General features: G+C 40.1%; 1 protein-coding gene and 1 pseudogene across 1 annotated transcript; one reads left to right on the top strand and one right to left on the bottom strand.

The window, feature by feature from the left end:
* Positions 1–17,217: 17,217 nt before the first annotated feature.
* LOC117076689 lies at positions 17,218–18,287 on the bottom strand (annotated as a pseudogene).
* A 2,889-nt stretch (positions 18,288–21,176) lies between these two features.
* On the top strand, positions 21,177–63,536 carry TMCO1 (transmembrane and coiled-coil domains 1). The gene is made up of 7 exons (XM_033200481.1): positions 21,177–21,417; positions 21,832–21,909; positions 30,806–30,865; positions 36,345–36,391; positions 38,105–38,172; positions 48,739–48,883; positions 62,861–63,536. Exons 1-7 carry the CDS (start codon positions 21,348–21,350, stop codon positions 62,957–62,959), a joined length of 567 nt encoding a protein of 188 aa, XP_033056372.1. The 5' UTR covers positions 21,177–21,347; the 3' UTR covers positions 62,960–63,536.
* Positions 63,537–72,066: the final 8,530 nt, after the last annotated feature.

The raw sequence follows: 72,066 nt of genomic DNA, 5'->3' as shown, positions 1-72,066 counted from the left end.
GCATAAGTACAATAGTCAGACCCAAAGGTGGGCAGGGGACTGACAAGGTCTACCATGTTTCAGGAAGAAATCTTACATTATATATAGTTTTTTAAATTTGGGCTATTTCAGCATGTTTATAGGTTATATATGCAAGAGTAACAGCAACATCTGTGGTTGGACTGAAAAGTCACAGAAACAAAACCTGGTATGGCCAGAGGTGCAAAGTTCATAGAAAAGGCAGATTACATGATGAAAAGTATAAAAATCATTTAGAAACACAAAAAGCATAACTGTTAGGTCCAGTCTAATTTTTAGTTCTCTGTAATCCTTGGGCCAATTTTAAACAGGCAACATGTAAGCCTTTAGGTAAATGAAGACTAGAACAAACATTTTTAAACTCTTACTTTTATATGTTTCTATATATGCAAGTAACAAACCCATATTTAAATACTTCTCTAAACTAAATTTATCATCTTCCAACATCATCCCACTCCTCCCATTTACCAGTTATTTTAGGTTTCAGAAATGGTAAAGAAAAATTGTAAAGTAAAATCAAAAAATACATATAGACAGAGAATAGGTAATATGTGCACAAGGTAAAAGAAAGAAATAATACTAAAGAGTATACAGGAAAAAAGTAAATCTTTCCCATGTGTCTTCCATTTTTCCTCCCCAAAGGCAGTCACTCTTACTGGTTTCTCATGTTTTCTTAAGATAATCTATGCATAACACACACACACACACACACATACACATTAGTAGCATATGCACAGATTATTCTGCATTTAAAAACAATTACTGCCAGGTGCAGTGGCTCACACGTGTAATCCCAGCACTTTGGGAAGCAAAGGCAGAAGAATTGCTTGAGCCCAGGAGTTCGAGACCAGCCAGGGCAACATAGTGAGACCTTGTCTCTACAAAAAAAATTTAAAAATTAGCCAGAAGTGGTGGCGTGTGCCTGTATTCCCAGCTACTGAGGAGGCTGAGGTGGGAGGATAGCTTAAGCTTGGGAATTCAAGGCTGTAGTGAGCCCATGATTGCACCACTGCACTTCAGCCTGGGCAACAGGGTGAGGCTCTGTCTCTGAGAGGAAAAAAAAAAAAAAAAAGTAAAATATCTTGCAAAAATGACCCTTTGGGGACAAGACAGAAAATTACCATGTCTTCCCCCTTCAACCCAACTGTGAGGATGCTTACTGTAAGAAACCTTTGGGAGTAAAAAGAGTCTTATCAGTTTCTGAATGGAAGGAAATGGCAGTCTGAACAAGTAAGAGCGCCAGTGTCATGAAAATAGATATTCCAGATGAGAATTTACTTGTGTTTGTCTTTTTCTTTCTCCCCTACATTGAAATGGGCACATCATTGCGTACTCTTTCTCTACTGTGTGGAATAAAAATATCAGTAATACCAGCATCAGGCTAGTGTCAGGGCAATATTGGGGCAGTGTTAGAACCTGGAGGAGGAGGGCTGGGCACGGTGGCTCATGCCTGTAATTCCAGCACTTTGGGAGGCCGAGGCGGGCAGATCACCTGAGGTCAGGCGTTTGAGACCAGCCTGACCAACATGGAGAAACCCCGTCTCTACTAAAAATACAAAATTAGCCAGGCATGGTGGCGCATGCCTGGAATCCCAGCTACTCGGGAGGTTGAGGCAGGAGAATCGCTTGAACCCGGGAGGCAGAGGTTGCAGTGAGCCAAGATTGTGCCATTGCACTCCACCCTAGGCAACGAGCAAAACTCCATCTAAAAAAAAAAAAAAAGAAGAAGAAGAAAAGAACCTGGAGGAGGTAATTACAGGTGCAGGCAGACTGGTTGGCTCCAATTGTTACCTCTGGATCCTTCCCCACCTCCCCTCACCTCAAGAGAATGCAAGAAGGCAGCTCTTAGGAGACAGCAGAGCAGAGAAGCAAGCTTCCATGAGGGGCAGAGTTCCCCGATAGGAGGTGAAGTGGGGGTGATGGGCAGATAATAGGAGATGCTCCAGTCGAAACATCTGAGGAGTACAGGCATTGTACAGGAAAAACAAAATGAAACATTCTAACAGAGAATTAATAGACCAAACAGAACAAGAATTTAAAGCAAACATTAAATATCCTTAAAGAGTTAAGACAGGATATTGGGAAAAGGAAAAAAGAACAAGAAAATTATGTTGGGACTCAAACATAAAATGACTGAAAGAAAAGCACTCAATGAAAGGAGTAATGTGAAAAATGAGTAAATCCAAAGAACAAACTTGTGAGCTGGGAAATAAGGTCGGAAACGCTAAGAAGAACCTTTTAAAAAAGTTGTTTAAGGTAAAATATAAAAGAAAAACCATATGGAGTCAGGAAATGATAATGTTGAAACCAATATATGCAACATGAATCCAAGACAGAAAAAAAAATGGAGGGGAGGGAATATCTGGAGAAATGACAAGAATATCCTAGAACTGAAGAAAGGTGAAAGTCCTCGGAAAGGCTTCACAAAGTGCCTACAAGATAGAGAAGAAAAAACCTCCGCTTAGACTAATAATAGTGAAAAATTTCAATATTTTAATAAAAACGTTCAAACAGAAAAGTTGAGAGAACAATACAATGAACAAGTCTATATCACCTAGATCCAATAATTACTAGCAGTTTTTGCAATATCTGCTTTTTCTCACTCTTTTGGAGTCATTTTAAAATAAACTGCAGACATCAAACTTCACCCTAAATGCTATGATATGCCTGTTGTAAGGATAAGGACATACCCCTATATAACCACAATACGAATTGCCTAAAATCATCTTTCAGTCTGTATTCCAATTTCCCCAACTATCCCCAAAATATTTCTTATACCTGCTTAATATGAACAAGAACTAATGAAGTTTCTCTCATAGCACTTTTTTGTCTTTTCAGGCTTGTAAAATCTAGAACATATCCTCACTTTTTTTTCTTCATAACATTGGTTTTTTTTTTTTTTTTTTGAAGCGAGTAGACCTATTTTCTTGTGGAAAGCACCACATTCTGGATTTGTCTAATTATTTCTTCATGGTGTCACTATCTAATCCCTGTATCCTCTATATTTCCTGAAAACTAGGAGTTAAGCCTAAAATCTTGATTAAATTCAGATGAAAATGAGCTTGACAAGAATTCTTTATAGGTAGTGCTCTGTATTTAATAATACATCTTACCAGAAGGCACATAATGTCAGGTTTAGTGATGCTAAATTCAAGCTCTGAGTTAAATAGTGAATACTAGAGCTTATTCAATAATCCCATACTAATGGACATTCAGGTTGTTTCTAATCCATTATTATCACAAATTATGTTACAATGAAACATCTTTGAAATATATTTTTATATATGGAAATGTCTCCTCAAGGTAGTTTCCTGAAAGTTGATTGGCATATATAATTTAATTAGATAATGCTAATTCTCTTGCATGGGGTTGTATAATTGTGCATTGCCATTGGTAATGTATGAGAGTGTCTGATAATTCACAGCCCTGCTAACAGAATATGCTGTCACATTTTTGGATTTCTGACAGTTTGATAGTTGAGATAAAATGATACCTAAGGAATGTCTTAGTGTTGCTTTCAATGGACTTTCTCTTACTACGAGTGAGCTCAATTATCTTTTCATATATTCAAGGAACATTTGCTATCTGTTTTTGTGAACTATTTGTGAATTTTATCCATTGTCCTATCATACTTTTAGTGTAATCATCTCAGTTTTTAAGGCAAATCAGCCTTTTGTCTGTGATACAAGCTGCAATTATCTTCTGTTTTTCATTTGTATTTTGCCATGCTTATGGTGTTTTCTATACCCATGCAAATGTTTTTTACTTTAATCCTTATGTTTTAAAAATTGTCAGCCTTTATTATGATTTCTTCTGATTTTGAATAATAATTAAGAAAAGATTTTCCCTTCTCCCAGTTTTAAAGGAATTCATCCTGTTTTTTGCCTAGGGCTTATATGATTTCATTTTTTTACATTTAGATCTAAAATCCATTTTGCTAATAACATTTTTCAAGTCTTTTATGTCCTTATGGATTTTCTGTCTACTTGTAATCTAGGTATAAATGTGGATTTATCTATTTTTCCTTCAGATCTGTCAGTTTTTCCTTCATATATTTTGAAGCTCTGAATCAAATGCATATACATGCATTTATTTATTTATAATTTTAATTTTTTAAGAGTCTGTATCTTGCTGTCACCTAGGCTGGAGTGCAGTGGTGTGATCATAGCTCACTGCAGCCTCAAAATCTTGGGCTCAAGCGATCCTCCTGCCACAGCCTCCTGAATAGCCAAGACTACCACACCTGGCTAATTATTAAAATTTTAAATTTTTTGTAGAGACAGGGTCTCACTATGTTGCCAGGCTTGTTTTGAACTCCTGGGCTCAAGCCATTCTCCTGCCTCAGCCTCCCAAAGTGCTGGGATTACAGTATGAGCCACCGTGATCGGCTAATCTTTACTTCTTCTAACTGTTGTTCAATTTTCTCTTCATTAGTAGTGGTCAGCAATCTGATTATAATGTGCCTTTATATGGTTTTTTTCTGATATATATCCGACTTGGAGTTAGTTGAGATTTTTGGATAAAGGAATGTAGCTAAAACAGTATAAAACAGTATTATAACTTCATTCCATATTGTGAAAAAGCTAGAGGAAAGACTAAATATGGTTAAGTAGAGACAGGAAAGATATTAAAAAGACTCAAACTGAACTCCTAGAAATGAAAACTACAATTTCTTCGGTGAAAAATACACTGGATAAAAGTAACACTCTATTAGTGAAAACACTAGAAACTGTCCAAAATGAAAACACAAGGGCAAGAGAGAGAATTTACCACAAATTACATTTCTGAGAAGAAAGAAGTGTGGTTATTGAATAAAAATGAGATGACCTCCAATGTGGTAAATGATGTGAGAGAGGTAGGAAAGATTCTGAAAAGGGAATTGGACAGGGATTTAATGAAGGGGATAAATAAAAAGATTGACAAAGAGCATACAAGACCAAGCTGAGCTTATATGTTTTTTTGTTGTTGTTACAGATCCATTCTTCCATCTGCTACTCTAGAAATACGAATAATTTTCATCATTTATCTTGTTTTCCTATCCTCCAAACCATGTCAAATTAGTCCCGTGAATTACTTTTCTAGTTTCTTGTATTCGTCTTTTTTTTTTTCCAATAACACTCCAGTTCTGGCTTTTGTTTTCTATATGCCTATACTTCAATAATAGTCTGCAAACCTGCCACCCATCCTGAATTGTACTGCCAAATTAATTTTCCTAAGGTGCCACTTTGATCGTGTCACTTCTGTTGGCTCTAAAATCTTCAAAGGCCCCATTCCAATACTGTCTTCTGAATAAAGTTTGGATTTGTGTTTATCTGCAATTCAAAGTTTGACCTATTTTTCCAGCTTTTCAAAAGTCCTCTATGTATACTAAAGTATCTGTTATCTCCAACCAACTTTCATATAATTGTCTCTTATTTTAGTCATTAATTTAACCAACAGTTACTGAGCACCTACTATACGGTAAGCATTAGTCTAAATGCCATTGATAAAGTCACTTTCTTTCAATTAAATTTGGAGGCTGATCAATATCATATGAACCCATATAATCAATTTTCTAAACTTTCAAAGTTGAAGATCAGGCCTCACATAGAGGTAAGATTGTCATGGTATAGTCACTTCAGGAGGTTTTATCTGAATTAGTCAATTGACCTTTCTCCATGTTCAGAACACATGAAAAAAATGATTCCCATGGGGTTCAAGAGAGCACACTGAGAACAGACCACAGAAAAATGAGAGAATCATATTGAAGTGAATGAAAGAAGTCTGGCTAGCCTTTTAGAGTCATTTCCTTCTAACTGGGAAAGCATACGTTATCTGTAGCACACTAAGAGAAAGTGAAAAATTCCTTGTGCTTCTTCCTTCCTTCCTTCCTTCCTTCTTTCTTTCTTTCTTTCTTTCTTTCTTTCTTCTTTCTTTCTTTCTTCTTTCTTTTTTACAAGACAGTCTCACTCTGTTGCTCAGGCTGGAGTGCAGTGGCGTGATCTTGGTTCGCTGCAACCTCCGCCTCCTGGATTCAAGTGATTCTTGTTTCTCAGCTTCCCAAGTAGCTGGGATTACAGTCGCCCACCCCCATGCCCTGCTAATTTTTGTATCTGTAGTAGAGACGAAGTTTCGCCTTGTTGCCCAGGCTGGTTTCAAACTCCTGGCCTCAAGTAATCCACCCGCCTCAGCCTCCCAAACTGCTGGGATTGCAGGCATGAGCCACTGTGCCTGGTCTCCTGTGCTTTTGTATACAGAGCATGCATTTCATCTCCTTCGCAAATATTTTTGAGTATCCATTATAGAACAGGCCCTGTGATAGGTGTGTAAGTCAATTTGAGATGGAGCTCCTGAAAAGGCCTAGAGTCAGGGACCTGAAGCTCTGAACATTCAACAGTATTGCTTATGGTATTTGTGTTTCTGTGTGAATAAAATCATTGTCTTTTTGGCAGCAGAGTAAATCACTAAGGTGAAAGGTAAGAGTTTAAACAGTGAGCAGAAGTGGATTATTGGCCAACAATGTATTATGGGAATATCCAGTAAGCACGACAGTGTGTATTTGTAATGTGCAAGGTCACCTCAGATTTTAGGCTTCTATTAAGACTGCCTCAACTCATGCATGAGAAAAGGAATGTGGATTTATTTAGGTATTTATGCATTTTCTAAGGCCCCTTTCTGACTCTTAAGATCATAAAAGTTCAGTCAAACTGAAGTTTTTATATTTTCCTTTCCCAATGAAGGAGGTCTTCCCACTCTATGGCAGGCTTGTCACAATATCAGGTTAAAATCCAGAGACAAATTTACCATGAAGTTAATAACATTAAACTTCAGACATTTGTTAACATTAAACAAATGAGTGGGCTGCTCATTTGTATTAGCCCCTTCTAAATAAATATTCACTTTTGTACCTAATTTTGACTCCCAATTATGTATTCTTTTTCTAAAGAGAATTGTATAAGGTCATATAAGATCTTGAAATGCCCCTGACAGAAACCTTAGAATTGTTGATGTATTCTCTTATTCACTTCATCTTTTAATTATTTTGTTTGTTTATAACTGGCACATCTTGTTTAATTCTAAGAACCACGATATCTTTAATTCTATGAACCACCAATGCTCTTGGACTTGCTCTTCTTAATTTCTGCTGATACTACTTACTTGGTCAAGGGATTCCTCATTAAAAATTGTGTTATGGTGACAGCCTAATAGTTGGTTTCCCTGAATGTGATCTCTCTCCCAAATGAATCTATCTGATATAAGGCTTCCAAACTAATTTTTTTTTTTTAAAAAAGAAACACTGCTTGTTTTGCAAAATTCTTATGCAAGCTTAAGATGTTTCACTGACTTTCCACTATCACCAATCTCCTAAAATTGGGATGCTTAAATGCCCAGGCAAAAGTGACAGTTGGTCAGAGGGTACTAGAAATCACAGGAGAAATGTGACACATTTTTCCAGAGTATCCATTTTATTTGATGATGAGTAATTTAAAACATCATTCCTCCCCCACCATCTTTCCCCTTATTTATATCAAACAGATATAGAAAGTAAAAAGGAAAAAAATTTTGAGCTCAGATGCATAGAATTAGATACATCATTATTCTTGGTTCATGACACATTCTCGTTGTTGCATTCAAGACCCTCATTCATTCATTCATTCATTCATTCATTTAAAGTAATACAACAAATACCCATGACATTATCACCAACATGAAAACTAGGACATGAATTTCCATTCATATTCACCTCTTTGATCTTCAGTTGTATCACCCAGCTTCTTCCTTATTCCAAAGTAACACTACTGAAATCATCATTCTCTGGTTTTCCCTTTTAATGTCACATGTGAATATATTCAAAAACAGTGGACTTTTTTGTGGGGCAGGAGTGTTTAGATGTTATTGACTTTATATATAATCTTTAAGGACATATGCTTTTCACTTAATACTATATTGCTAGGATTAATCCACATTATGGTATATAATTATGGTACATTCACTTGGAGTGGATATAAATATAGCCTTATTTATTTACAGGTGCACCTCCACTGCCCCGCAGGGCCCTGGGACACTGTGTGAGATGGGAAGGTACAGATTTTTTATTTTTTGTAGAGGTGGTCCCCGTCCTCCAGGAGCTTCTAATTAATTTGTCTATTCCCTTGCCTGTTAGTGGGCATTTGGGTTGTTTTCAAGTTTTGGTATTAAAAAGAGTGCTCACATGAAAGCTCTTGTATGTGTGACCTGATACTTGTTAAAAAGTTTTTTTGAACTGGGCGCAGTGGCTCATTCCTGTAATCCCAGCACTTTGGGAAGCTAAGGCAGGAGGATCACTTGAGCCCAGGAGTGCAAGACCAGCTTGGGCAAGATAGTTGATATGGTTTGGCTGTGTCCCCACCCAAATCACAACTTGAATTGTATCTCCCAGATTTCCTCTGTGTTGTGGGAGGGACCCAAGGGGAGGTAATTGAATCATGGGGGCCGGTCTTTTCTGTGCTATTCTCGTGATAGTGAATAAGTCTCATGAGATCTGATAGTTTTATCAGGAGTTTCCACTTTTACTTCTTCCTCATTTTTCTCTTGCCGCTGCCATGTAAGAAGTGCCTTTGGCCGGGTGCAATGGCTCACGCCTGTAATCACAGCACTTTGGGAGGCTGAGGTGGGCAGACCGCAAGGTCAGGAGATCGAGACTAGCCTGACCATCATGGTGAAATCTCGTCTCTACTAAAAATACAAAAATTAGCTGGGCGTGGTGGCGTGCGCCTATAGTCCCAGCTCCTCGGAAGGCTGAGGCAGAAGAATTGCTTGAACCCGGGAGGCCGAGGTTGCAGTGAGCCGAGATCACGCCACTGCACTCCAGCCTGGTGACAGAGCGAGACTCTGTCTCAAAAAAAAAAGAAGTGCTTTTTGCCTCCTGCTGAGTTTCTGAGGTCTCCCCAGCCATGTGGAACTGCAAGTCCAATTAAACCTGTTTTCGTTTCTAGTTTTGGGTATGTCTTTATCAGCAGCGTAAAAACGAACGAATACAATAGTGAAACCCTGCCTCTACCACCGCCCCCCCACCAGAAAAATTCGCTGGGCATGGTGGCATGCCCCTGTAGTCCCAGCTACTAGCAGGGTAAAGCGGGAGGACAGCTGGAGGCCAGAAGATCAGGGAGGCAATGAGCTGTGATTGCACCACTTTATTCAAGTCTGGACAACAGAGCAAACGCTGTCTCAAAAAAAAAAAAAAAAGAAGTTTCTTTTATGTATATGCCTAGGAACAAAAGGGAAGGTCAAAGGGCATGCAAATGTTTATCTTTACATGATAATGCCAAATTGTTCCAAAAGGGCTGTGCCAATTTGCACTCCTACCAGCAATGATTAAGATATTCTGATAATCTGTATCCTCCAGATATGGGCCAACTTTAAACATTTCTTTAACATATATATATATATATATATGTATATCAGGTTTACCATTTTAAACATTTTAAAGTATATAGTTCAGAGACATTCTGTACATGCACACTGCTATACAATCATTACCACCATCCATTTCCAGAACTTATCTTCCTCAACTGAAATTTGGTATCTAGGCCGGGTGCAGTGGCTCACGCCTGTAATCCCAACACTTTTGGAGGCCGAGGCGGGCAGATCACAGGAGGTCGGCAGTTCATGACCAGCCTGGTCAACATGGTGAAACCCTGTCTCTACTAAAAATACAAAAACTAGCTGGGTGTGGTGGCTCACGCCTGTAATCCCAGCTACTTGGGAAGCTGAGGTGGGAGAACCCAGTAAGTGGAGGTTGCAGTAAGCCAAGATTGCACCACTGCACTCCAGCCTGGGCGACACTGAGATGCCATCTCAAAAAATAAATAAATAAATCTGTATCTAAAAATAACTCTCCATTCTCCCCTCCTCCAGCCTAGGAAACCACCATTCTATTTTTTTGTCCCAATGTATATGACTGCTCTAGATACCAGTGTAAACCAAAAATAAAATCATAAGCACCACTGCCCCCTGCCCCCCCGCCCCCCACAGCCATCAGAATGGAACCCTTCTCTCAGCCAAGGGCATTCCAAAGTTAAGTTGAAAAACTATGTCAGGTTTTCAAGGTTTCAAGAATATGGTTTCAAGAATATTCTTTTATCCATTCATTCATTGGTAGACACTGGGGATACCTTTTGGCTACTGTGAATAATGCTGCCATGAACATAGCTATACAAATATCTGTTGAAGTCCCTGCTTTCAGTTCTTTTGGGTAGATACCTAGAAGTGGAATTGCTGGATCCTAAAGTAATTCTTTATTTAGTGCAGTGACATCCTCATGGCTCACTGCAGCCTCAACCTCCTGGGCACAGGTGATCCTCCCACCTCAGCCTCCTGAGTAGCTGGGACTACAGGCGTATATTATTACACCTGGCTAATTTTTGTATTTTTGGTAGAGACAGGGTTTTGCCATGTTGCCCAGGGTGATCAAAAACTTCTGGGCTCACGCACTCCACCTGCCTCAACCTCCCTACATGCTGGGATTACAAGCATGAACCGTTGTGCCTGACCTTATGTTTAATTTTTTGAGGAACAATCATACTGATTTTCCATCCTGACTGTATCATTTTTACATTCACCCCAGCAACGCACAAGGGGTTGACTTCTTCACTTCCTCACTAATACTTGTTTTTTGTTGTTGTTGTTGTTTTTCTGAGACACAGTCTTGGTCTGTTGCCCAGGCTGGAGTGCGGTGGCATGATCTTGGCTCACTGCAACCTCAGCCTCCGGGGTTCAAGCCATTCTCCTGCCTCAGCCTCCTGAGAAGCTAGGATTATAGGCACATGCCACCACACCCAGATAATTTCTGTATTTTTAGTAGAGACAGGGTTTCACCACATTGGTCAGGCTGGTCTTGAACTCCTGACCTCATGATCCACCCACCTCGGTCTCCCAAAGTGCTGGGATTACAAGCATGAGCCCCTGAGCCGGCCCTGTTTTGTTTTTTTAATAACTGCCATCCTAATGAGTGTGAAGTGGTTTGATTTGCAATTCCCTAATTAGTTAAGTTGACCATCTTTTCATGGGCTTATCGGCCATTTGTTTATCTTCTTTGGAGAAACCTTTGTTTAAGCCCTTTGCCCATATTTGAATTTTTTTTTTTTTTTTTTTTTTTTTTTAGTAAGTTGAAGGATTTTAAAATGTTTTTATAATGGATTTTAATCCCTTACCAGATATATGCTTTGTAAATATTTCTCCCATTCCATGAGCTGCCTTTTCGCTGTGTTGTATCCTTTGGTGAATAAAAATTTTTAGGCCGGGCGCGGTGGCTCACGCCTGTAATCCCAGCACTTTGGGAGGCGGAGGTGGGTGGATCACGAGGGCAGGAGATCGAGACCATCCTGGCTAACACGGTGAAATCCCGTCTCTACTAAAAATACAAAAAATTAGCCGGGCATTGTTCCAGGCATCTGTAATCCCAGGTACTCGGGAGGCTGAGGCAGGAGAATAGCCTGAACTTGGGAGGCGGAGCTTGCAGCGAGCCAAGATCGCGCCACTGCACTCCAGCCTGGGCGACAGAGCGAGACTCCGTCTCAAAAAAAAAAAAAAAAAAAAAATTTAACTTTGATAAAGTCCAATTTATTTTTGTTGCCTTTGCTTTTGGTGTTATATTCAATAAATCATTGCCAAATCCAATGTCATGAAGGTTTTCCCGTTTTCATCTAACAGTTTTAGCACTTCCATTTAAGTCTTTGATCCATTTTGAGTTAATTTTGCCTGTGGCTATCTTAAAGATAAATCTTGGGAAAACTGGATTATCCATGTGCAAAATTCACCATTTATTGAAAAGATAAATGGTGTTGGGAAACTGGATATCTTTTTTTTTTTTTGAATCAGAGTCTCGCTCTGTCACCCAGATTGGAGTGCAATGGCATGATCTTGGCTCACTGCAACCTCCACCCCTGGATTCAAGCGATTCTCGAGCCTCTGCCTCTTGAGTAGCTTGGATTACTGGTGCCCGCTACCACACCCAGCTAATTTTTACATTTACAGTAGAGATGGGGTTTCACCATGTTGGCCAGGCTGGTCTTGAACTCCTGACCTCAAGTGATCTACCCATCTCAGCCTCCCAAAATGTTAGGATTACAGGTGTGAGCCACTGCACGCGGCCACAAAAACTGGATATTTTTAGATCATATATCTTTTAGATTATTTTTTAGATATTTAGATTTATCATTTAGGTTATCTTTTCAATAAATGGTGTTGGGAAAACTGGATTTCCACATGTAAAAATGGGGAAAACTGGATATCCTTTCTCCATTGATTGACTGGTCTTGACAGCCTTGTCAAAAATCAATTGATCATATATGTGAGGGTTTATTTCTGGGTTCTTTATTTTATATGTCTGTCTTTATGCCAGTACTACAGTGGTTTTTTTCGTTTGTTTTTTGTGTTTTTTTTTGAGATGGAGTCTCACTCTGTTGCCCAGGCTGGAGTGCAGTGGTGTCATCTCAGCTCACTGCAAGCTCTGCCTCCCAGGTTCATGCCATTCTCCTGCCTCAGCCTCCCGAATAGCTGGGACTACAGGTGCCCGCCACCATGCCCGGCTATTTTTTTTTTTTTTGTATTTTCAGTAGAGACGGGGTTTCACCACGTTAGTCAGGATGGTCTTGATTTCCTGACCTCGTGATCTGCCCACCTCAGCCTCCCAAAGTGCTGGGATTACAGGCGTAAGCCACCACACCCCTCCAACTACAGTGTTTTGATTACTGTAGCTTTATAGTTAAATTTTGAAATCAAGAAGTGTGAGACCTTCAGCTCTGTTCTCTTGCAAAATTGTTTTGGCTATTTGGGGTACTTTGAGTTTTCATATAAATTTTAGGATGAATTTTTCTATTTCTGAAAAAACATCACTGGGAGTTTGACAGGGATTACATAATGAATCTGTAGATCACTTTGAGTGGTATTAACATTTTAAGATTAAGTGTTTCAATCTATGAACACAGTGCATCATTCCACTTATTTGTGTATCTTTAATTTCTTTCAGCAACATTTGTAGTTTTCAGTATACAAGTTTTTGCCTCTTTGGTTAAATTTATTCATAAGTATTTTAGTTTTGATGTTATTGTAAATGGAATTTTAAAGATTTCCTTTTTAAATTTTACATCGAAATGCAACTAAATTTTGTGTGCTGATTTTGCATCCTGCAACTTTGTTTTTTAGTTCTAACAGGGTTTTATGGGTGGAATCTCTAGGGTTTTGTACATAAAACATCATATTGTCTGTAAACAAATCATTTTACCTCTTCCTTTCCAATATGATGGCCTCTTTAATTTTTGCCAGTTGAACAGACTGGTCCCAAATATGGTTCCCTGATCACTGATGAGGCGGAATATCTTTTTATAAGGAAGCATTAATACCAGTCCCATAATAGTAACATTTACATAGGATGTTAGAATAAATATAAAGTCCTAAGTTTCAGACTTCATCTCTAAATCTTAGGGTCTCATTCCCTCTCTTCTGTTCCTAATGAGTGCTGTAGTAGAAAATTTTTGAAGACTAATTTGCTACAGCATTAAGCTTAAGCCTTTCTATTAGTCTTTCAAATGCACAACATAAATGATTCTTAACCTTTACTGATTTATAAACACCTTTGAGAATTGGATGAATACTACAAAACTTGAACTCAGAAAAAAACGCACACATGAAGTTTTGCATGCATTATCAGGAGAAGATGTATGGCTCTCCTGAAGTTCAACCATTAGTCTGGGCGTGGTGTCTCATCCCTGTAATCCCAGCACTGTAGGAGGCCTAGATGGGTGGATAACTTGAGGCCAGGAGTTTGAGACCAGCTTGGGTAAGATGGCTAAACACTATCTCTACAAAAAATACAAAAATTAGCCGGGTGTGGTGGTGCACACCTGTAGTCCCAGCTACTCAGGAGACTGAAGTGGGAGGTCAAGGCTGCAGCGAGCCATGATTGCACCACTGCACTCCAGCCTAGGTGACAGAACAAGACCTCTTCTCAAAAATGAATAAACTTGGCTGGGCACAGTGGCTCAGGCCTGTAATCCCAGCACTCTGGAAGGCCGAGGTGGGTGGATCACTTGAGGTCAGGAGTTCAAGACCAGCCTGGCCAACATGGTGAAACCCCGTCTCTACTAAAAATACGAAAATTAGCCAGGTGTGGTGGTGCAGGCCTGTAATCCCTGCATGGGAGGCTGAGGCAGGAGAATCAATTGAACCTGGGAGGCGGAGGCTGTAGTGAGCTGAGATCATGCCACTGTACTCCAGCCTAGATAACAGAGTGAGACCCTGTCTCAAAAACAAAAAAAAAATAAAGTGCAACCACGGACCTCTTACAGATACAACCTGGATTCACTTTAGTCAATCCTGTTTCTATCAAATATATAATCTCTTTCTATATTTTAGTTGTTTTTACTACACACTAACTCCCACATCCTACCACTTTGTTCCCAACTCAATGCTTTTAATCACTGCTCGTGTCCTAATTGAATTTCACCTTTTCTTCAAGGTCTACCTAAAATTTCCAATTCTTTCAAGATATTTCTCCAACCCACTGTCTTCTCTCCCAAAGGTTTCATTCATTCATTCAATAAATACAAACTGTGCAACTTCTCTGTCCTTGACCATGTTCCAAAAGCTGAAGATGCAACAATGAACACAGTCTCTGTCCTAAAGAAACAGTGCTCAGCCAGGAGCAGTGGCTCACACCTATAAACCCACTGCTTTGAGAGGTCAAGGCAGGAAGACTGCTTGAGGCCAGGAGTTCAAGACTAGCCTGAGCAACATAGTGAGACCCATAGCTCTATGCACGTGCACACACATGCACACACATACACAAATTAGCTGGGCGTGGTTGCACACACTAGTAAATCAGCTACTCCTAGCTACTCAGGAGGCTGAGGTGGAAGGATTGCTTGAGGACTGCTTTAGCCTGGGAGTTCAAGGTCATAGTGAGCTACAATCGAGTCACTGCATTCCAGACTGGATGACACAGTGAGACCCTGTCTCTTAAAAAAAACACAACAGTACAGGATTATCCAACCAGCAGATGAAACATGTATTTAGGGCATACACGCATGGACTCAGAGGGAAAACATTTAGAAAAAATAAGATTTCGGCCGGGCGCGGTGGCTCAAGCCTGTAATCCCAGCACTTTGGGAGGCCGAGACGGGCGGATCACGAGGTCAGGAGATCGAGACCATCCTGGCTAATATGGTGAAACCCCGTCTCTACTAAAAATACAAAAAAAAACTAGCCGGGCGAGGTGGCGGGCGCCTGTAGTCCCAGCTACTTGGGAGGCTGAGGCAGGAGAATGGCGGAAACCCAGGAGGCGGAGCTTGCAGTGAGCTGAGATCTGGCCACTGCACTCCAGTCCGGGCGACAGAGCGAGACTCCGCCTCAAAAAAAAAAAAAAAAAAAAAAAAAAAGAAAAAATAAGATTTCAAAAATAATAATTAAAAATATATTTCACCGTAGTATTTTAATTATATTTGGGAAGAGACCTCATGATCTTCTCAGTGCCCAGGGTTTCTGAAGGTCTTCATCTAGTCCTACTAGCCCAGTAGGAGAGAAATCTCATAAAAACCTGATTCCTTTCCTGTTTTCTCTGATATGAATTTGTTCAGGTATCCAAGAAAAAAGTCTGGGAGCTGCCCCTAACTCCTTCTTCTTCCCAATCTTCCACACTCAGTCATCTTTGTATTTGACAAAGATCACTACTGCCTAAATGAGAAGAATGGCCTGAAGGGGACAGAATTGGGTATACAACTGGAGACCAGTTAGAAAGCTGTAATACAAGTGGAGATAATGACGAACTGAATTGAGATGTACTAGAGGAGACTGAAAGACGTGAAAAAAAGATATGAAAAGGGGGAAATCTATGAAACTTGCAAAGTAAACATGTGAGATAAAGAGGGAGTTACTGAGGATAGTTCCCTTATTTTTGGCTTGAAAACCAGTTAGATGGTGGTGCTACTCATTAAGAGAACAAGGGAATATTGGAGTTTGGGGAAAAGAACACAATGGATTGATTTTGGTATATCCAAATGGAAATTTTCAGTGGGCGGCTAACTACTAGGCCTGACACTGGAAAGAACTTGGGCTCAGATAAGATTTTATGCATTATCAGCAGATAAATGGTAACTGAAGCTACTGAAGAAATGAGCACAGGGAAAATGAATAAAATAAGAAAATTAGTTCAAGTATTATGTGCTCAGTGGTTGAATATAGCCAATAAAAAGAACGTAACAGTAATGTGTTACTGGCCATGTAACAAGAACAGACAGACCATGGACCTTCTAAACACTTTCCTTACATACTTTTAAAAAAATAAAATCCTTTAAATTTACATACTATTATGACATTTTACACTCCAGAAAAACCAAGGCATGGTATAGTGAGAAATTTGCCTGAAATTGCACATCTAGTTAAATGGAGAAGCCAGGATTTGAAGACAGGTAGTCTGACTCCAGAACTTTGTTCTCAACCCTATACAAGCCTCACAGTAGTTCTTGAAGGTAGATATTTGTATTTATACTTTACAGATTTAAAACAATGAGGCTCAGATAAATTAAATAACTTGCTAAAAATAAGGTAGCTTACATGTAGTGGGACTAAAATTGAAAGGTAAAGTTCATATTGTTTCAAACCTGAGGGTAAGCAGGGATTTACAATTCTCTTACAGTCTTTTACAATACCTAGCTTAGTACTGTGTATTTAAACAACAGTATTGGGCTGGGCATGGTGGCTCATGCCTGTAATCCAAGCACTTTGGGAGACCGAGGTGGGTGAATCACCTGAGGTCAGGAGATCAAGACCAGTCTGGCCAAAAAGTTGAAACCCTGCCTCTACTAAAAATACAAAAATTAGCTGGGCGTGGCGGTGCATGCCTGTAAACCCAGCTACTCAGGAGGCTAAGGCAGGAAAATTGCTTGAATCCGGGAGGCGGAGATTGCAGTGAACTAAAATTGTGCCACTGCACTCCAGCCTGGGCGACAGAGTGAGATTCCATCTCAAAAATAAAATAACTAAATAAATAAAAATAAATGAAGCACAGTATTGGCTGGGCATGGTGGCTCATGCCTGTAATCCCAACACATTGGGAGGCTGAAGCAGGAGGACTGCTTTGAGCCTGAGTTTGAGACCCAGCCTGGGCAACAGACCCTGTCTCTACAACACAAAACCCCAAAGCAACAACAATATTATTATCATCATTATTATTATTATTATTTCTGTCAAGCTGTTCTTTATTTCAGGGAGAAGCCAGGGGAGGGGGCTCAGTCTTTCTTGGCAGCAGCTTTCCTCATAGCGGCCAATACGTTGCTCAGCTCCTCCCGCTTCCTCTTGGCGCCGATGTGCGTCCCCACCCTTTTCTTGATAAACTTGAGGGCCCATTTGTCCTTGGAGACCTTCAGTAACTACATGGCGCGCCGCTCGTACGGGGCAAAGCCACCCACCTCCTGAATCATGTCCCGCACGAACTTGGTGTGTTTCGTCAGACGCCCGCGGCGGCGGCTGTGCCTGGGCTTGCACGTTCTTGGTCACCTTGTGGCCCTCGTTGAGGCCCACGGTCATAGGGTAGCGTAGAGCCATGGCTACTGCTCTCCTGTGGTGGCCATGGCAGAAGGGCTGGCGCCGTGCGGAACTCTCACAACAATATTATTATTTTTTTTTTTTGAGACGGAGTCTCGCTCTGCCGCCCAGGCTGGAGTGCAGTGGCCGGGTCTCAGCTCACTGCAAGCTCCGCCTCCTGGGTTTACGCCATTCTCCTGCCTCAGCCTCCCAAGCAGCTGGGACTACAGGCGCCCGCCATGTCGCCCGGCTAGTTTTTTGTATTTTTTAGTAGAGACGGGGTTTCACCATGTTAGCCAGGATGGTCTCGATCTCCTGACCTCGTGATCCGCCCGTCTCGACCTCCCAAAGTGCTGGGATTACAGGCTTGAGCCACCGCGCCCGGCCGGCAACAATATTATTATTACTAATTCTACTAATAACGTAAGAACAGGCTTAGCTCCCATTCACCTTTCACAGAAAGTTACTTGAAGATGTACCACAACATCAATTATAAACTAGAAAAAAAATATAGGTTCAAGAGAATAGTAAAATTAAGTCCCAGGACAAAAGTCTTGCTGTTGTACTAGAGACCGGAGGAGGTCATGAGCTTTGGGAGAGCGGTCCTCATGGGGAAAACTTTTAAATCTAAAAATCAGATAGTACAACTGAGAGCTTAGAGAATTTGGGAATATGACAAAGAAAACTAGTTGAATCTAGAAAAGATGTTATCTGAACTTGTCTCTAGCACTGTTCTTTTTTTTTTTTTTTTTTTGAGACGGAGTCTCGCTCCGCCGCCCAGGCTGGAGTGCAGTGGCCGGGTCTCAGCTCATTGCAAGCTCCGCCTCCTGGGTTCCCGCCATTCTCCTGCCTCAGCCTCCCAAGCAGCTGGGACTACAGGCACCCGCCACGTCGCCCGGCTAGTTTTTTGTATTTTTTAGTAGAGACGGGGTTTCACCATGTTAGCCAGGATGGTCTCGATCTCCTGACCTCGTGATCCGCCCGTCTCGGCCTCCCAAAGTGCTGGGATTACAGGCTTGAGCCACCGCGCCCGGCTCTAGCACTGTTCTTAAACAAGGGGCATAGTGTCATGACATCATTACCCTAGAAGTGTATCCTAGCAGTCCATGGCTGCAAACATTTACACAGGAATAACTTAACTGCTTATTAATATATTTCATATTTTCTTATTTGTTCATATTTTAACATCTCTGAATGGGATTCATCTTACAATCAATGGTGTGTCATGGTTTAATTATTTTTTCCTTTTTAGTAGTAAAATAATGATGCATCTTACAATGAATAGCATGTCGAATTTGATGAATTGTGTGTGCCAAGCACTGCTTGAAATGCTTTATAATATACTCTTCCTCATTCAATCTTCATAACAATTTTATGCAGCTGATGTTACCACCATTTTTAAGGCTCAAAGATGCTAAACAACAGGTTCTAGGATTGCTGTCAAGTAACTGGCAGAGCCAGAATTTAAAAGCAGGTCGATTTCCAAGCTCATGCTCTTACTGTTATCTCAGCACTTACCTTGGGTGATACAAAGGTGAATAAAAATCTATCCTTGTCTGAACTGTTCAAATCAACGTCTAGCTCAAATATGATCTTTTTGAAACCTTTCCAACTCCCCAGGAAGAACACATCTTGTTCTCCTCAACATTATAAGAATCTCTATAATACCTATAATCTTATTTTATTGTATAATCTCCCTGGGCCCTTAGAAGTCAGGAATATTCTCTTAACCATCCTTTTGACCCTACACTGCCTACCACTGTTCTTGACGTATAGTAGAAGCTCGATAATATTTCTTAAAAAGGAGATAGGATCTCTGCTGCTAAGTCTAGGAGACAAGAAATGCACATAAAGCTAAAAAAAGGTCAAAAGTAGTGTTTAGGAGAATTATATATTTAAGTGCAGTAGAGTTTAAAAGAACCAATGAGGACTGGACACGGTGGCTCACGCCTGTATTCCCAGCACTTTGGGAGGCCGAGGTGGGTGGATCTGAGGTCAGGAGTTCAAGACCAACCTGGCCAACATGGCGAAACCCTGTCTGTACTGAAAACACAAAAATTAGCAGGGTGTGGAGGTGGGTGCCTGTAGTCCCAGCTACTCCGGAGGCTGAGGCAGGAGAATCGCTTGAACCTGGAGGCAGAGGTTGCAGTGAGCCGAGATTGTGCCACTGCACTCCAGCCTGGGCAACAAGAGTGAAACTCCATCTCAAAAAAACAAAAAACAAAAAACAAAACCCCACCAATGATAGGAAGTACAAGAGGATACAGCTCAGCCAGCTTCCAGGTTTTTTTTTTTTTTTTTTGAGATGGAGTCTCGAACTGTTGCTCAGGCTGGAGTGCAGTGGTGCCATCTCAGCTCACTGCAAGCTCCGCCTCTGGGTTCACGCCATTCTCCTGCCTCAGCCTCCCGAGTAGCTGGGACTACAGGTGCCCGCCAGCAAGCCCGGCTAATTTTTTGTATTTTTAGTAGAGACGGGGTTTCACCGTGTTAACCAGGATGGTTTCGATCTCCTGACCTTGTGATCTGCCAGCCTCGGCCTCCCAAAGTGCTGGGATTACAGGCGTAAGCCACCGCGCCCGGCGCCAGCTTCCAAGTTTTCTCACTCACTCTCTCTCTCTCTCTCACAAACACACACACACACACACACACACACCCCAGTCTCAAAAAGCTGAAACCGTCTACAATGGCTGAAACCACGCTGCTGAGGCATTTTAAAATTTTAATTAGTTACCAGCATGTATAAATTGAAGTTTCACATAAAACCCTTGATTTCTGGATTTTCCTGAGAAACGAAGTCATCTCAGAAACTGGGTGCTTATTCTCCTAGAGAAATGGGTTGGATTTGGGTATCAAATTCTCCTTTCAGATGAACTTAATGCTCCCTTAGCCATCATAGTACCTTCCACCATTTTTTTAGGCTCAGCTTGCATAACGTAATTTATATTCTCTTGCCAATTTAGGCATCTGGGTTTATGACCCCTTCTCTAGACACATTACTTACTCACTGCACTGTCACAGTATGAATTTTCAGGCATCCGTGCTTTGACTTCCACTTTGCCTAGAAAGGCCTTTGCTTTCTCCAAAAGCACTCCTACTCCCCTAAGGCACTCTGCTTCAATTCTTTTCGTTAGTTTCTTCTGACCGCCCTCTCAGCACTGTGGTAATATCTCTATTAAAACCCTTATCAAAGCGTATGCACAAGCTTCTCCTCCTCGCGCTGACAATTCGCTCCTTGAGGCCAGCGGCCCACAACTAACTCATTTCGCGGCCCCAGCTGCACGTCCTTGCCCTGGCACCTACACCCAGGCGTTCAGTACGTTTGCGGAAGTCAGTCTTCTTACTTCACGGCAAATCCAAGCTAAACTAATATTACGATCACAGAAGTGCAGCTGAGATGGAAGCCAAGACTATCCCAATTACTGGATTCTGGCCGAGAAAAAGGCGCGCGCCAGCACCCCAATCAGTAAAAACTACCGGGCAAAGTTCGCCGCCGCCACTATCTTGCTCTGGGTCTGAAGTAGTTCCAATTCTCGCGAGATTGGGTCTGAGTACCAGCCTTCAGCTCCAGTGACTTGCGGATTCGTTTCCTCTAGATTCTCGTGGCTACGCCGTTCTCAGACACGAGCCTTTCCGGTGCTGTGCCCCGGAAGCGGAAGTGCGATCTTCGGGCTGTCAGAGTTGGTCTGTTACTCTGTGGTGGTGGAGTCTACGGAAGCCGTTTTCGCTTCACTTTTACTGGCTCTAGAGCGCTTTCCCCCTGACGGGTGGGAGTGCAGGGACGAAGGTGCGAGATGAGCACTATGTTCGCGGACACTCTCCTCATCGTTTTTATCTCTGTGTGCACGGCTCTGCTCGCAGAAGGTGAGAGCGGCTATTTCTCAGACGTTTGATCAGTCCCCGGGAGGAAGGGCCCCGGGGTCCCTTGTGCCTACAGGGGAAAGATCGCGAGCCTTACTTGCTAGAGAGGCTCATCTACTCTACTCCAGGGGATCTCTGGGCAACTCGTGAACAGGAGCAGGAGGGGAGTGTGGAGTCGATTGCCGAGTTTTCTTTGGTCTCAGGTAGATTTCACTTGTGTAATTGTGGAGACACCTTCACATCATGTTACTGTTGTTTTGGCTGAAGAGTCAGTTGTATTAACCTTTGAAAAAAGTTAACCATGGGTAAATACCAAGCAAAAAGTTGGAATCCCTCCTTCTCCAACAGTAACCTCTAATAGTTTGTTGTGATCGTTCCAGTCATTTCTCTATTAACGTGTTGCTTTTACTGTTTTAGGCATAACCTGGGTCCTGGTTTACAGGACAGACAAGTACAAGAGACTGAAGGCAGAAGTGGAAAAACAGAGTAAAAAATGTGAGTGTGACAACACATTAGAAATAATTTCAACACGTCAAGCTCATTAAGTCCATGTTCACAGTAAATATTTTAAGAGCACCAGCTGGTACGAAGATGAACCTGACTTGAAGCCTATTCAGAAATAGAAGACTTTTATGCAAAATGTGTAATACCAACTAGAGGGAAGTGGGGGACGTGGCAGATACATGTTTTGTGCTGTGGTGGTTCTAAAGAAGAGGTTCAGCCTGGCGCAGTGGCTTACTCCTGTTAATCCCAGCACTTTGGAAGGCTGAGGCAGGACTGAACCTAGGGGTTTGAGACCAGCCAGGGTAACATAGGGAGACCTCATCTCTACAAAAAAAAATTGGCTGGGTATGGTGGTACACGCCTATAGTCCCAGCTATTTGGGAGACTGAAGCATGAAGATCCCTTGAGCCCAGGAGGTTGAGGCCACAGTGGGCCAGGATGGTGTCACTACACTGCCTCCTGGGCAATAGAGTGAGACTTGTCTTTAGAAAAAAAAGAAGAGGTTTCATTCAGTTATGCGGAACCATGGTAGCCTTCATAATGCTGATGGCCTTGCAGTTCCTTGTGGATAGTTAGAATTTGGATAGAGAATGAAATGGGGAAAGGAAGTTCCAGGTAAGGGAAATAACATATGAGCAAAAATACGGAAATCTTAACATTTAAGGCATGTTTGGAGGATAATAGGTCATTATGACTGGTGTCAAGGTAAGTGGTGTCTTCAGAGATAAGCCAAGTTTCAGTTGGTTTAGGAAGTTGAAGAGGTGTTTGAGGAAAAGATTAAAAACAAGAAGAGTTTGTTACCTTTGAAATAAAGCAGGAATTCCACAGGACTCAGCTAAAGGTACAAGGTAAATGGTTCCTTATAGGCCTGATTTAGTTTTCTCTGTTCTTTTCTCCCTTATAAGGATTAAATATAACTTTGGTTTCTTAGAATTCCTACAACTTTCTGTATTCTGTGACTTTTTCTTATATCTTCATAGGAATTTGAAGTTTTTTTCTTAAATTACCACATTTGATCCACACAGCAACCATTTGTGGTCACTCGTATAAATATTACTTCCATGTCATAGGAAAGAAAACTGAGCCTCAGGATGATAATGACAACTTACGTCACAGAGAAAACAAAGAATAGAGACCAGACTCAGACTTTTAAAATTACAGCTTACTGTTACTTCATTTACTCAATGTTGATTATGTACCTCAGCATATCTGAGCCAAACTCCTTATCTTTACCTTCACAAACAAGATACTCTTCCAGGATTTCCCTATTTTGGTGATGGGTACCTCCATGCTTCCAGTAGTGTAAGCCAGAAACCTTGATATGCTTTATTAATTTGGCTTCCAGGATACCATACTCTCTGTTTTGCTGCTCTCCATCTCACTGGCCATCCTTTTTTTATTTTTTACTTTTTAATTTAATTTTTTTTTTTTTTGGAGACAGGGTCTCACTCTGTCACCCCCCCACAGCTCATTGTACCCTGGACCTCCCAGGCTTAAGTGATCCTCCTGCCTCAGACTCCTGAGTAGCTGGGACTACAGACACACGCCACCATGACTGGCTAATATTTTGGAGAGATGAGGTCTTGCTCTGTTGTCAGGGCTGATCTCAAACTCCTGGGCTCAAGCGATCCTCCTGGTTAGGCCTCCCAAAGTGCTGGGATTTACAGGCATGAACCACAGTGCCCAGCCTTTACTGATCATTCTTCTGCAGTTTACTTGTTGGTTTCATTTCTTGACCTCCTGTTGTTGGGGGTGACATGAAATTTAGGTTTTTTCTCTACATTCACTTCCTTGGTGAACTTACCTTTCAGCTGTATTGGCCAGTGACTCCCAAATTTATGTAACCCTCTCTCCTTAATTCAAGATTCACATATCAATGCATCAATTTGTTATCTCAGCTAGAATGTTTGGTGGACATCTCAATCCCAACACATCCCAAATTGAATACTTGTTCCTCATGTCTAAGCCTGTGTCATTTGTAGCCTTCTTTATCTTGGTCTATGGCATTTCTGTCCTTCCACTTGCTTAGGCCATAATTCTTGTGCAGTTATCTTTTACTCTTCTTAAAACCCATATCTAGTCTGTCTGCAGATACTGTGGGGTCTCCTTTTTGGGGAAATACCCCAAACCAGTAAAGGTTCAGAGAGCTTCCGATATCCAGAATTTGACCATTTTTCATTAGCTCCACTGTTAACCACTGTGGTCTAAGCACTGTGATCTTTTGCATGGATTATTGTAACAATCTCCAACAAGCGTTCCTGTCTTCCTGAAGTCTGTTCTCAAGATGACAGCCAGAATAATCTTTTTAAAAGCCTATTAGGTCATGTGCCTTTCACTCAGCAGAAAAGCCAGCATCCTTACAATGGCCTACAGAGCTTCCTTTTTACCACTCTGATATTCTTTCTTCTCATTTACCCTGCTTTACCCACACTGTCCAACTTGCTGTTCTTTACACATACTGACCATACTCTGTGCTGAGAGTGGTTCTTTCTAATGGTTGTTCCTTCTGCCTAGAAATGTTCTTCCCTACAGTATGTGCTGGGCTAATCCTATTACCTTATTCAAATCTTTGTTCCAACATCACCTCTGACGCTTAAGTTGACCACTCTATTTGAAACTGCAACCTGCCAGTCTCCCCTACTCCTAATATTCCTTACCCTGTTCTATTTTTTTCTGTTGCTTTTATTACTTTCTAATATACTGTATGATTTACTTATTTATCATGTTATTGTTTATTGTGTATTTCTACCTGCTAGAATGAAAACTCCACTAGGGCAGGGTTCTTTGTTGTTGTTTACCTATGTATCCTGTTTACCTAGAACACCGACTGGCACATAGTAAATGTTTAATAAACATTTATTGATTTGAATGCTTTCTTCTTTTGCCCCATATATGCAGTCCATTACCAAGCCCTATTGCTGTTTTCCTGATTAGTTTTCAGATCATTTCACATCTCTCCATTTCTCCCACCACCACCTAGTCTAAACTTCTATTATATTTCATTTAATCTGCTGCAGTAACCTCCTCTCTGGTCCACCTGCACCCACTCAAATTTGTCCCCTATAATGCATCTAGGGTAATGTTTTAAAACACAAATCTGATTATGTTACTTGTCTTTCTTAAAACCTTTCAATTTCTTCACAATTGCTTTAGGATAAACATGTGGCCTGTAAGGTCCAGCACGGTACGGCACCACCCTCCCTTCTCCCGGCTACGTCTTGTATCATGTTCTCTCTTGCTCCCTATTCTCTATTCATTCATGCCTTTTTTCTGTCCTCTGGGCTAGTCTTATGGTTTCCTACTATAGGCACTTTGTATCTGTTGTTCCTCCTATCTGGAATAATTTTCCCTTCTCATTTTGTTTAGTAAAATCCTACACATTCTTCAGATCTCAAAGCCTTATCCAGTCTCCCAGATGGGGCCAAATCTTCCTATCATAGTTTATGATTTATCCACATACCCCTCCTTAGAGTGTTTGTCACAATTGCAGTTTTACCTATATATGATTATGGTCATCAGGGTAATGTTTCTCTCCTCAACAAAACTGTAATTTCTATGAGGACAAAGGCCATTGTATCCACAGTACCTAATGCAGTGCCTGGCACATATTAGATACTTGATAAATGTATATTGAATAAATTATCTGTATAGCATAATATCACATGTATTCTTTGTGAAAAATTGTTCTGCTATGATCCTATGCTAGTTGGCAGCATGCAATGACATCCCTGTATGCATTTCTTCATGTCATTTATATCATTGAGTAGTTTTATGAAATACAAAACAAATTTAGCTTCAAATTTGTTTGAATATACTCATACCTTAAATATTTATATAATATGGATTTGCCCTATAGATTTTGAGCTTCACTGGTATCTATGATATTGCCTTGTCTTTAATTATTTACATTATAGAAATAAATGAAGTCTCCTTCACTGTACACTGCAATTCAAAGTAATACCGTTGAGGCCAGGCACAGTGGCTTACACCTGTAATCCCAACACTTTGGGAGGCTGAGGCAGGTAGATTGCTTGAGCTCAGGAGTTCAAGACCAGCTTGGGCAACATGGCAAAACCCCATCTCTACAAAACATACAAAAAATTAGCCTGACATGGTGGCGTGTTTCTGTGGTCCCAACTACTTGGGAGGCTGAGGTGGGAGGATTGCTTGAGCTCAGGAGGTAGAGTTTGCAGTGAGCAGAGATGGGAGATTGGGCCACTGCATTCCAGCCTAGGTGACAGAGTGAGATCCAATCTTGAACAAAAACAAAACAAAGTAATACATTTGCCAGTTTACACGTCTATAGTTGCAATTTTACTCTAATTTCTTCATATACTTCCTTTGAAGGTAAGTATGAGGTAGGTTGATGATTGGAATGACTCATGGCATTTCTTGTGGTCTTAGGTCCTCTACTCCGGATAATCTACCAAAACTCAGTAAGCATGTATTTTTTTTTTTATATGATCAATTGAAATATTTGATTGCTTGCTATGTGTTGAGTTTACCATAGCAAGTACAATATGAAATGAGTGGCCACAAATTCTGTCTCTGGAATGTATAATCAAATGCACAGCTATTATGTTTAGCATGAGGAATATTAAAAAGGAAAAACATAAGGTAAATTTCCTCTTTGAACAAATGTCTTAATTGCAAATACAGAATTCCTTCTGATACTTAGTAGGAATTTAAGCAAGGGAAGTTTGTAGGGTTTTTGAAGAATATCAAAAAATATAAAGAGGTTTGAATCAGAATTTGATATAGGTTACTTTGCTTGTGCTGATCTGCTCCTTGGCATTTTTAAAGGAATACTGGTATCCAAAAAGCAGTCCTACTGAGCTGCCTTTAGCAAAATAAAATGCTTTCTTACAGATAGTAAGTTGGTGGACTCAGATGGTCACTGGGCTTATAGACGTACTCTGAATATCAGTGGGTCTCCTTTTATTGTGTTACTATTATAATATATACTAATGAAAGGATACTTCAATAAATGAGAAAGATTAGAGTACAGTATATATAACTTGATTCTTGTAACACATTTGTTAATTTGAGAGCATTTACTAAGTATAAATTGCTGTGAAGTATGAATTATGTTGTTTACGGTAAAATAGGATAAAATCTTTTAGAATAATCTATAAACTGTTTGGCAGAACTCTGGAATTCAGAAGGCAGGAATACCAGGTCATGGACAGAAATGCGTTTCATAGTAGCCATCTTTTATTTTTTTTTATTTTTATTTATTTATTTTGTTGTTGTTGTTGAGACGGAGCCTCGTTCCGTCGCCCAGGCTGGAGTGCAGTGGCTGGATCTCAGCTCACTGCAAGCTCCGCCTCCCGGGTTTACGCCATTCTCCTGCCTCAGCCTCCCGAGTAGCTGGGACTACAGGCGCCCTCCACCTCGCCTGGCTAGTTTTTTGTATTTTTAGTAGAGACGGGGTTTCACCGTGTTAGCCAGGATGGTCTCGATCTCGTGACCTCGTGATCCGCCCGTCTCGGCCTCCCAAAGTGCTGGGATTACAGGCTTGAGCCACTGCGCCCGGCCGACATCTTTTATTTTTGTCAACTCTGACTTTTCTACTTCTTGTTGTCAGGTAAGATTCTGATGAATAAATATCAACACACCAAGGTTTCTTTTTTTTTTTGAGACGGAGTCTGGCTCTGTCGCCTGGGCTGTAGTACAGTGGCCGGATCTCAGCTCACTGCAGGCTCTGCCTCCCGGGTTCACGCCATTCTCCTGCCTCAGCCTCCCGAGTAGCTGGGACTACAGGCAACATGGCAAAACCCCATCTATTTCTTTTCAAAGAAATAGAAAAAACCCCACTATTTCTTTTTCAAAAGCTTATTGTTATGTAATCTTGATAGTAATTGAAATGCATCAGCAAAATTGGTCTTTTTTTTTTTTTTTTTTGAGAGACAGAGTCTCGCTCTGTCACCCAGACTGGAGTGGAGTGGTGCGATCTTGACTCACTGCAACCTCGACCTTCTGAGTTCACTGCCACCTCGCCTGGCTAGTTTTTTGTATTTTTAGTAGAGACGAGGTTTCACTGTGTTAGCCAGGATGGTCTCGATCTCCTGACCTCGTGATCCGCCCGTCTCGGCCTCCCAAAGTGCTGGGATTACAGGCTTGAGCCACCGCGCCCGGCCTACACACCAAGGTTTCATCACAACTTCATGAAGTTTGAAAAACCTTAGATTAATGTATCCCTAAAAACAGTTTATCTAGTCTCAATCTGGTCTGCTAGAAGACCAGACTAATGTTTATGAAACTGTCTTATGTTTCTATTCTCTAGCCTTCTGTCTTTTTATTGCCCTGTTTTCTCTGCAGTTATGATTAAATGCCAAGTAGTTGTGTTATAGTCCTTCTGGGGTGGGAAAGAAATATTTTTGTTTCTTTGTTTAATAATAATGATAAAGAATAAAACATTAAGTGTTTTCTAAATCCATTTTGTCTTTTGAAATGTTATCCTTATAACATTTTAATAAAAATGTTTATTTTTTATGTATTTATTTTTTGAGACAGGGTTTCACTGTGTCACCCAGGTTGGAGTACAGTGGCCCAGTCATGGCTCACTGCAGTGTTGACTTCCTGGGCTCCTGTGATCCTCTCATCTCAGCCTCCTGAGCAGCTGGCACCACAGGAGTGCACCACCATGGCCGGCTGATTTTTGTAGTTTTGGTAGAGACGAGGTTTCGCCATGTTGCCCATGCTGATCTATCGAACTCCTGAACTGAAACGATCCTCCCATCTTGGCCTCTCAAAGTGCTGGGCTTACAGACCTGAGCCACTGCACCCGACATAAAATGTTGTTTTTATAACATCTTAAAATGTGAAATTTGACATTTTTCTTTTATGATCTCTCACTAGTATGTTCATTCAAAATCTTTCTATCTCTCTTTCCACATACATGATGTTGTGTTTTATTTTATTTTATTTTGGTGACAGGATTTCGCTCTCTCATAGGCTGGAGTGCAGTGGAGCGAACACAGCTCACTGCAGCCTCAAGCTCCTAGGCTCAAGAGCTCCTCCTGCCTCAGCCTTCTGAGTAGCTGGGACTATAGGCATGTGTCACCACACTCAGCTAATTTTTAAATTTTTTATAGAGACAGAGTCTTGCCATGTTGCCCAGGCTGATCCCAAACTCCTGGGCTCAAACAGTCTTCCTGTTTCACCCTCCCAAAGTGCTGGGATTACAGGTGTGAGCCACATGCCTGGCCTATATCTTATCTTTTTGTTTACCTAGAACAGTATCTGTTAGTCTCCCAGAACATACATAAACTATACACACATACACACACACACACACACACACAAATCACATAAATTACATATTTTATTTTGGCCAACCCTTTAAATCTCATTTGCAATATTGGAGTTAAATTGAATTTTACAATTCTTAGATAAAGCAGTGATGCTAATTTTGCTTTTAGAATTCAGGGACAAACTTCCTGTACTAAAGGAAAGAATTCTACTTGCTAATTCTCTTTAATGTAGGTTTTAGAAATGATACCTATACCATACTGTTTGCTATTAGCATACTAAAATCATATGGGTAACAGATAATATAAACTAAGTAAAGGCAATTTTTGACATATCCCTAGTCCATTTACAGGAGATTAAGTATAGAAAATATAATATAAATACATTACACTATTTCTTTTCCTTTTCTTTTTTTTTTGAGATGGGGTCTCTCTCTGTCGCCAGACTGGAGTGCAGTGGTGAGATCTCGGCTCACTGCAACTTCTGCTTCCCGGGTTCAAGCAATTCTCTTGCCTCTGCCTCCCAAGTAGCTGGGACTACAGGCATGTGCCACCACGCGCAGCTAATTTTTGTATTTTTAGTAGAGATGGGTTTTCACCATGTTGGCCAGGATGGTCTGGATCTCTTGACCTCGTATTCCCCCTGCCTTGGCCTTCCAAAGCGCTGGGATTACAGGTGTGAACCACCACGCCTGGTCCACTATTTCTTTTTCAAAAGCTTATTGTTATGTAATCTTGATAGTAATTGAAATGCATCAGCAAAATTGGTCTTTTTTTTTTTTTTTTTTTTTTTTGAGAGACAGAGTCTCGCTCTGTCACCCAGACTGGAGTGGAGTGGTGCGATCTTGACTCACTGCAACCTCGACCTTCTGAGTTCAAGTGATTCTCCTGCCTCAGCTTCCCACGTAGCTGGAATTACAGGCATATGCCGCTACGCCAGCTCATTTTTGTACGTTTTTTAGTAGAGACGGGGTTTCACTATATGTTGGCCAGGCTGGTCTCAAACTCCTGACCTCAGGTGATCCGCCCGCCTAGGCCTCCCAAAGTGCTGGGGTTACAGGTGTGAGTCACTGCGTCTGGCTGGTCTTAGCTTTTCTGGCTCTCCTGATTTTCCTGCAGTGTGCATATATCTATCTTGTCACATTACTGTAATTGTCATTTGATTATCTCCCCTGACTACAGTATTCTTTAGAAGGTAGGGAGCATATTTTTTTCATCTGCTTAGTTATTTAGGCAGCGAATAACTGAGTGAATAAATTTCTACCGTTTGTCATAAGATAATGGAATTACAATTAACCTAGTTATCTGAGAGAGCAGAATTTGAAAATTGTGCTTTGACGCTAGCTAAGGTAATCATCCTCAGCTGATAGTCTGTTTTCATTATGATCGTATCAATACAATTCTTTATGGGTATTTGATTAATGATGCTTATAATTGTTTCATTCTTAGAATGTTGCATTTACCTTTTACCATCAGTAGCTGTGAGAGTGGACCAGTTAACTTAATCATGACCATAATCAGTCACTGTGTAACTTTCTTGCAAGCTTTTTTCATTGGTTCAGCTGTAATAAAGCATCCTTTGTTCCTTTGGTATAGTCCAGTTAATTTTTACTGTGTTACTATGTTGTTTACAGTGGAAAAGAAGAAGGAAACAATAACAGAGTCAGCTGGTCGACAACAGAAAAAGAAAATAGGTAAGATGAGAATATTAGTCAAATGAAATTTGGTTTTTCTTGGAAAAAAATTAATTCTTAGATAATGAAACTATAATAAAATTATTAATAGTGATAACTCACATTTCTATGATTTTATGGTTTATAAAGCATGTGCATACTTTATCTCACTTGATTCTTACCCATTTCGTGAGGTATACAGGACAAATTTAAGCAGTTCCTCTATTTGTGCTCTTAGCTTTGGAATTTGAGTTTTGTAAAATGACAGTTGTGGCTTTTGAACTTGGCTGAGAGTTTTTGGCATAGTTTGTAAAAGCATATTTTTTTTATATCTAAGATGATTATTTCCACTTAAGTCTTTACTTGTATTCTTTGTTTCCATGGCTTCCTTACTGAGTATTGACTAGTGATGGAAATCCATCAAGGGGTAGGAAATTTTCTGAGTAATTTTGATATACTTGGAGAAATAATGAACATATCATATGTTTTTAGTTTTTTAGTATAACTTAGAATTTAAGTAATTCTGTTTCCAAAAGGCAATTCATAAGGATTGTATATGATTTGTTTTTATACATTATGATGTTTCTTGATTCTGAAATTAGGAAAAAAATTATTGTGAGATTGTGCATTTGTTTCAGAAACTGTGTCTGTATACCTAGGTCACTGCTGTTACAGCCCAGAGGAGAATTCCATGCAATTAGATTATGTCAATTCCTGTTCTGATTAAAGTTTTTCAGTTAGTATAGCAATCCTGGATGTTTTTTAAGTGGTCTGTTTACTTAATTCTATGGGAAAATGCTATTGAATATTTACTCTGTATGTGTCAGTTACCCCTAACAGCACTGGAGAAACAAAGTAGAAAAAGATTCTATTTTTATGAACTGTGTTTAGAGAGGGAAAATAGACCAGAAAATAAATGATTACTATGCAGGATGATAAGTACTTTTTTGTTTTTTTGCTTGTTTTTTTTTTTTTTTTTTTTTGAGACGGAGTCTCGCTCTGTCGCCCGGCTGGACTGCAGTGGCCGGATCTCAGCTCACTGCAAGCTCCGCCTCCCGGGTTTACGCCATTCTCCTGCCTCAGCCTCCCGAGTAGCTGGGACTACAGGCGCCAGCCACCTCGCCCGGCTAGCTTTTTGTATTTTTTAGTAGAGACGGGGTTTCACCGTGTTAGCCAGGATAGTCTCGAACTCCTGACCTCGTGATCCGCCCGTCTCGGCCTCCCAAAGTGCTGGGATTACAGGCTTGAGCCACCGCGCCCGGCCGTGTTTTTGTTTTTTTTTTTTGAGACAGAGTGTCACTCGTTTCCCAGGCTGTAGTGCAGTGGTGTGATCTCGACTCAATGCAACCTCCTCCGCCTCCCGGGTTCAAGCGATTTTCCTGCCTCAGCCTCACGAGTAGCTGGGACTATAGGCATGCACCACCACACCTGGCTCATTTTTGTATTTTTAGTAGAGACGGGATTTCCCCAAGTTAGCTAGGCTGGTCTCAAACTTCTGACCTCAGGTGATCCGCCTGCTTCAACCTCTCCAAGTGCTGGGCTTATAGGCGTGAGCCACCGTGCCTGCTGAGAGTCTTGAGGAACAGAAATTTAAGGAACAACAGAAGAAGTAAAGTTCTGAAAAAGTATTGCCAGATAAGTTGGAAAGTAGTAGTGTCACAGAAGTTGAGAGGAGAGTGTCAGGGAGGAGGAAGGACCAGATGATGATGGTAAATGTCTAAGAAATGGAGGTTATTGGTGCTTTTAGCAAAAATGGTTTCAGTGGCATGATGGGGGACAGAAGCCAGATCATATAGATGAAGGAGAGAATGCAGACATTGAGAATGCAGACAGTGAGAAAATGAAGACATTGAACACGGACAACTCTTTCAAGTACCTTTGCTATAAAAAATAGGAAGGATATAAGAATGGAAGGCAGATTATCCTCTGTCCTTAAATTGGCAACACAGAGTATCTGAATTCAAATGATCTTAACATGGAGTGCAACCCTGAATTGTTTGCTCACCCAAAAAAAAAATCTCATCAGAAGTTATAAGAAATAGTATTTATGGCTGGGCGTGGTGGCTCACGCCTGTAATCCCAGCACTTTGGGAGACCAAGACGTCTGGGTGGATCACCTGAGGTCAGGAGTTCAATACCAGCCTAACCAACATGATGAAACCCTATCTCTACTAAAAATACAAAAATTAGCCAGGCATAGTGGCGCATGCCTGTAATCCCAGCTACTTGGGAGGCTGAGGCAGGAGAATCACTTGAATCCGGCAGGTGGGAGGTGAAGGTTGCAGTGAGCTGAGATCGCGCCATTGCACTCCAGACTGGACAACAAGAGCAAAACTTTGTTGCAAAAAAAAAGAAGTAGTATTTATGAAGAGTTGCTTATCAAAATCTTACTAGAAATTATGAGATGTAATATTTATGAGGAATTGCTTGAAAGATGATCTAGCCATTCTCTAGATTTGTACATTTTAATCTTAGATTAAGCCAGACTATCAGAAATAATGTAAACCTAAACTGGATTATTTTGTACTTCATAAAATGCTTTTACTGTATTTCGCCTTGGCATTTGCATTGTTAGGCTTATTATGAAAAATTCAGCCAGATATCATACACTTTGTTATATTACTGCTATGGAATATATTCAAAAACATCCACAACATTAGACAATTGTCTTTCGATAAGAAATTGTGGACACTGTTTCTATTAGTTTTCAATGTCAGGAAAAGTAGCAGTTCTCATAAGTAACTGGTTTATTTTATTTTACTGACACTGTGCTCAAACTGATTTTTGTTTTCCTTTGAATTGGCTGCTGATAAGCCTAGAATGAGATTTGCTGTTCATCTCCAGCAAGTTTATAGGACCAATTAAATGTATTTTTATGTACGGATCCTCTATACATAAAAATTTTTTTGTATTATCTAACCCTTACTTTTTCTTGGCCCAGATTCCTCACTTGAGCTTATTTACAAATGTGTATATATATATATAGTATCTGGGGAAAAAGGGGGCATAAAGAGTAAAGCCACTGCACTGAAAGAAGGGAGTTTTCAGTAAGAGGGAAGCAGTCAGCAATATTCAGTGTTCCAGAGAAGCAAAATGTCATTGATTTCACTAGGTGAAGCTCTTTGATAACAGTCCTTGAAAGAACCATTAATCTGCAGTGGAAGTGTCTTTTGCTTTTTAACTGAAGATTTGATGTTCCCAGTTCTTAATTTCAGAAGCGAATGTTTTGACTATTTTGTATTTCCCTCTTATAGAAGAAAAATGAATTTACTTTTGGTATATGAATTTTATATATAGTTTGTTTTGTTGCATTCCAAATAAAGAAGTCATAAGGGGTTTATTTGAAGGATATACGTGGTGAGAAACTCAGGCAAAGCTGAACTAAGTGGTTCCAGGAAGTCAGGAACCGTGGTAAAGCAAGTCCTGCAAGCAGAGCAAGTCTTGAGAAAAAGTCAGACAGGAATCTTCACTGTAAGATTTCACTAATTTTTTTGGCATTCAGCTTTTGCCTTCACCTAACCTTCCCTGTGTCCTTCCCCGCCGCCAACCCCTTCGGAATATCTGCTCCAGATGCTTGTGTCCTGGGGTTCTATCTCAGTATTTTCATAGTGTGATCTGTAGACTGCCTACATCAATATTGCTTGAGATAGTTACGAAAAATGAAGGGTTCCAAGTATTACTCCCAGACTTTACTGAATCAGGATCTCTGGATGTGGGACCCAGGAGTCTACTTTTTTCTTTTTTTTTTTTTAAACAAGCTGCCCATATAATTCTTAGGCAAATTAAGTTTTGGAGCCAGTACTATATTATAACTTTTCTATTTCTGTTCCCATAGTTAATTGATTTATTTTACCAAAATTTTCTAGCATAAATTCCTGAGAGGGGAATCTAATGGGTCCAGCTGATCTTTTTATGCCATAGGTCATGGGAGAGCCTATGGTTTGACTGCCTCTTGGGTCAGCAGTAGTAGGACAGAGGATGTTATAAATCTTCATGAGGCTAACCCTTCAACAAGGTATGATGCCAGGCAGATATCCCCAGAAGGTGGGTGGGAAAGGGCGGGCAGACATTCCGAAGCTTGGCTGAGTGGGATAAGTATCTCTTTTCTTGTTTTGTTTTGTGTTTGTTTTTGAGGCAGGGTTACCCTCTGTCAGCCCAGGCTGAAGTATAATGGCATGTTCATGGCTCACTGCAACCCCTAACTCCTCTTGCCTCAGCTTCCTTCGATAGCTCAGACTATAGGCATATACCACCATGTCTGGCTAATTTTTAAGTTTTTTGTAGAGATGGGGTCTCTCTGTGTTGCCGTTGAACTCCTGGGCTCAAGCAATCCTCCTAATTCAGCCTCCCAAAGAGCTGAGATTACAGATGTGGGCTACCACACCTGGCCTTTTTTCTTCATGACTTGGATTTAAATATGAGAGGAAGCTCTTGAAATTTAATATATTTGGGGCCCTGAATTTATACATTCATTCTAGGTCATTTTCTGTGTTATTTGGATTAGCTGAAGGTCTACTGACTCTGTGGTCAGATGGATGTCATCATTGCTGCTAGTTTATTCCAACAGCCACAAGAAATGTACCTCCATTTTTGGAGTATTCCTTTTCTGACTTTTAATTTTCCCTTTTGCTAGTCACCTTGGAAAAATAAATCATTCTAAATATAAATGTATCTTCTGCATATTTCCAGATTATTCTTTCCATGAAATTTTCTCAGATTTCATAGATGTTGTATTCTAAAAGTTCACTACTTAGAGAATGCATAGTTTTTTGTTTTTTTATTTTAAGACAGAGTCTTACCCTGTTGCCCAGGCTGGAGCACAGTGACGCGTTCATGGCCCACTGCAGCCTCAAACTCCTGGGCTCAAGTAATCCTCCCACTGTAGCCTCCCAGTAGCTGGGACTACAGGGGCATACCATCATGGCTGGCTAATTTGTAAATTTTTTGTAGAGACAGGGTGTTGCTATGTTACCCAGGATGGTCTTGAACTCCTGGCCTCAAGTGGTGTTCACCGCAGCCTCCCAAAGTGCTGGGATTGCCCAGCCTAGAACCTGAATTTTAAGTTCATCCTATCAAGTGGCTTATAATTTTAGACTATATGCCATTTTAGAGAAATTGAAAAAAGGGATAAAATTTAAGAGAAGGATAACTAATTTGAGACATCTAAGTACAATCATTATGTTATACTTACAAATTAACTGGCAATTCCTATTGGTGTAACATAAGCATATATATTAATGTACAGAGTTAAGATATCTAATACCAGACGTAATTTCAAAAAAACTCTAAAGATTGTATTTATTTAAATTGAAATATTTTGGTGCTCTGCTGAATTTGAATCTTCTGAGTACAAAATGTATACTCTCCCAGGTGTTTTCATCATCTTATTAGATGATATTGAGATAGAGTACTTTTGTAATCACCAAGCAGTGACAGTTTATTTAACAGCTGCTTTGTGCTCAGCATTGTATGTATTAACCATCTCATTAATTCATTGCAGAGAGACAAGAAGAGAAACTGAAGAATAACAACAGAGATCTATCAATGGTAAGAGACCTAAATATAACTTTCTGGTTAACCACATAATGTTTTTAGCAAAAGACTGATTTATATCAAGTGCATTGCACTCACCTTTTCAGAAATTTATCACTTGTGAAGGCTATAAATAATATCATGGGTGTTCCTGGACCAAATGGAAGTGAAAATATGCTCCTGCTCTTAAACTTCATTTTAATACTATAAGTAGCTTTTTTAGACTGTCTCAGAGGTCATAATTTGTCCTCTTCACACAGTTCTTAGTTCCCTCTTAGGTTTTCAAATGAAGTAGTTCATTTTCTTCTTCTTGCTTATGTTAATGCTGAATCTTTGGTTTTATGGTGATATGTGTAATCCCAATATAGGAGTTGGAACATTATAAATGGCTTTTATTACTGTCTTGTGTTCTTGTTTCTTTTTTAGAGACAGGGTCTTGCTTTGTCACCCAGGCTGGAATGTAGTAGCACGATCAGAGCTCACTGCCACTGTGAATTCTTGGGCTCTAGGGATCCTCCTGTCTCAGCCTCCCAAGTAGCTGGGACTACAGGAGTACACCATGCCCGGCTAATTTTTAATGTTTTTTGGTAGAGATGAGGTCTTGCCATCTTGCCCACACTGATCTTGAATTCCTGGGCTCAAGTGATGGATCCTCCTGCCCCAACTACCCAGAGTGTTGGGATTATAGGTGTGAGCCACTGCACCCTGCCCAGTCTTTTTTTTTTTTTTTTTTTTTTTTGAGACAGAGTCTTGCTCTATTACCAAGGTTGGAGTACAGTGGCTCTATCTCGACTGACTGCAACCTCTGCCACCTCGGCTTTTGTGCTCCTCCTACCTCAGCCTCCCAAGTAGCTTGGATTACAGGCGCGTGCCACCATGCCTGGTTTATTTTTGTATTTTTTTGTAGAGATGGGGTCTTGCTATGTTGCCCAGGCTGGTCTTGAACTCCTGAGCTCAAGCCATCCACCTGCCTTGGCCTCCCAAAGTGCTGGGATTACAGGTGTGAGCTACTGTGCCTGGCTCTTCTGTTCTTCAAGAGACCTTTTGTTCTCAGTATCTGGCATACCATGAAGTATAAGGAAGAGTGATTTCATTACCAATTTCCTCATTATTTATTAAGAGTAGGCTTTATTTGAGCATGTCTTCCTAAAGCATATATAGGCTAATTATATAGCTTGATTAATTTTTCACTTAACTTCTATATATTTAACACAGGACACCTGAACTGTGCAATAGTTAGTTCTCTTTTACTTACTGAGGGCCTTTTGCCAGTACTTATTAACTCATTGGCCAGAATTGGGCCACAAAGTCACCCCAATATTCTTCCTCACTGGGTGGCAAGAAGAGGAATTGGAGGTGAAGAGTGGGTTAGCCAACATACAACTATAGCTTTTTGCTAAGGAGTACTTTTTTTTTTTGACACAGAGTCTTACTCTGTATACTGGGGCAGGAGTGCAGTGGCACAATCTCACTGCGACCTCCGCCTCCCGGGTTCAAGAGATTCTCCTGCCTCAGCCTCCCAAGTAGCTGGGATTACAGGCACCTGCCACTATGCCTGGCTAATTTTTTGTATTTTTAGTAGAGATGGGGTTTCACCATGTTGGCCAGGTTGGTCTTGAACTGCTAAGAGTGCTTTTTTAAAAAAATGACATGAAACCAAAACTTTTGAGATATGCTTTAGATGTGTTTTTTTTGGTGTAAAATGACAATTTGTTTGTCTCATTACAGGTTCGAATGAAATCCATGTTTGCGATTGGCTTTTGTTTTACTGCCCTAATGGGAATGTTCAATTCCATGTGAGTGTCCTTTTATATGCTTTTGACTAATAACTATTACTCTATATTTGTACATGGGTTAGCATGAATTTTTTGGGTAATATTTTATTTCGACGTAATTTCAAACTTAAAGAAAAGTTGCCAGGATGGTATATCCATTATCTACATTCACAATTGTTAATGTTTTGCTTCACTTCTTTTTTTCTTTTTCTCCCTTTTCTTTCTCTATTATATGTGTGTTCATCCATACATTATTTGTGTATTTTTCTTAATCATTTGAGAGTATGTTGTAGGCTGTATGCCCTGTTTCCTATAACTACTTCTCTATATATTTCCTAAGGACATTTTCTTATATAACTTCAAAACAATCATCAAAATCAAGGGAATTTTTGTTTTTTGGGGTTGTTTTTTTTGAGACGGAGTCTTGCTTTGTCACCCAGGCTGGAGTGCAGTGGCACAATCTTGGCTCACTGCAACCTCTGTCTCCTGCATTCAAGCGATTCTCCTATCTCAGCCTCTCGAGTAGCTGGTACTACAGGCATGCACCACCATGCCTGGATAATTTTTGTATTTTTAGTAGAGACGTTAATAGAGACAGGGTTTCACCATGTTGGTCAGGCTGGTCTCAAACTCCTAACCTCAGGTGATGCACCTGCCTCGGTCTCCCAAAGTGCTGGGATTACAGGCGTGAGCGACCACGCCCAGCCAGAATTTAATTTTTATAAAATATAATTACACAATAACTTTTTTACCCTCTTAATATTGAGGGTATTTTATGTATAAGACATAAGGCTTAGGCATTATGGGTTCTCTGTAGAGAAGGTAATATGTTACCTCTTTTTTTCAGTTGCTTACTAACATGCTGCTTCAAAATGAAGGTAGTCATCTAAAGATCTTTTGCCTCTTAAAATAGAGTCTTAATAACTATAATCTTGTTTAATGATAAGGTAAATTACTGTTGTCTAAACCAGCATATAGCAGACCAGAGTAATTGTGGAACTGCGTTTGACAGAAAATACCCAAAGATGATAGTAATTTATTACCTTTTTTTGTTGTTGTTCAGGACAGAGTCTCGCTCTGTCGCCCAGGCTGGAGTGCAGTGGCATGACCTCAGCTCACTGCAACCTCTGCCTCCGGGGTTCAAGTGATTCTCCTGCCTCAGCCTCCTGAGTAGCTGGGACTACAGGTGGCCGCCACCATGCCTGCCTACTTTTTGTATTTTTAGTAAAGACGGGGTTTCACCATGTTGGCCAGGCTGGTCTCAAATTCCTGGCCTCAAGTGATCCTCCCACCCAGCCTCCCAAAGTGCTGGGATTACAGGCGTTGAGCCTGGCCTGGTCCATTTATTACCTTTCTAAAGCTCATCTGAACTATACTGCAGGTATTAGAATTTTCCTCACTCCCCCTTGCCTTCCCTTCCTCTTACTCTTTTTCTCCAGCTTCCTTTCTGTCTGACTCTCCCTCTCCCTGCATCTCCTCCCCAAGCCTGTCTTTTCCTTCCAACCTGTTAAGTGTGTACTTTGTGCCAGGCACTGTGCTAAGTATTAGAATATAATGGCTGGGCGCAGTGGCTAACACCTGTAATCCCAGTACTTTGGGAGGCCGAGGCAGGTGGATCACCTGAGGTCAGGAGTTCGAGACCAGCCTGACCAATATCGTCAAACCCCATTTCTACTAAAAAAAAAATACGAAAAATAGCTGGGTGTGTTGGTGTGAACCTGTAGTCTCAGCTACTCGGGAGGCTGAGGCAGGAGAATTGCTTGAACCTGGGGTGGGTGGAGGTTGCAATGAGTTGAGATCACACCACTGCACTCCAGGCTGGGTGACAGAATGAAACTCCATCTCCAAAAAAAAAAACCGAATATGTGATCCTTGCCCTTAGTAGAATCAAAAATTTATAGGAAGAAAAGACAGATAAACAAATGAGTGCATTGATGGGTATTACAATAGAAATAAGTGTGAGGTACAGTAAGGGAGAAAGAAGGGAATGGTCATTTTTATCTAGATGAGGGATTAGAAAAGTTGTCCAAAGTGTTTTTAATATAAAATTTACACTTAACTAACCATTATTGATATCACAGACCTTCAGAGCTGGAAGGTACCTTTGGAATAATAAATACCTTGTCTAAGATATCTTGACATCATATGATTTTTATCTTATAATTCTAAACCCAGTACTCTTGCACTTTGTCATACTTTCTCTCATTTCTCAGATACATATCACCATGAATTACCAGGCAAACCAAATGCTGCAATGTTTTATAGTCAACTGTAAGCTTCATTGGTAGAATTCCAACTATTCAAATATTCTTCTTATATTTGTTATATTCTGGACACTAAAGATCTATCTCAGTACTCATCTATCCTTCTTTTTTTTTTTTTTCGAGATGGAGTTTAGCTCTTGTTGCCCAGGCTGGAGTGCAATGGTGTGATCTCCGCTCACTGCAACCTCTGCCTCCTGGGTTCAAGTGATTCTCCTGCCTCGGCCTCCCAGGTAGCTGGGATTACAGGCTCCCACTACCATGCCTGATTAATATTTGTATTTTTAGTAGAGACAGGTTTTCACCATGTTGGCCAGGTCTCAAACTCCTGCCCTCAGGTGATCCACCTGCCTCAGCCTCTCAAAGTGCTGGGATTACAGGCGTGAGCCACCACACCTGGCCCAGGCTAATTTTTTAATTTTTTTTTTTGTAGAGACGAGGTCTCACTATGTTGCCCAGGCTGGATATAAACTTTAATGCACAAGAATGGTTTTTGTAACCTGCTATAATTTTTGTCCACACAAAAATCTGTGGGCAATTTTTAAAACATGATATGTATATTAATTTCTATAACATATTCTTTTTTGAAATGTCTTTATAATGTTCATTATAAAGACTTTTTTTTTTTTTTGAGGCAGAGTTTTGCTGTTTTTGCCCAGCCTGGAGTGCAATGGCCCAGTCTCAGCTCACTGCAACCTCTGCCTCCCGGGTTGAAGCCATTCTCCTGCCTTAGCCTCCTGAGTAGCTGGGATTACAGGTGTGCACCACCACACCTGGCTAATTTTTTTTATTTTTAGTAGAGATGGGGTTTCACCATGTTGGCCAGGCTGGTCTTGAACTCACAACCTTAGGTGAGCTGCCCACCTTGGCCTCGCAAAGTGCTGGGATTACAATTGTGAGCCACTGCACCTGGCCAGGATGTACTCTGTTTAACTAATTTTTTATTAATCATCATATAGAATTTTTCAGATAATATGTATACCAGTGTATACTTATTATTCCCTTAGGGTATATCCTAGTATTTCTTGAGTTAAACTTTGGTATATATTGTTCCTTAGAAAGATTTTATTAATTTATATCTTTAGATTATTGCCATCAGTACTTGTGAGTGGATCTTTCTCCTTATACTTATCACTGGGAATTATGATATAACTGCTTAATATTTGCCAATTGAATAGCTGAAAAATATTATTTCTTTCAAATTTTTCATTTTTTGATAACTTGTGTGAGATTTAACATCTTTTCATATACTTACTATGTTTTTCCAATGTTAAGTTCCTAGTTCATTCCTTCCACTTGCTCCCTGCCTTCTTTTTTGCCGTTTATTTTTTGTTTTTATTTACAAGAGTTTTTTACATATAGAGGCTATTAAACTCTTTTTTTGGTAAATATTTTTTGTTGTTGAAGATGTTACTCTTTTCCATTATGTAAGTAATGCATTCCTCATATCAGATTATAGAAAAAAAATTTTTCCTGTTTTATTTATTTATTTATTTATTTAGAGACAGTTTTTCACTCCATTACCCAGGCCGGAGTGCAGTGGTGCAGTCATTGCTCACTGCAGCCTTGAACTCCCGGGCCCCAGTGATCCCCACCTCTGTCCTCCCAGAGTGTTGGGGTTACAGGCATGAGCCACTGCACCTAGCCTACTTGTTATATTTAAATACTTGTTTCATCTATAATTTATTTTGGTATTTGGTTTCCAACTTGACTAAGTTTTTAACCATTGTCAATATCACATAGTTGAATAAATCATCTTTTCCAGGCCGGGCGCGGTGGCTCAAGCCTGTAATCCCAGCACTTTGGGAGGCCGAGACGGGCGGATCACGAGGCCAGGAGATCGAGACCATCCTGGCTAACACGGTGAAACCCCGTCTCTACTAAAAATACAAAAACTAGCCGGGCGAGGTGGCGGGCGCCTGTAGTCCCAGCTACTCGGGAGGCTGAGGCAGGAGAATGGCGTAAACCTGGGAAACGGAGCTTGCAGTGAGCTGAGATCCGGCCACTGCACTCCAGTCCAGGCGACAGAGCGAGACTCCGCCTCAAAAAAAAAAAAAAAAAAAAAAAAATCATCTTTTCCCTGATGATTTGAAATGACTTGTTTATTATGTATCAGTAGTTTCCCAAAACTTAGGCAGTGGACCTTAACCAGGAGTGTGCGTCAGAATCATATATGGGGGAAAAATCATATATGGAGTTTTACAAAATGATTTTCTTATATGAGTAATATATAAAAACTTACTTCTAAAAAATTTAAACACTTACTTAGAATAAAAAGTGAAAGTGAACCCAAATAAACTGAAAACTTAGATCCACACAAAAACCTGTACACAGATGTTTATTTATTCATAATTGCCAGAAGTTGGAAGGAATCAAGATGTCTTTCGGTAGGTGAAAGGATAAACAAACTGTGGTACAACTAAACAATGAAATATTATTCAGTGCTAAAAAGAAATGAGCTAGTAAGCCATGAAAAGACATGGAGAAACCTTAAATGTGTATTTTTAAGTGAATGAGTTCTTCTGAAAAGGCTGTACACTGTATGATTCCTGCTGTATGAAAAAGGCAAAACTATGGAGAGAGTAAAAAGATCAATGGTTGCCAGGAGTTAGGAGGAAGGGAAGGATGACCAGGCAGAGCACAGAGAAATCTTTAGGGCAATGAGATTATTCTTTATGATACTATAATGGTGGATAACATGTTATTATATATTTGTCCAAAACCATAAAATATACAACACCAAGAATGAACCCTAATGTCAACCATGGGCTTTGAAACTTACTTGGAACCAGTCGTGTTCCCTGTGAAAGCAACACTCTCATCCATATGTCTTAGTGGTACTCAATTCTAATCACCGAGAATTCAAACCTTTTTTGTTTCCCTTCCTCTCCCTCTTATTTTCACTAGACATTACTCCGTATCTGTCCTGTCCCAAACTGAATGATATGTACTGGATTAAATCTGACCCTTTCAACCTTCTCTTCCTCTCAGTTAACAGTCCCTTTTTTCTGTGTAGTCATCCATTCATCCCTCTCTCCTTTCTTCTCATTCATCCTAGCACCAGCTCCCATCCTAGTTTCAATGATCATTTCCTTTTTTCTCCTCTGCTATTACTTTTTGCTTGGTATCACAATAGCCTGCTTGCACTCCCTCAGGTGTCTCCTCTCTATCCAACATTGTTAAGTTAGCCATCCTCAGAAGCCTGTTACTCATTGCCTAGTAACATTATCTGCTACTAATTAAATAGTAACCTATGTTGGGGACTGTACTAAACTCTTTATATGTGTTACCCTTTTACTTTTTTTTTTTTTTTAATGGAGTTTCCCTGCATCACCCTGGCTGAAATGCAGTGGCGTGATCTCGGCTCACTGTAACCTCCACCTCCCGGGTTCAAGCGATTCTCCTGCCTCAGCCTTCTGAGTAGCTGAGATTACAGGGACCTGCCCCCACACCCTGCTAATTTTTGTATTTTTAGTAGAGATGGGGTTTCACCATGGTGGCAAGGCTGGTCTTGGAATTCCTGACCTCAGGTGATCCGCCTGCCTCGGCCTCCCAAAGTGCTGGGATTACAGGTGTGAGCCACCGCACCCTGCCTTTCCTTTTACTTTTAACAGTTTTCTAAGATAAGAATTCTAATCTTTATTTTACAGATGAGGACATGAGACTCTTAAGTTACTTAACTTGCTCAAGGTCTCCAAGCTAGTAAATGTTGAGCTGGGGTTTAACCCTGTCTCTTAGACTTTAAAGTCCACACTTATCACCATGCAACTCTGATTACTGATTTTAGTGAGACTCCTTACCCTGGCTGTCATGACATTCCATGCTTTGGCCCCAGCCTGTTTTTCAAACTGTTTTCTTATCATTGCCTACTACCTACTCTCTTTTAACTGTGTTGTTCACTGTTCCTGGGGCACTTATTCTTTCAAATGAATTTTAGAATCAATCAAGTGTCAGCTTCTTCTAAAATAATCCCGTCTGAGTTTTGACTGAAATTTTATTAAATTTGTACATTCATTTTGAGTTATTAAATAACCTTTATAATTTTTAGTATTCCTATCCAGAAAGATGGTATTTCTGCCAAGTCTATTTTATATATTTTCTGTAGTTTCTTTCCAAATAAGTAATATTTTATATTTTCTAGTTTGGTACTACTGTATGTAATTAAGTTATCTTTTTTTTTTTTTTTTTTTGAGACAGAGTCTCACTCTGTTCTCTGTTGACCAGGCTAGAGTGCAGTGGCATGATCTTGGCTCATTGCAGCCTCTACCTCCTGGGTTCAAGTGATTCTCCTGCCTCCTGCCTCATCCTCCTGAGTAGTTGGAATTACAGGCATGCGTCACTACGCCTGGCTTATTTTTGTATTTTTAGTAGAGATGGGTTTCACCATGTTGGCCAGGGTGGTCTTGAGCCCTGACCCAAGTGATCCACCCGCCTCAGCCTCCCAAAGTGCTGGGATTACAGGCGTGAGCCCCCATGCCCAGCAGGTTATCAATTTTTGTGATTTTATTTTCTAACTGGACATCTTCCTGAACTCTCATAGCTTTTAATTTGATTCTCTAGTTTTCTAGATAGATAATCATATGATCAGACAAATAATATTGTCACCTTTTCTAAATTCTCTTTTCCCTCCCTCCCTTCCTTTCTCTCTATCACTGTTCTCTAGTTCTAATGTGCAATGAATTAGAACAACCAGAAGAGGGTTAAATACTTGAAAGTAAAATACCAAAGATACTGCAGTAAAGATGGGAACAAGATGAAGAGAATGCCCATATCACTGCTATGATATTTATGAAATTTTTAGAGAATGGAGGTTTTCAAAGCTATATGCAAGCATATGTGATACATTATCCTTAATAGAGTTAATAATATAATAAGCACTTATCAAATATTTGGTGATTAAGTTATTAGACCTTGGACCAGTATTGAAATGCCAGATTATTTTTGCAGTTCATCAATATAAGATAAAATACTAGATGCTGTGTGTGTGTGTGTGAGTGAGAGAGATCTAGGTCTTCCAAGCTATATAAGTCAAAGAAGTCAAGTAGAGTATCTTCAAGGAGGAAAATTATATGAAAGTTTCATTATAATCAGGTTTCTTATAAAAGGATATGTTGGCAGGAAAGAAGGCTATTTTTTTTTTCTGGTTTTTTTTTTTTTGAGACGGAGTCTATCTCTGTCACCCAGGCTGGAGTGCAGTAGCACAATCTCAGCTCACTACAACCTCTGCCTCCCGCATTCAAGCAATTCTTCTGCCTCAGCCTCCCAAGTAGCTGGGACTACAGGCATGTGCCATCACACCTGGCTAATTTTTATATTTTTAATACAGAGGGGGTTCCACCATATTGGCCAGGCTGGTCTCAAATTCGTGACCTCATGATCCACCCGCCTCAGCCTCCAAAAGTGCTGGGATTACAGGCATGAGCCACCGCTCCCAGCCTTATTTTTTCGTTTTTATGTATATTATTTTCATCAACTTTCTTATTCAGAACGCTGGCAAACAATAGCTTTTTATTTGCTTGTTTTGTTTTCCCAAACTAGTGGAGGTTCACGTAATATATTTTACCAATATTAGTGCTGTATTCATGTTTTTGTTCTGGTCTTTGTACCCTGTACATTTTTAAAAAATATTGTGTCTTAGATTGTCAGCACCTAGAAGTTAAAGGCTATATATCTATTTTTATAAACTGGCATATGAAATTAAAAGTCTAATACATGTTTTGATTATATTGAACAAAAGTTATTCAGTCTTTAACATAATTTCTCCAAGTTTAACTTTGATCATCTCTTTTTGAGACCAGATCTTGCTCTGTCATCCAGGCTGGAGTGCAGTGGTGTGATCACTATTCACTGCAGCCTCAACCTGCTGGGCTCAAGTGATCCTCCCACCTCAGCCTCCTGAGTAGCTGGGACTACAGACATGCACCACGACATCTGGCTAATTTTTTTTTTTTTTTTTTGGTAGAGATAGGGTTTCGCCATGTTGCCCAGACTGGTGTCGAACTGATGGCTTTAAGTGATCCTCCCGCCTCGGCCTCTCAAAGTGCTGGGTTTATGAGACATGAGCCACCACACCTGGTGAAGACTAAAAGGGATACTAAAAGATTGTGTAAGCCAGGAGTGGTGGCTCATTCCTATAATCCCAACAATTTGGGAGGCTGAGGCAGGAAGATCACTTGAAGCCAGGAGTTTGAGACCAGCCCGGGCAACATAGGAAGACCACGGCTCTACAAAAAAAAAAAAAAAAGTAGCCGGACGTGGTGATATGCCCCTGTAATCTCACCCTCTTGGGAGGCTGAGGCAGGAGAATTCTTTGAGCCCAGGAGGTCAAGGCTGCAGTAAGCCATGATTGCACCACTGCTTTCCAGCTTCAAACAGAGCGAGACCCTGTTTGAAACAAACAAAAATAACCTTACACTCTTAAAATTTGTTAACAGCTGGCAGATGCTTTAAGGAAAAAAATCTAAGGTTAAATATTAAGAAGGGAAGGACTTGAACTCCCAGATTGCCAGAAAAAGGACTAGATATAGCTACTTATTTCTCATTGTTCTTTCTGACATCTCTTCCTGAATCATTTACATAAAGTTGAAATAACAGGATTTTAGAATTGAGTGTTTTTTTGTTGTTGTTGTTGTTGTTGTTGTTGTTTTTTGAGACAGAGTTGGGCTCTTGTTGCCCAGTCTGGAGTGCAATGGCGCTATCTCAGCTCACTACAACCTCCGCCTCCTGGGTTCAAGTGATTCTCCTGCTTCAGCCTCCCGAGTAGCTGGGATTACAGACATGCACCACCATGCCTGGCTAATTTTGTATTTTTGGTAGAGACAGGGTTTCTCCATGTTGGTCAGCTGGTCTTGAACTTCTGACTTCAGGTGATCCGCCTGCCTCAGCCTCCCAAAGTGCTGGAATTACAGGTGTGAGCCACCGCACCCAGCCTGAAAGAGATCTTAAAAGTCATTTAACACATAACTTCTCTCCCAATACAGAAAGCTCATCAGTAATGTCTCTAGCAGATAATTTGTCATCCTTTATTTCCAACAATGAGGAGCTTAGTGGTTTCTGAGATAACTAGTACTTTTATTGAGTAGTTTTTAGAGTTTGAAAATAATTCCTTTTACTGGGCCAAAATATGCCTTCCTATATCTGTACTCATGAGCAGTGGTCCTACCCTCTGGAGTCACAGAGTAAGTGCACTTAAAGAAATAATCCACCTATTGTAAATCATCTCTCTCTTTGCACCTTCCTTTTTCTCTTCCCAATTTTTTTCTTTATTATCCTAGACACCAATTTCTGTTCCTTATAACAAGCTTCTATTCCTGTAGCACTTTGGGAGGCTGAGGCAGGCAGATCACAAGGTCAAGAGATCATGATCAAGACCATCAAGGCCAACATCGTGAAACCCCGTCTCTACTAAAAATACAAAAATTAGCTGGGTGTGGTGGTGCACGCCTGTAATCCCAGCTACTCGGGAGGCTGAGGCAGGAGAATCGCTTGAACCAGGAGGCGGAGGTTGCAGTGAGCTGAGATGGTGCCACTGCACTCTGGCCTGGGTGACAGAGCGAGACTCCATCTCAAAAAAAAAAAAAAAGAACTATCAGAAGTTTTCTCAGATTTGCTGTTGGTTTAAGGTCTCATGCATGTTCAACTTCATATAATTAAATGACTTACAAGATATAAAAGATTTTCTGGCCGGAGGCGGTGGCTCACACCTGTAATCCCAGCACTTTGGGAGGCCAAGGCGGGCAGATCGCCTGAGGTCAGGAGTTGGAGACCAGCCTGGCCAAAATGGTGAATCCCTATCTCGACTAAAAATACAAAAATTAGCCAGGCATGGTGACACACACCTGTAATCCCAGCTACTTGAGAGGCTGAGGCAGGAGAATCATTTGAACCCGGGAGGCGAAGGTTCCAGTGAGCCGAGATTGTGCCACTGCACTCCAGTCTGGGCAACACAGCAAGATTCTGTCTCAAAAAATGTAAATAAATATTAAACATTTCTCATTTTTAATTTCTAATACAGTAAATATTAATAACTATAAGCTACATAAACGCAAAGTTTTTAGGGTCCTAAATAATTTGTCAGTATATAAAGGGGTCTTGATACCAAAATAATTGAGAACCACTAATTTAAGAAAAGATTTATGAGAATAATCTAGGCTCTTCCTTACATCGTGGCACATCAGGTTCATGTGTATTTTTATCATGTCACCCTCTCTTTGTTTTTCAGAGATCAGAGACTTAAAGCTCTATTTCTGTCCCAGATTCTTCTTTAGAAGAAAGAAACTTGTCAGTCTTCCAAAAATAACAATTCTTTGTTTTTTTTTTCTTTTAGATTTGATGGTAGAGTGGTGGCAAAGCTTCCTTTTACCCCTCTTTCTTATATCCAAGGACTGTCTCATCGAAATCTGCTGGGAGATGACACCACAGACTGTTCCTTCATTTTCCTGTATATTCTCTGTACTATGTCGATTCGACAGGTGAGTGATCACATCTACCATTTAATATGTATATTTTTCCTTGCTGTCATACCAATTAGCTTTTACTTTTATAATACTAGAAATGTTTACCCATTGTTACTGAGTTCTTTCAGTTGCTCATTTTAGAATTTCAGTGTATCTTCCAAAAGCCATTTGAAATGGCTGTAGGTCTAGATGACTGATCCTTAGGGATGAGAAGCAGTGATAAAACCAAACATGGATTCCACATCCCATTCTTAGAGCTCTCAGGCTCCTTCTTTATTACAACTGCCTAAAGCTACAAAAGTAGAGAGTGAGTTTGGTCTTCCCAGTATCATTTCTTCATTATATACCAGCACCATTTAGCAGCTCAGGAGCACAAGTAAGTTTAACAATGTGGTAATTTTAGGTTATTCGCAGTAGAGATAAAAGTTTAGGTTATAGAATTTACATTTGGCCAACTTGGTAATTTGACATTCATAGTGAAAAAGAGTGAGAACTAAGGAAGTAAAAGGGTTATGAAGGCCCGTAAGAGAGCTGTAATATTCGATTAGTGGGGAAAGGTTCAGACAGAAAGGTTTAGAAAATGAAGTGGCTTTTGAGATGGAACTATGAAAGTGAAAGGGTGGCGGGGTGCTGTGGCTCATGCTTGTAATTCTAGCACTTTGGTAGGCTGAGGTGTGAGGATCACTTGAGCTCAGGAATTTGAGACCAGCCTAGGCAACATTGTGAGACTCCATCTCTACAAAAAATTTAACAATTAGCTGGGTATGGTGGCATGTGCCTGTAGTCCCAGCTACCCGAAGTGGGAAGGTCACAAAAGCCTGGGAATTTGAGCTTGCAGTGAGACTTGATTATATCACTAGACTTTAGCCTGGGCAGCAGAGTGAGACCCTGTCTCAAAAAAAAAAAAAAAAAAGATAATTAAGGTCTCTTAAGGTCTCTGGCTGAATAATTCTTTATTTTAAGGCATTATTCAGTTTCTGAACATACTGCCATTTGGCAGGCTTTGTAGTGGAAAGGTTTGCACATGCAGTAAATAGGAACATAACATTTTCAGTATTTGTTACACAAGTGATTCTCTTTTTCTCCCCTCCTTCTGAATACTGTCTGTGGCAGAAGAGTTTTTGTTGCCCTGTGTATTAGTTTGTTCTTGCATAGCTATAAAGAAATACCTGAGACTGGGTAATTTATAAAGACAAGAGGTTTAATTGGCTTATGGCTCTGTAGGCTGGTACAGGAAGCATGATGCTAGCATCTGCTCAACTTCTGGGGAGGTCTCAGGAAACTTAGAATCATGGCAGAATGCAGAAGGGGAGCAGGCATGTCACATGGCCAGAGTAGGAACAAGAGAGAAAGGAGGGAGATACTACACACTTTTAAACAACCAGATCTCGTGAGAACTCACTCACTATCACAAGAACAGTACCAAGGGGGATGGTGCTAAACCACACAATTTGACATGAGATTTGGGTGGGGACACAGATTCAAACCATTATCACCCTGGCATGTGAGAATCAATGGGAAATTGAATTATAGTTCATGGCTCACCAAGATCTTTGTCATTGTGTTGCTTAATATTTTTTCCCAATTCATATCCCATCATATCCCCACAAATACAGCACTTTGCCCATTCTGGCTTGCTTAATAGTTTTCATGTTACACTCACTCAGATGTACTTTTTGCTTCTGTTTTTCCTTATTTCTGAATGCCTCCCTCTTCTTTTAAACGCAATCAAGTTTCAAGGCTTCCTTTTCTGGCACATATTTTCTGGCACTTACTGCATTGTGAAGGTTAGCTATAAGAGGAGCATGACTAAAATACAGAAATACCAAAGACTATTATAATAGTCTAGCAAAAAATCATTATGTTATAAACTATAACAGTGAAGAGAGGGATGAAAAGGATGGGACAAGATTGAGAAATAAATAGAAGGGGAAACCAGCTGAACTTACGGATTTAATGTGAAGGAGAAAGGAAGAACTAAGATGACTTTCAGGTTTCTGATTTGGTGACCAAATGGGGACTAGTTGCACTAAGAGGTTGGGAATAGAAGAAAGAAGAGTATGTTGGTTAGAAGACACGCTGAGTTTGAAGTGTTTGTTGAATAGCACATTCAAACCATAGCAGGAGTTTATTCTAGTGAAAGCTAAGGTAATGACAATACAGATCTCTCTTGGTTTAGCACAGATCCTTTGATCTCTGTGGAATATTGCTCTTTAATTTGTTAAGTCTCAAATTTTAAAATTGTGGCTTGGGTTGATATCTTTTTTTTTTTTTTTTTTTGAGACGGAGTCTCGCTCTGTCACCCAGGCTGGAGTGCAGTGGGCGATCTCGGCTCACTGCAAGCTCCGCCTCCCGGGTTTAGGCCATTCTCCTGCCTCAGCCTCCCAAGTAGCTGGGACTACAGGCACCCGCCATCTCACCCGGCTAGTTTTTTGTATTTTTTAGTAGAGACGGGGTTTCACCATGTAGACCAGGATGGTCTCGATCTCCTGACCTCGTGATCCACCCGTCTCGGCCTCCCAAAGTGCTGGGATTACAGGCTTGAGCCACTGCGCCCGGCCAGATATCTTAATAAAACACGATGTAACGTGTCAGGCGCGGTGGCTCACACCTGTAATCCCAGCACTTTGGGAGGCCGAGGTGGATGGATCATGAGGTCAGGAGATTGAGACCATCCTGGCTAACACTGTGAAACCCTGTCTCTACTAAAAAAATACAAAAAAAAATTAGCCAGGCATAGTGGCAGGCACCTGTAGTCCCAGGTACTTGGGAGACTGAGGCAGGAGAATGATGTGAACCTGGAGGCAGAGCTTGCAGGGAGCCGAGATCGTGCCACTGCACTCCAGCCTGGGCGACAGAGCAAGACTCTGTCTCAAAATTAATTAATTAATTAATTAATTAAATAAAATAAACCACAATGTATATATTTCACTTTAAGCAACAAAGAGCAATTCTGAGTTTATTTTTGTTGCTGTTGTGAGACAGAATGTCGCTCTGTCACCCAGGCTGGAGTGCAATGGCTCAATCTCGGCTCACTGAAACCTCTGCCTCCCGGGTTCAAGTGATTCTCCTGCCTCAGCCTCCTGAGTAGCTGGGATTACAGGCTCCGACCATCACACCTGGCTAATTTTTGCATTTTTTTTTTATTTTTATTTTTTTATTTTTTATTTTTTTTTTTTTGATACAGAGTCTGGCTCTGTCGCCCAGGCTGGAGTGCAGTGGCCGGATCTCAGCTCACTGCAAGCTCCGCCTCCCGGGTTTACGCCATTCTCCTGCCTCAGCCTCCCGAGTAGCTGGGACTACAGGCGCCCGCCACCTCGCCCGGCTAGTTTTTTGTATTTTTTAGTAGAGACGAGGTTTCACTGTGTTAGCCAGGATGGTCCCGATCTCCTGACCTCGTGATCCGTCCGTCTCGGCCTCCCAAAGTGCTGGGATTACAGGCTTGAGCCACCGCGCCCGGCCAATTTTTGCATTTTTAATAGAGACAGGGTTTTGCCATGTTGGCCAGGCTGGTCTGAACTCCTGACCTCAGGTGATCCACCCACCTGGGCCTCCCAAAGTGCTAAGCGCCTGGCAGCTTTCCATTCTTAAGTGTTCTTGGCATAGGAAACATGGAGGCATGAATGTTTGTAATGGATCTAGGGACTACTGAATCTAGAGCTGTTGGTGAGATGTAACAGGAAGTGAAGCTTGTCACTGAGAAGGATTGCCCCAATCTTTACCTCACGGTATAGCATGAAGCAATTTCATTTTTCTTTCTTGTACTTCTAATAGTACAAGTCTGCTGGTGACAAATTCTCTTACTCTTCATTTATCTGAAAATATCTTTATTTTATCTTCATTCTTGAAGGATATTTTCACTGGACATAGAATTCTGGGTTGGCTTTTTTGTTTGTTTTAACCTTTAAGCATTTTAAATGCCTTTCTTCTATTTTCTGGCCTCCATTGTTTCTGAAAAGTTCTTCATATCTCTGTGTCCTTGTAAGTAATGTCACTTTTCTGTAGCTACTTTCAGATTTTCTCTTTGAGATTGGTTCTCAGAAATTTGACTGTGATGTGCCTAGGGTATTTTTTAAAAGTTTTTCGTGCTAGGACTTACAGTTTTCACTAAATGTAGGGAAATTTCAATCATTATTTCTTTAACTATTTTCTGCCTCATTCTCTCTCTCTCCTTCTGGAACACCAGTTGTTTATATATTAGTCTTTTTTGGTATTGTCCAACAGAACACTGAAGCTACATTGAATTTTTTTACTCTGTTTTTTTTTCTATTCTTCAGATGGGATAATTTCTGTTGATCTGTCTTCAAGTTCACAGACTCCTCTAATCTGTGTTAACCCTAAGCCCACCCAATGATTTTTGAATTTTAGGTATTGTATTTTTCAGTTTCAGAATTTTTGCTTTATTTGGCATTCTTCCTGAGATTTCTTGTTTGTTAATATATTATGAGCCATATTTTATGTCCATAATTATTTAGCTGCTTTAAAAACCTTGTCTGCTACGCTGGGTGTGGTGGCTCATGCCTGTTCAGCATTTAGGAAGCTGAGGCAGGAGGCTCACTTGAGCCCAAGTGATAACAGGGCAAAATCTCGTCTCTACAAAAAATACAAAAATTAGCCAGGCACAGTGGCATGTACCTGTAGTCCTAGCTGCTGGTCTGTGGATGCTTAAGTGGGAGGATTGCTTGAGCCCTGGAGGTCAGGTTTGAGGTTAGCTGTGATCACGCCTTTGCATTCATGCCTGGGCGGCAGAACGAGACCCTGTCTGAAAAACAAAATAAAAAAAACCTTCTGTGCTAATTCCAGCATTTGGAATTTGGACTCCATTGCCTGTTCTCTTTTCTTTTTTTTTTGAGATGGAGTCTTGCTCTTGTCACCCAGGCTGGAGTGCAGTGGCACGATCTCAGCTCACTGCAACCTCGACCTCCCAGTTCAAGTGGTTCTTCTGTCTCAGCCTCCTGAGTAGCTGAGATTGCAGGTGCCCGCCACCATGCCAGGCTAATTTTGTATTTTTAATGGAGACCGGGTTTTACCATGTTGGTCAGGCTGGCTGATCTCAAATACCTGACCTCAGGTGATCCACCTGCCTCGGCCTCCCAAAGTGTTGGATTACAGGTGTGAGCCCCCGCGCCTGACCTGTTCTCTTAAGTAACAGTATATTTTCCACTTTCTTGATATATCTAGTAATTTTGGATCATATCCTGGATAATGTAAATGATGGGTTGAAGAGATTCTGGATTCTTTTATTCTTTGGAAGAAGTGTTGATATTTTTGTTTAGGCAGGCAGTTAACCTGGCATTGTCTTAGTCCATTAGGGCTACTGTAACAAAATACCACAAACAATAGAAATTTATTTCTTACTCTTCCAGAGGCTGGGAAGTCCAAAATCAAGGCAAATTCAGTGTCTGGTGAGGGCCTGTTTCCTGCCTGCTTCATAGAGAGTGCCTTCTGTCTGCATCCTCACATGGTGGAAGGCACAGGGCAGCTCTCTGGTACCTTTTTTTAAAGAGGACATTAATCCCATTGAAGAGGGCAGAACCCTCATGACCTAATCACCTCCCAAAGGCTCCACCTTCTAACACCTTGGTAGTTTGGATTCAACATATGAATTTGTAAGGGACACGAACATTCAAACCATAGCAGCACTCAAACTCCAAACTCTCCTTTGTGGTAGATGGCAGCTGAAGCCTCAGGTCAGTTATCTTAGTCTTAACTGGGCTCTTATAGGCTGCCTTGCATGTAGTTTAAAAATTAAGCAGAGCCAGGCGCGGTGGCTCATGCCTGTAATCCCAGCATTTTGGGAGGCCGAGGTGGGTAGATCACTTGAGGTCAGGAGTTCGAGATCAACATTGCCAACATGGTGAAACCCTGTCTCTACCAAAAATACAAAAATTAGCCAGGCTTGGTGGTGCACGTCTGTAATCCCAGCTACTCAGGAGGCTGAGGCATGAGAATCGCTTGAAACTGGGAGGCGGAGGTTGCAGTGAGCTGAGTCTGCGCCACTGCACTCCAGCCTGGGTGACAGCAAGATTCTGTCTCAAAAAAAAACAAAACAAAACAAAAAATTAAGCAGAGATTTGGGGGCAGAGTTTATACGCAAAATTTGAGGCTCCTGTTTCGTTGTCTCTCTGTCTTCCAGGATTCTTTCTCTATTTTCAGTAGCTGTGGTTTTCCTGAACCTTGCTTTTTGGTTCTTTGAACCAGTAAGACTGTAGTTTATTCTGAGTTTTTGACACTCTTCACAGTGCCAACTGGGGTTATTCCCTCCATTATGAGATTTTCAAAAAATAAAACATTTTGTCTCTGCACTAAACTAAAATTCAGAATATTCTCCTTGATTGATCCTCAAAGAAGGAGCTAAAAGAGATCTAGGGACATTTTCATTGGAAAGACAGGGGAGAAAGAAAAAGAGGAAAGGAAGGAGGAAGTGAGAGGGAGAGAGATTGTCATTTAATCATTTAATCCCCTGACCCCAGCAGAAAAGACCTTTATTACAGAGGGCCTTTGGTCAACCTAAGACAGAAAATATTCATCATTACAAAGGAAGTGACATTACTCTAGTGCAGATTTGATGTGCTTACCTTTCAGAATGTTTATGTTTATTTCTACTTTTTTTTTTTGTTTGTTTTTTTTTTGAAGCGGAGTCTCGCTCTGTCGCCCGGACTGGAGTGCAGTGGCCGGATCTCAGCTCACTGCAAGCTCCGCCTCCCGGGTTTACGCCATTCTCCTGCCTCAGCCTCCCGAGTAGCTGGGACTACAGGCGCCCGCCACCTCGCCCGGCTAGTTTTTGTATTTTTAGTAGAGATGGGGTTTCACTGTGTTAGCCAGGATGGTCTCGATCTCCTGACCTCGTGATCCGCCCGTCTCGGCCTCCCAAAGTGCTGGGATTACAGGCTTGAGCCACCGCGCCCGGCCTCTACTTTGTAATATATGTGTTAAGAAGGACCCAGAAGGGAGCTTCAGTTTTCTACCTTATTTTATTTGTTTTCTGTATTGGGCTTTTTTACATCACATTTTATTTTTCAAAAAGCTTCTTTTAATCTCTGTGAATTGTGTGCAAAAAAAAGATGGGCCGAGTGCGGTGGCTCACACCTGTAATCCCAGCACTTTGGGAGGCCGAGGCAGGTGGATCACGAGGTCAGAAGTTCAAGACCAGCCTGGCCAAGACGGTGAAACCCTGTCTCTACTAAAAATACAAAATTAGCCGGGCGTGGTGGCAGGCGCCTGTAATCCCAGCTACTCGGAAGGCTGAGGAAGAGAATTGCTTGAACTCGGGAGGCGGAGGTTGCGGTGAGCCAAGATCATACCACTGCACTCCAGCCTGGACGACAGAGTGAGACTTCGTCTCAAAAAAAAAAAGAATAGAAATTTATTTTAAAAGTTAAAAAATAAAAGAATTGTTAAAGGCTTTAAGGGTCTGAAAATGATTGATCTAATCAACCCTCTTTTTTTAACAGTAAGGAAATTGAGACTTGGTAAAATGACAAGATCATTCCTGTTGTTTTATTGTCTAGTTTGTCAGCACTATAACCCAAGTTTTCTGATTGCTAACCCAATAATATTTCAGCGATATCAAGCTTGTACTGTCAGGTTTTTTTTTTTAGTAAATATTTAATCTCTACATTATTTTTCCGAAGTAGTCTAGTTAGATATAATGTGAGTGCCCTGGTAATATTGAAAAGGGTCATTTTGAGGTGATTAGATTTTATACACAGCTTTGTTGATACAGTAAAGATTATATTATGGGAATTAATGAGATATTGTGATTAATTAGAAGTGAAGACTGGTTGCCAGATGTCAGAGAAACTAACAGAGTGAGCTGAGGATTGCCATAGGTGTGTTATTTTAGCTAAATGACTAAGGAATAACATTTCACAGAATGTGTTTATCGCCATTGACCTGAGTTGTCCCAAAATATCGTTAACAACCAACAGCTTCCTTTTCTTGATCACTGGTTCTTAATCTTTGTAAAGAGGAAAGAACACAAATCCTGTGGTGGTATTTTTCTGGTTTTCCTGCCAATAGAAGACACAATTACAGGAAGATGTTTTTCCTTTGTTTTTCTCTTCTAAGTATACACTCTTCATTTGTTAGCCTGTTACACAGGACTGGACAGGAATTCAAAATAATTGTTTTACATTTTTCTAAAACTTGATTGCATCTTACTATATTTTGCATTTGTATTTTCTTTCATAGCATCTTTATTATATATTAAAACTCCTAACTTTTAGCTAAATGCATATTTCTTTTGTTTGTTTGTTTGTTTGTTTTGAGATGGAGTCTTGCTCTGTCACCCAGGTTGGAGTGCAGCGGCACGATCTCCTACAACCTCTGCCTCCTAGGTTTCAAATGAGTCTCCTGCCTCAGCCTCCCAAGCAGCTAGGATTACAGGCGCATGTAGAGATAGGTTTCACCATGTTGGCCAGGCTGGTCTCGAACTCCTGACCTCAGATGATCCACCCGCCTCGGCCTCCCAAAGTGCTGGGATTACAGGCGTGAGCCACCAGTCCTGGCCTAAATGCATATTTCTAAACTAAATCTTGTTAATTAACAAGGCCTGAAAACTTGACCTCAAGAAAGAAAGAAAAATTGAGAGATTATAGGAAAGCAGTCAGGTTAAGTTTAATGGATGAAATTGTTGAAAGATGTAATGAGATAATATTTACAAAAGTGCCTGTTGTACAGTGTGATATTCAGTGAGTATTTATTGAATTACAGCCTGACAGTTGGTATCTTATTTTTCTTATCCGCATGCAAGGATAATAATGTCCACTTCATTAAGCTGTGAGGATTTAAATGAGAACATACATATAAAGTGCTTAGAACAATGCCTTGCAGAGTATAAGTACTCAGTAACTGTTAACCATTATTATTGTTGTTATTCTTTTTTTTCGCTTCATACCATGACCTTCACTTTAAAATAGCACCCACAAGAATATTTTTCTTTATTTTAAAAGTATTCCACTTAGCAGTATTTCAAAAAGTTGGGGAAGGCAAGGTATGAGAAAAAGTATACAACTATTATTAATACAACTACTATCTTACTATATATTCTTAAATACTTTATATTCCTTTTTATAGACCTTATTTTTTATTTTATTTTATTTTTTTTTTTGAGACAGAGTCTTGCTCTGTCTCCCGGGCTGGAGCGCAGTGGCCGGATCTCAGCTCACTGCAAGCTCCGCCTCCTGGGTTTACGCCATTCTCCTGCCTCAGCCTCCCGAGTAGCTGGGACTACAGACGCCCGCCACCTCGCCCGGCTAGTTTTTTTGTATTTTTTAGTAGAGACGGGGTTTCACCATGTTAGCCAGGATGGTCTCGATCTCCTGACCTCGTGATCCGCCCGTCTCGGCCTCCCAAAGTGCTGGGATTACAGGCTTTAGCCACCGCGCCCGGCCTAGACCTTATTTTTTAGAACAGTTTTAGGTTCACAGCAAAATTGAGTGGAAGGTACAGAGATTTCATATATATGCCTTGCCCCCACATATGCATAGGACACCCCTCTATCAACATTCTCCACCAGAGTGGTATGTTTGTTATAATTGATTAATCTACACTGACATATCATTATTACCCTCAAATCCATAGTCTATATTAGGGTCCATTCTTTGCATTGTATGTTCTATGGGTTTTTTGCATAGCAACTATATTTTATATGTGCATGGGTATATATATATGTGTGTGTGTGTGTATGTGTATATATGTGTGTGTGTGTATATATATATAGAGAGAGAGAAAGCATTTGCTCATTTAACAACATAATTGTGATTTTTAAAAAATAGACCTGTTACACAATTTTTTATTCCTTTTTTTTTTTTTAACTTCTTTATGTGACTTTCTTATTCCTAAGGTAACAGTCTGTTACAGAGAGGTGGCTTAATAAAGGAAAACTGCACTTTGAGTTGTATCAGTTCACTTTCTGACTTATAACCTCTCCCTGCATCAACTTTCTCATCTCAACAGCAGGGATAACTAAGGACTACTATCTAGTCCTTAGAACTCTTTGCAAACTTTAAAGTGTGTAGAAATGTAGGATGTTACTACTATAGAGATGTTAGTGACCTCTGGTCCTTTTACCTGTGGCTCTTGCATCTTGAGACCATCACTTAGTTCCTACAAAGATTTTACTGATGGGAAAGCAGGGGAAATCTATCTGAGAAAAATAGAAGACCTAGGTTTCACCTGTGAGACTATAGGAATTTAAACAGATTAGTTTAGAATTTCACTAAAGGATAAAATTGCATGCAGTAAATGCAGAGCGTTTGTGTTAAAATACAAATACTTGCGTAATGTAACACCGATACATTTAATTTAGTGTTCCCAAAATGGGTCTGTGGCGAGAGCCACAAGGAAAGGGAAGTATAGGGTTGCCTGAATTTCCATGTACTTTGTGGCTGCTGAAGTGTCTCATTTTTAACACTTTTTTGTTGCTGCTATTGCTATTTGAGATATTCCCATCTAGAGCAGTGGCTTACCCTCAGTAGTCATTTAAATATTTTGAGTTAGTAAATGAAATTCAACAGACTACCAATTCAGTTTCTCATTTCTTCAAAATATTATTTATTTTTTATTTTTTTCAATCATCTTCTTTAAATCACAGTAAACCTATAAAGGGCATCCAACATTTTTACATTGGTTTTTAATTTCTAAAGTTATAAGGACTCATCTATTTGACCCTTCAGAATAACTGAGCAAGAATCCCTTGTGTATTTTTTCTAGGCTATATTACTGTATTTGTTAACTAGACAAATATTTTTTTTTTTGAGACGGAGTCTCGCTCTGTCACCCAGGCTGGAGTGCAGTGGCCGGATCTCAGCTCACTGCAAGCTCCGCCTCCCAGGCTCACTTCTGCCTCAGCCTCCCGAGTAGCTGGGACTACAGGCGCCTGCCACCTCGCCCGGCTAGTTTTTTTTTTTTTTTGTAGTTTTTAGTAGAGACAGGGTTTCACCGTGTTAGCCAGGATGGTCTTGATCTCCTGACCTCGTGATCCGCCCGTCTCGGCCTCCCAAAGTGCTGGGATTACAGGCTTGAGCCACCGCGCCCGGCCGACAAATATGTTTATCAGCAGCTAATTCTGTATGTCTTACTATTTCAAATTTTATCTTTAAAGCAATTTCCCTTAATGCCTAGTTTAGTGCTAAATACATTGTAGGTGCTCAGGAAATACTAATTAACTAAAGAAATTGCAAATTAGTGACATCATTTGGTCTTTTTACTGCTTTGTGTAATGGTATTTTTGAAGGTGAGCTTTAAGGAGCTATTTTTATTATGAAAGTAATGCAGGCCGGCTATGGTGGCTCACACCTGTAATCCCAGCACTTTGGGAGGCCGAGACGGGTGGATCACAAAGTCAGGAGATCGAGGCTATCCTGGCCAGCATGGTGAAACCGCATCTCTACTAAAAACACAAAAAATTAGCTGGGCATGGTGGTGTGTGCCTATAGTCCCTGCTACTTGGGAGGCTGAGGCAGGAGGATCGCTTGAACCTGGGAGGCGGAGGTTGCAGTGAGCCAAGATCGCACCACTGCACTCTAGCCTGGTGACAGAGTAAGACTCTGCCTCAAAAAAAAAAAAAAAGATAATGCAAAGTTGGCCGGGCATGGTGGCCAACCCCGATAATCCCAGCACTTTGGGAGGCTGAGGTGAGCGGATCACTGGAGCCCAAGAGTTTGAGACCAGCGTGGCCAACATGGCAAAACCCCGACTCTACTAAAAATACAAAAATTAGCTGGCCATGGTGGCATGCCTGTAGTCCCAGCTCCTCGGAAGGCTGAGGTGGGAAGAATGCTTGAGCCCGGGAAGTGGAGGTTGCAATGAGCTGTGACCACACCACTGCACTGCAGCCTGGGTGACAGAGCAAGATCACGTCTCAGAAAAAGAAATACAAAGTCACATCATTTTCCATCTTTACTAAGGAGAAGTATCCTAATGTACTAACGATTGATTTTTTCTTCACCTGTTTCAGATGTCTTCTTAAAGCATGAGCTATAGTATTGTGGAATGCATGTATTGAAATATTTTATGATAAATATAATTTAGATGAGTCCTTAAAGTTATGTCCTCCATATTTAAACATTCTGTTGTATTCTAACAGTGTTACCTTAATACACACTCTTATCCATAATAGTCATCATTCTTCATGATGAAGGATTGAGGGTGTGTATGCTTGCAGAGAAGCCTGAGTATGGATATTCTCATAGTATCTTATATCCAGTAGGTACTCAGTAACTACTGGATGAATAGTTTAGTGCATGTAAACCTGCCTACCACAGAATGGAGTTTGTTCTGAAGAGCATAACTTTAACATAGAAACTACTGTGTAAGAGAATCCATTAGATTAAGGGTCAAAACACAATAGGTTTAAATTCTAACTGTGCTCTTAATTTAGCTTTGTAATTCTGGATAAACCATCCATCATACCTTTCTGAGTTTTAGTTTCTTCAGATATAAAATGAAGGAATTGGGCAAGAATAATCAGGATCTCTAAGGTTTTTTTCCTCTTATAAAATGCTACATTGGCTGGACGCAGTGGCTCATGCCCATAATCCCAGCACTTTGGGAGGCTGAGGCAGGCGGATACTTGAAGTCAGGAGTTTGAGACCAGCCTGGCCGATATGGTGAAACCCCGTCTTTACTAAAAATACAAAAATCAGCTGGACGTTGTGGTGCATGCCTGTAATCCCAGCTACTTGGGAGGCTGGGGCAGGAGAATTGCTTGAACCCAGGAGGCGGAGGTTGCAGTGAGCTGAGATCATGCCATTGCACCCCAGCCTGGGCGACAAGAGCCAGACTCCAGCTTAAAAAAAAAAGCAGCAGGGGCAGGGAGGGGTTTTGGCCAGGCATGGTGGCTCACGCCTGTAATCCCAGCACTTTAGGAGGCTGAGGCAGGCAGATCACCTGAGGTCAAGAGTTCAAGACCAGCCTGGCCAATGTGGTGAAACCCCATCTCTACTAAAAAAAAAAAATACAAAAATTAGCTGGCCATGGTGGCAGGCGCCTATAATCCCAGCTACTCAGGAGGCTGAGGCAGGGAGAATCACTTGACCCAGGAGGCAGAGGTTACTGTGAGCTGAGATCATGCCACTGCACTCTAGCCTGGATGACAGAGTGAGACTCCGCCTCAAAAAAAAAAAAAAAAATTATTATGAGAATGAAATACATTTTTAAAAACTGAATAAAAGTGAGTTTCTTAAAAAATTGCATTAGATGTAGATGAAACAATGGAAAAAGATGGGGGCTGCTGAAAATTTAAGAGAATTCTGAACTCAGAGTGCTTTGCAGGTTTCTAAGTACTTTCAACACTGTAAAGAAACTGAAACTGATTTTTTAGACAGAATCTCACTCTGTTGCCCAGGCTGGAGTATAGTGGTGCAATCTTGGCTCATGCAGCCTCTGCCTTCTGGGTTCAAGGGACTCTCATGCCTCACCCTCCCGAGTAGCTGGGACTACAGGCGTACGCCACAACGCCCAGCTAATTTTTTTGTATTTTTAGTAGAGATGGGGTTTTACCATCCTGTCCAAGCTGGTCTTGAACTCCTGGCCTCAAGTGATCTACCCACCTTGGCCTCCCAAAGTGCTGGTATTACAGGCGTGAGCCACCACACCTGGCCGAAACTGAAAATTATAGACAGTGCAGTAATGACAAATCCAGCCAGCAGAGCCATACTCAAGGAAAATGCCCATAAGAAATAGCTAATGAATATTCTTCATATGCTTCTTGTTAAAAAGATTATCTCCTTTTATCATTGTCTGCTTGAAAAAAATCAACCACTTTCATTAGTAGACCAAGGTCTCATCAGGTAAGGAAGGCTTTTTACTGTTCTATGATTTTCATTACATTGTAGGCCTTTTTTAAAATAACAGTGATAATCATCCTATTGCAGGTCATAATGATACCTTTAATCTATATGAGTTTCCTTTGCCTGAGAGCTACATAAAATACATCTTCTGTATATTTGATATTAAAACCCTATCCTTACTCTGTTTTCTTCACAGAACATTCAGAAGATTCTCGGCCTTGCCCCTTCACGAGCCGCCACCAAACAGGCAGGTGGATTTCTTGGCCCACCACCTCCTTCTGGGAAGTTCTCCTGAACTCAAGCAGAACTCTTTATTTTCTATCATTCTTTCTAGACACACGCACATCAGACTGGCAAATGTTTTTTAGCAAGAGCCATAGGTAGCCTTACTACTTGGGCCTCTTTCTAGTTTTGAATTATTTCTAGGCCTTTTGGGTATGATTAGAGTGAAAATGGCACCCAGCAAACTTGATAGTGCTTTTGGTCCTAGATGATTTTTATCAAATAAGTTGATAGTTACGTTCAAGTGATGTTTACATAATGAAAAGCAAATAGCATCCTTCTTGTTTCATTTATATAAGTATTTTCTGTGGGACTGACTCTCAAGGCCCTGTGTATGCCCTGCAAGTTGCTCTCTAAGAGCATTTAGAGATTTAGAAGAAAAATTTAGTTTGTATAACCCTTAATTGTAACTGGTTGTTTTGTTGTTTTATTTCAAGCCAAATATATGACATAAGATCAATAAAGAGGCCAAATTTTTAGCTATTTTATGTACAAGGAGAGATCTGTTTCATTTTGTTTTGCCATATTTCTAGATGTAAGTTTTAGCATGGGCCAGGAAGGACTAAAATTAAAGTTTTTAAGGCACTGTAGTTTTTGCCATACTTGACTCATATCCTCAAAATACAGACTTGTCCTGGTGTAGGAATTGGAAAGCAAGAGTGGAAAGGAACGTAATAACTCGTGGGAGTTTAAAAATGAGGGTCTTGGCAAGTAACACTGATGTCTGGAAAAAAAAAATTAAATATAAATAAATAAATAAATAAATAAATAAATAAAAATAAGGGTCCTCAGCTGTTCTCTTCATATCCTCTTACAGTCTCTCAGATTCTTGTGGGGGCACTCTTAGATCCCCCTTGGAGGCAAGGTTATAGTTATATGTTATTAATCTTGCAGAGCTTCCTTTTAGTCACAATAGCCTTCAGTTTCTGCCATGCCCCTTCATAAGGGAGAAGGATGTTTGTACCATGATCCTCCCCTATAATCTATGGAATTAGGAGTCCTGTGTGGAATCTTGTCAATAAATATGCACGTTCATCAAATGTCTACTTAAATGTTAGTATTCTACCAGTGAGAAAAAAACACATAATTTTCAAAGTAATCATTGTTAAACCAACAGCAAACTTCTTTCTTATCAGCACCATAAAGTCCAGAAGACAGTGGAAAAATATCTTCAAAGTGCTGAGGAAAATAAGTATCAACTTAGAATTTTATGCACAATATTAGAGGCAAAATAAATACATGTTTAGACATATAAAACTAAGAGAATTGAATTATTAAAGGTTATATTTCAAGGACAAAAAAGATCTGCCCAAGGCAAAGGTATGGGATACAAGAAACAGTGGTCAACAGAGAAATAAAATATATGGATGTATATATGGATAAATTTGAGTGTTTTGTGGATTATCTAATTTAAGGATTATCCCAAGACAACTCTACAAGGTAATTACTGTTATTACTTTCATTTAACAGATGAGGCAACTGGGGCAGGGGAGGTTAGTAACTTGCTCCGCATCACAGAGCTATTGAGTGGCAGTCAGGATTTGAATTCAACCAGTGTAAAGCCGAATAGTCCAGGCTGTCAAGCTCTATATTACAGCCTCCTCATAGGTATGTGGTGATTCTCTTCTCATCACCTCATCTCCTCAACTAGAGCTCTCTAAAGTTGGACTTTGTCTTTTTTTTTCTCCTTTTTACAAAGTAGTCAACATGGGTGGGAACACAGCAGGAGCTCAAAGCAGATGAAAGGGAACAGAAGTCCCTATTTTGAGACTACTTTTATCAGAATGATGTCTGATAATGGATGGTGATGACTTTTAATGGTCTTTTCTCCATATCATTGACCACTCTAAGCAAAATAATAATTTGAATGATAATGAAGAAAATTATGCTTATGATAACAACAATGACAAATATGAAATATCTAAAATAAAACATGAAACCATCCTCAAAATTCTGCCATCACCTTTTTAAAGTGAGAATGTATAGCACACTCTATCACTCATACCCTGAGGCTTTGAAGTTGGTGCTTTCTAGTCAGATTTCTTACGGACCAGGTTTTCATATACAAATTATGTTTCCATGCTAAAGAATAAATAAGAGGGAGAAGTTTAAAAGGAGAGATTACATCTATTCACCCTATATCATTAAAAAATTCTTTTAAGGCCGGGCGCGGTGGCTCAAGCCTGTAATCCCAGCACTTTGGGAGGCCGAGACGGGCGGATCACGAGGTCAGGAGATAGAGACCATCCTGGCTAACACGGTGAAACCCCGTCTCTACTAAAAAATACAAAAAAAAAAACTAGCCGGGCGAGGTGGCGGGCGCCTGTAGTCCCAGCTACTCCGAAGGCTGAGGCAGGAGAATGGCGGGAACCCGGGAGGCGGAGCTTGCAGTAAGCTGAGATCCGGCCACTGCACTCCAGCCCGGGCGACAGAGCGAGACTCCGTCTCAAAAAAAAAAAAAAAAAAAAAAAGCTTTTAAATTTTTTTCTAAACTATTCTGCTTATGTATAGTCACTCTATTCTTAAAAGCACAATAACAAAGATACATTACAGAGGAAATAAACCTATCACAACAATTTAATTCAAGGAGTTATTAAGGGCTACTGCAGCCTCACAATTAGTTTTTTAAAAATTTATTGTCCTGAAGAAATTTCAAGACTAGTTATTTGGATGACACTCTAGGTCCACAGCATCACCAGATCACTGGAGATGACATTTCAAGACAGGCCTCTGAACATCTCTCATAACACATAATTTGGTTATTTTCCCTGTGTAAGAGATGGATTGTCTCCTGTCTAGGGAAAAAAACAGCCGTTACTAATATCTGCATTAGTCTACTCAGGTTGCAATCATAATATGCTAAAGTGGTAAACTTTAAAAAATGATGGTAAACCTGAGTTTATTAACAGGTTACATTCTAAAAGCTAAGCTAGTTTGGAAATTGGAAAACAAATATGTGTAGGTATTCATATGCCCTTGACCAGACTGGACCTCTTTCTTCCCAGGTAAGTCATTCTCTCCAATGGGGCCAGTTACTTAAAATGACATCAGACAATTGATAGAGCATCTAGATCTTCCTTACTTCTTAAACAAAAGCATTCTGCCACAACTAGTATGGAGTAGGTTTTTTTCAGACTATTTATACTTATTTTATGTATCTGAATACTGCCCTTTAAGTAAAAGTACTATATACTTTCTCTTCTTTTGGATTAATTCTGCTTAAGTCACAATCTTTTGTTTTAATTTATTCTAGTTTGAGTTTTAAAAAAATTTTAGAATAAAAAAATCTCAAAAATATACTATTATATATACATACATATATATATAGAGAGAGAGAGAGAGAGAGAGAGAATGAATGACTAAAGAACACCTAGGTAACCCATCCTCCACCTTTGACAATTATTGGCTCCTAGCTAACTTGTGTCATCTGTAACTCCACCTGCTTTTGCTCTTTCTGTATTATTTGGAAGCAAATCTTATCATCTGTAAATATTTTAGGGCTTTAAAAAATATGTATAATCTTTTTTTTTTTTTTTTTTTTTAGACGGAGTCTTGCTCTGCCACCCAGGCTGGAGTGCAGTGGCCGGATCTCAGCTCACTGCAAGCTCCGCCTCCCGGGTTTACGCCATTCTCCTGCCTCAGCCTCCCGAGTAGCTGGGACTACAGGCGCCCGCCTCGTCGCCCGGCTAGTTTTTGGTATTTTTTAAGTAGAGACAGGGTTTCACCGTATTAGCCAGGATGGTCTCGATCTCCTGACCTCGTGATCCGCCCGTCTCGGCCTCCCAAAGTGCTGGGATTACAGGCTTGAGCCACCGCGCCCGGCCAAAAATATGTATAATCTTAATACCATTTTTACACCTAAGAAAATGGACAATTTCTTAATATTATATGTTGTCTATTGATGTAAAAAGTTTTGGCAGTTTTTTGGAATAAGGAACCAAATAAGGTACTGAATATTGCAGCTGGCTGATATGCATCCTAAATTTATTCTGTTGTGGTCCTCAAACTAGAGTGTATCAGAATCACTAGAGCCTTGACCCTCGCTGGGCTCCACTCCAGAGTTGGTGATCTGTAAGTCTGCTGTGGAGTCTGGGAATTTGCATCTCTAACAAATTCCCAGGTGATGCTGAAGCTGCAGGTTTGGGTTCACTCACCTATTGGTTTATCAGCATCTCTCTGCCCTCTTGCAATATATTTGTTGAAGAAGTGTTGTTCACCTTGTAGAGTTTTTCTTAGTTTGGATTTTGGTGATTGCATGCTGGTTTTTTCATACTAGTGGTTGTCTTTGTAATGTGAGCAGTTTTTGATCTATTGATTAATGAGGTATTAAAAATGATGGTATTCTAATTCTAGTATTCCTTCATTTATGATCTCAAATGCTTCCAGATAGAAACTTCCCCTCATCTACTTTTTGGGAGAAAATTAAGAATAAATGCTCAACTCCTTGGTCTTCAAAATAATGAGCTGTTTATTAATATCCTCCAATAGTGAATAATTAATGTGTATGTCATTATCTATTCATGCATTTAAATATATTTGATGTACTTCAGTCCACTGAAGCTATTTCTCTTATGAATGCTCAAATTGGCCCATTTTTGGCCAGTGAGAGCCTCTTTCATTTGGCTCCTGAGTCTATTTGCAGACCCTCGTTGTCATTGGTAGCATCCTTGCTAAGTGATATAACAAGATGTTCTAAGGCTCATCTTGTGTATTTCGTGCATGACTTGAAAACAATTTCTCCAAAGAGGCTTGTTTCCTCTTTACTGGAAAATGGCATTTGGCGATTGCGATCAGAGCACTAGGAATGTTGAGACTGGGTTTTTAGGTTTCTAGGCCTTTCTGTGGACTAACATCGATATTATTTGTTGTTGTTTTAATATAAAATACAGCATGAAGTTATACTGATACTCAGGGCTACAGAATTTTTACTTAATTTCTTTGGTCTGTGTCTCCTTTATCAAACTATACTGAGAATTCCAATTTGCAGTACTCGGCTGATATAATTAGAATATTACACAATTATTCATTAGTATAAGCTAAGAATGTACGCTCAGCAGTCTCAGAATATTAACATAAACATTACAAACAATATAGTTAATGAAAATAGGTTAAGTTTTGTTTTTGTGGGGTAGAGGACAGGGAGGATTGTGTAAGGTATATCACACTATGAGTTCACAGTCCAAATACTGAGATTTCAAGTTATCTGGAATGATTTCTTTAAGGTTATTGCCAGCAGAATATACATTTACATTTGTTTTATTTCCAACTTTTAGAGATTTCTCTTTTACTTTATATAGCATTTTGATGCGTTTCTAGGCTTTGCACAAAAAAAGCATATTTAAGCTATAAAGCAGAGATTAACAGTTTTCTTATGGGTTTAACCCCAGTCATAAGCCCCATAATTTGTGAAAAGATGGGCAGGTAAAATTGTTACCAGAAACAATTTAATTTTTAGCTAATAGTGGGGCTGGCAGGGACATGCTCTACAGTGACATTGCCCCCTTAACACTTCACACTTGTTGGCTAAAGGGAGGAGACCTACTGGGAAGAGAATACCATGTGGGGATGTCACCAACACTGACTCAGATCCTTATCACTGTCCCCTTAATTTTTCTGCAATAGCCTACCAGGTAGTCTCCTTTATTCTAGTTTTCCTGACTCCAATTCACCCTCCATCTTGCTGTGGGAATGATTTTTTTTTTTTTTTTGAGACGGAGTCTCACCCTGTCACCCAGGCTGGAGTGCAGTGAGGTGATCTTGGCTCACTGCAACCTCTGCCTCCCAGGTTCAAGTGATTCGCCTGCCTCAGCCTCCTGAGTATCTGGGACTACAGGCGCCCGCCACCATGCCCAGCTAATTTTTGTATTTTTAGTAGAAATGGGGTTTCACCATGATGGTCAGGATGGTCTTGATCTCCTGACCTCATGATCTGCCTGCCTTCGCCTCCCAAAGTGCTGGGATTACAGGTGTAAGCCACCGTGCCTGCCTGCCCCACTATATCTTGTCCTCTAGCTAAGCAGATTTCTTAAATTCTGCATTTTTCATGTTCTTTTTATTTTTATTAAAATAGAGATGAGGTCTCACTATGTTGCCCAGGATGGTCTTGAACTCTTGGGCTCAAGTGATCCTCCCACCTCAGCCTCCCAAAGTGCTAGGATTACAGGCGTGAGCCACAGTGCTCAGCCTTTCATGTTCTTTTTGGACTTTACTACTTTTGTTTTCTCAGACTGGAATATACTTTCTCTTATTTGCCTGATTTTCTTCTCCTACTTTTTCTACCTAGCATCACCTTTTACATGGTTGAGTTAGATTTCTCCTCCCTGTATTTCTGTTAGAGCCTTTCATATATGAGTCACTCATTTAAAAATGGACAATTAACTTTCTAAGCTTCAATAGCCTCATCTGGAAAATGGAGTTAATAACTCAGTCAAAGCTCCCTTATCTGATTTCCACTTATCTGAGTCTTCAGATGGATCCTCCCAGTTCCCTGTGAAAAGCTTGATGACCAGCATCCACATCACACTGAACGCTCTCAACCATGCTTGGCCAACATAGTGAGACCAGCCTGGCCAACACAGGGAAACCCCATCTCTACTAAAAATACAAAAAATAAGCTGTCAATTGTGTAACATAATTTATCCTACTTATTGTAATTAAATACATGGACTAAATATGTTAAGTTATGAAATATGAATACAAAAGGATTACTTCTGCGAAAATTAAGCTGAATGACTTGGAATAACAATAAAAAAAGTTGCTAAAAATAATTGCTGTTGGAGAAATACAAAGACTAATAAAAGTAACAAAAAATTTAGAAAGATTCAGCATTATTTCTTAGTGTTTTAATTCATGCTCCACTCTAAAGAAACCAAAACTGGAAATCAGACGTGATGGGTTTTGTTTTGGTTTATGCAGAAAAAAAACCAGTATTTCAATCAGTAGATTCATACTCAAGGAAAAGGCCTTGGCCCTACATCAAAAGTGAACAAGTATATATTTGTATGTTTTAAGTTAAAATAAACATGTCTAAAGTATGTATATATATATTTTTTCATAACTGTAATTAACTTTTTAGATTAACCTACAAATTACTGGTTCTAATCATGTCAGATAAATAGGTTTTTACCTCATAGTGTTCTTGATGGATTCTGTAAAGCAACTGATACTATGCCTGGCATACTGAAGGCATTTGCTCTTCAAACACAGGAATCCTATGAGGGAGATAGGATATCTTTTGTATTATTTCCACTTTATGGTGACAAATCATGATTTATCCAAGATCATACACCAGTAAGTAACAGAACCAGGAAGAACCCAGATCCTTAGTTTTCAGGGTCCACACTCTTTCTACTGCAGCACCCTGTAGGGCTATCTCCATTGGGGCTACAATGTAAAACTGCTTAACTTGAATCCTATCTGGACCTGTTACCCTACATGCAAAAGATTTTCAAAATGTCTTTACATAAGACAAGTCGGGGTCTTCAGAGTATCATTTAGATGATTATCACTGTCTCTATTCCATTTTTTGACAAAGCTTTCCCACATTACTCTCATTGTCTAAATAGTATATTTTAACAAGACTTTTTGAATCTTAGGAGATATTTAAAAATGATTCCACCGTCACCAGATGAATCGGGAAGAGGATAAACTTAAGTAAGTCTACTTAAGCCTACTAAGAGATGCTATTTCAAGTTTCAAATGGCCTTTTGCAGATGGAGGCTAAGCACATTTTAAAACCCAGAAACTTGTATTTGGCTCCAAAATTCATCTGGCTTCTCAGGAATCCTTAAATATAATGTTTTTTTAAATACAAAAGTGATTTTTGGGTTTATAGCTATTTCAGCCATTTGCTGAACGGTCAATTGGATCTTAAACAGGTCATATATATCAAGAAAGTAGAAAAGGTCTGAAAGCTTGATCTGGTGACAAATTGTTCATTCCAGAGAAAATTTTACATTTTTAAGCAAAATGGGGCAATACTTTAGTGCAGTGATCTTCAAACTTTTTTGACCACAACCCCACAGTAAGAAATACATTTTTATTATTGCATTCCAGATATAGAAGTCCCATGAAACAATACTTACCTCTTATATGCACTTTGATATTTTATTTCATTCTTCGAAAAATTTGGTCATAATCCACTAATTTTACTACTCACTAATGGATTGCAGCAGGCAGCAACCGATTGGAAGAAAATAAAATAAAAGTTCTCTTTGGAACTTGAAGAATAAGGAAATTTGGGTGAAGTCAAGTTTGAAGCACTAAAGACCACTTTAAATTAGATGTGGTGTACTTATCTAAGATTTTGACTATATTGTAGTAATGAATAACTTGGTGAAAATAATCAAGAACAACCAATTTTCCAGAAAGGCATTAGCAAAGAGTGTGACTTCTTTTCTCAAATATACTTTCTGGAAGACCAGAAAGTGCAAGAACCTGACATTTGTATCATAATATAATTGCATACATTCATTCACCCATTCACCAAGCACATTTAAAGCAAGACCTCTGTGCAAGACCCTGTGCTACGGGTGTTGTGGACACAAAGGTGAGTTGAGTAGAAATCTGCTCAGAAATCTTACAACTGGTAGCTACTGTGAGCATCGGTTTCCAACAAAGAGGACAATAATTCCTGCAATGGCCTGCATACTCATAAAACTGTTACAAAAATGAAATGAGAATAATATATGTAAAGATCCTTTGTAAATTATAAGGAAACATTACTAAAAATAGTTGATTAGTGTTCAAAAAATTTAGATTCATATCCTTTCTATATACACTAAGAAACCATTTGACAATTGTTTTTCTCTTTTCCCCTGTAATCATTAATTTATAATGACTCTAGATTGGAGTTAGATGATTTTTCTTAAGATTATTTTCATTTGTCTGAAAGCTTTAACTTTATCAAGTAAAATCTTGCTGATAAAGCACTAGACTTGTGGATGAACACATTTCATTTTCTTCTAGTCTTGGCTGTGCTTCATGTTCACTGGATAATTTAAGGTATACCATTTAATTTTAAACCTTCTCCAATAAAAAATAAATAAAACCCATTTCCTGCTTATCTCACTAGATAGGATTTATTAATGCACAATAAAAATTAAAACATTCAGAAGACTT

The sequence above is a fragment of the Trachypithecus francoisi genome, unplaced genomic scaffold (assembly GCF_009764315.1).
Source record: "Trachypithecus francoisi isolate TF-2019V2 unplaced genomic scaffold, Tfra_2.0 Lachesis_group5, whole genome shotgun sequence".
NCBI classification, from domain to species: Eukaryota; Metazoa; Chordata; class Mammalia; order Primates; family Cercopithecidae; genus Trachypithecus; species Trachypithecus francoisi.
Note: the sequence above shows the minus strand (reverse complement) of the source record. Positions and strands in the feature narration are given on the sequence as shown.

What these genes read in the sequence shown, in the direction of transcription:
- TMCO1 (XM_033200481.1), top strand. Translation starts at nt 21,348, where the DNA reads ATGAGCACTATGTTCGCGGACACTCTCCTCATCGTTTTTATCTCTGTG. An exon ending in ACAACAGAAAAAGAAAATAG is followed by an intron (nt 30,866 to 36,344) that starts GTAAGATGAGAA and finishes AATTCATTGCAG; the next exon opens with AGAGACAAGAAGAGAAACTG. An exon ending in GTACTATGTCGATTCGACAG is followed by an intron (nt 48,884 to 62,860) that starts GTGAGTGATCAC and finishes TTTTCTTCACAG; the next exon opens with AACATTCAGAAGATTCTCGG.